General features: G+C 41.2%; 3 protein-coding genes and 1 long non-coding RNA gene across 6 annotated transcripts; all 4 read right to left on the bottom strand.

Annotated features, from left to right (window-relative positions):
- Positions 1–6604: 6604 nt before the first annotated feature.
- Positions 6605–6921, bottom strand: LOC134183912 (uncharacterized). The gene is made up of 3 exons (XR_009970615.1): positions 6851–6921; positions 6721–6781; positions 6605–6659 (listed from the first exon to the last, which is right to left on the bottom strand). It is a non-coding gene; the product is annotated as an uncharacterized LOC134183912 (long non-coding RNA).
- Positions 6922–14965: 8044 nt separating this feature from the next.
- LOC134184771 (uncharacterized) lies at positions 14966–20954 on the bottom strand. Its single transcript, XM_062652517.1, has 5 exons — positions 20897–20954; positions 20757–20839; positions 20591–20679; positions 15661–15889; positions 14966–15042 (listed from the first exon to the last, which is right to left on the bottom strand). The coding sequence occupies exons 1-5, from the start codon at positions 20905–20907 to the stop codon at positions 14966–14968; spliced, it is 489 nt and encodes a 162-aa protein (XP_062508501.1). The 5' UTR covers positions 20908–20954.
- A 19080-nt stretch (positions 20955–40034) lies between these two features.
- Positions 40035–61637, bottom strand: LOC134184083 (protein pigeon-like). Of its 3 annotated transcripts, XM_062651692.1 has the most exons (38): positions 61552–61637; positions 58766–58848; positions 58653–58706; positions 54975–55044; positions 54853–54909; positions 46802–46890; positions 46592–46664; positions 46466–46521; positions 46299–46406; positions 46168–46236; positions 46057–46106; positions 45885–45925; positions 45618–45656; positions 45502–45560; positions 45387–45441; positions 45259–45333; positions 44644–44736; positions 44517–44588; positions 44382–44466; positions 44248–44326; positions 44114–44183; positions 43950–44056; positions 43823–43894; positions 43700–43756; positions 43573–43640; positions 43386–43508; positions 41833–41858; positions 41700–41776; positions 41525–41635; positions 41373–41455; positions 41206–41300; positions 41032–41151; positions 40910–40971; positions 40791–40849; positions 40688–40734; positions 40566–40622; positions 40437–40508; positions 40035–40382 (listed from the first exon to the last, which is right to left on the bottom strand). In XM_062651692.1, the coding sequence occupies exons 1-38, from the start codon at positions 61619–61621 to the stop codon at positions 40270–40272; spliced, it is 2796 nt and encodes a 931-aa protein (XP_062507676.1). In that variant the 5' UTR covers positions 61622–61637; the 3' UTR covers positions 40035–40269. The 3 variants fall into 3 exon arrangements, with proteins under 3 accessions (XP_062507676.1, XP_062507674.1, XP_062507675.1); XM_062651690.1 differs by having other exon boundaries at positions 41206–41455; XM_062651691.1 differs by having other exon boundaries at positions 40566–40619; positions 41206–41455.
- Positions 61638–61808: 171 nt separating this feature from the next.
- Positions 61809–69383, bottom strand: LOC134184084 (uncharacterized). Its single transcript, XM_062651694.1, has 8 exons — positions 69201–69383; positions 65513–65769; positions 65128–65443; positions 62773–63041; positions 62564–62716; positions 62458–62498; positions 62306–62403; positions 61809–62251 (listed from the first exon to the last, which is right to left on the bottom strand). Exons 1-8 carry the CDS (start codon positions 69354–69356, stop codon positions 61961–61963), a joined length of 1581 nt encoding a protein of 526 aa, XP_062507678.1. The 5' UTR covers positions 69357–69383; the 3' UTR covers positions 61809–61960.
- Positions 69384–72089: the final 2706 nt, after the last annotated feature.

Below are 72089 nucleotides of genomic sequence, written 5' to 3'. Positions count from 1 at the left end.
GAAAGCTGGCGGCGATGACGACAAATTTGGGATTCATACGAATTAATAACTATATCAAGATTAAAAGAGCAGCCTCACGACTTTAGACTAGCAACATTTATAACGTATATTGGAGAAGACGCTCTAGAGATTTTGAATAGCTTATTTGGTGATGCCGAAGCAACTCATGGTGACATGGACTTTGTTCTTCGAACATTGGAGACTCATTTTATGGGGTCAGTTAATGTTACTTATAAACGGTATGTATTTAATCAGCGCAACAAGCAAGACAGCGAGACCTTTGAAACGTACCTAACAGTCTTACGACAATTAGTGAGAACGTGTAATTACCAAAAAATGACTAATGAGTTATTACGAGACAGATTAGTATGTGGAATTAAGGAAGATTCAATTCGGAAGGTGTTGCTGCAAAAGCGAAATTTGACATTGCCTGAGGTTATCGACATTTGCAAGTCCGCTGAAATTGCGTCAACTCGGTTGAAGTCAATGGCGGATTTAGAGAAGCAAGAGCCAAAAGTGTATGTTATTAGAAAAAACTGCAGAAAGTAAGCAACAAGGAAGCAGTCAAGGTATTAAACGAACAGACGAGAAAAAAGTCAGTGGAGCTATTGTGGACAAACGCATCACAAGGGACGAAATCAATGCTGTGCATATGGACAAAAGTGCCAGTTATACAATAAGTACAACCATTCTGCCAGTGTCTGCAAATCTCGAGCGGCCAAGGTTTATTCTGTAACCAAGGATCAAGATAGTGATAGAGACTCTTTAATGACTGTGTCCGTCTTATCAAATTTTGAAAGTCAGCGAACAAATTCCGTCTAAGCTGTATGCAACAATGTCTGTGGAGGCACAAGAGGTAAGACTCCAACTAGACACAGGCGCCTCATGTAATGTGATTAGCCAGTCAGATTTGCCTTCTCACGTCCCAATACAAGTCACGTGTCAATCACTAATGTTATTCGATGCTTCTAGAGTGCAACCGGTGGGCAAGTGTACTGTTCGTCTTCTCAATCCTAAGAATGGTCATAAATATAGAGAAGAATTCGTTGTGGTAGAGAGAGGTTTGACCTCTCTGTTCGGAGCAAAAAGTATACAGCAGATGAAACTCATAACCCTTCGACGTGAAAACATCCTTCAGGCATCTGTGGAGATTGGTCACCCACCAGGTGGACAACGTGCAGCTCAACCGCTGACGTTGGATCAGATCGTACAGCAATATAGTGACGTTTTTGATGATAAGTTGGGACAACTGGAAGGACGACTGCATCTGGATATTGATCCTACGGTGACTCCGGTGCAACTACCGGCCAGGCGTATCCCCGTGTCTGTTAAGGATGAGTTGATTACAGAACTTGACCGGCTGGAGCGAGACGGACTTATTGAAAGAATAGATAAACCGACAGATTGGGTCTCCGCTCTGGTAGTTGTGAGAAAGCCGAAAGGAGGACTTCGAATTTGCATTGATCCGAAACTGCTAAACCGGGTCCTAAAACGCTGCCATTACCCGATTGCCACAATTTATGACTTATTACCACGGTTGAAAAATACGAAAGTCTTTAGCGTGTGCGATGTTCGAAATGGATTTGGCACGTGGTCCTGGATGAAGAAACAAGCGATCTCACAACCTTCGGCACTCCAATAGGTCGCTATAAATGGAAACGAATGACTTTTGCGATATCTCCGGCACCGGAGGTATTCCAAAGAAGATTAACTCAAGCACTGGAAGAACTGAAAGATATCTACGTTATTGCTGACGACATACTAGTTACGGACGGAGGTTCCACTCTTGAAGAGGCGAGAACAAATCACGACCGGAATTTACTCGCTTTACAGAAGCGTTGTAGAGATAAAGGTATTAAGTTAAGTAAAGAGAAATTTGATTGAAAGAACCGCAAGTGACATATATGGCCCATATTCTTACAGAAAACAGGCAAACCTGATCCAGAAAAGTTAATGCAAGTCTGAAAATGCCCAAACCAGAAAATGTTGAAAGTGTTCGGCGGCTTCTTGGCATGGCTAACTATTTATCAAGATACTTGCTGAAGCTTGCTGATACTTGTGAGCCAGTGAGAAAATTGACATGTCCTAATAATGCGTGGGAGTGGTCAGACTAACAAGAACGGGCGCTAAGAGAAATCAAACAAGCTATAACTACAGCACCAGTTCTGAGATATTTCGACACGACAAAACCCACTTTAATGCAGTGTGACGCATTCAGTTTGGGGTTGGGGACGTGCTTCTCCAAGACGGACAACCAATCTCGTATGCTGGTAGAGCGTTGACCGAGTGTGAAAGAGGTTACGCTCAAATAGAAAAGGAATTACTGGCGATAGTCTATGGAATGGAACGATTCGACCAATATACGTATGGACGACCAATGGAAGTACAATCTGATCATAAGCCTTTAGAAATCATTGTGCGCAAGTCACTTCAAACAGCTCCAAGAAGATTACAGAGAATGCTACTACAGCTGCAAAGATACGATCTCAAATTAGTGTAGAAGAAAGAAAAAGAAATGGTTTTGGCCGACACTCTTTCAAGAACGTATTTAACGACAGAGAGCAGGAGCAGTACAGTGGAGAATGGCCTTGAAATTCTGAACACGCAGTCGACAATTGAAAAGAAATTAGCACAACTTGCATGTATACATTGTTACTTTATTACAACAAGCAAGTTACAAGAGATTCAGTGAGAAACAACAGTTGATGATACCTTGCAAGCGTTACAAAATGTTATTCATAACGGATGGCCAGGGGACAAGAAGAGCCTGAAACCTTGTGTCCACCCGTATTTTCCCTTTAGAGGCGAGCTTGTCGTTGAAGATGGTGTGGTGTGTACTGAGGAAATCGCTGTATAATACCTCACTCTCTTAGACGATTTACATTAGGACGAATACATCAAGCACACATCGGAATTAGAGGATGTGTCAGAAGAGCCGAAGGTTCGGTCTTTTGGCCGGGAATTAATGCAGCGATTGCGGATTATGTCGGCAAATGTAAAGTCTGCAGAACATACGGAAGACGGCAACCAAAAGAAACACTTCTCTATCATGAGATACCGAAACTGCCATGGGCTAAGGTAGGCATAGACGTAATGAGCTTTCATGAGAGAAACTATCTCATTGTATTAGATTACTTTAGCAGCTTCATAGAAGTGGACCCGCTAATTGACACTACGTCAAAGACGGTTATATCAAAATTAAAGGCTTAGTTCGCCAGTCATGGAATTCCTCAGACGGTGGTGACAGGTAAAGGTCCACAGTTCGTCGCTAGTAAATTTCAGCAATTCGCTAACAAGTGAATTCTATTTTGTAAAAACAAGTTCGTAACATTCCCAAAGCAACGGCAAAGTGGAAAGTGCAGTGAAAATATGTAAGTATCTGATGGTGAAAGCCGTAGAGGGACGGGAAGACCCGTGGATGGCTTTGTTGAATCAACGAAATACACCACCGCAAGGAACAACAAGTCCAGCTCAACGTCTTTTTTAGTAGAAGAACTAACGGGCTGTTGCTTATGACGCCCGATCTACGTATACCTCAAGTGGTCGATGGGATCTCCCAACAATTAGCCAAACAGAAAGAAATTCAAGCAAAATATTACAATCAAGGTGCTAAAGACCTCCCTCTTATCAGCAAACTAGAGAACGATCGTAAAGTTCGAACAGAGGATGGTGGAATATATAGGCGGAATCGACGACAATTAAAGATTACGAATGAGGCAATACTGAATAACCCGACCACGCTAGTGAATAATGACGACGTTGGCTTATAACAAGTAGCAGCGGAATCCAGTGTCAACCTGCCATCGCAAGACTGCCAACTTCAGGCAGAGTCTCAGGTCACTTTGAAGAGTCATACAACTAGCGACCAACAAGAAGAGGAGAAGCAGGATCTATCAGAACAAACAAGTTCTCAGCCTAGCAGAGAAACAAAGGGCAATACTGAGAGACTACGGAGATCAATTCTAGGTGCCCGCGTGGTGAAGAAACCAAATTATCTGCGAGACTATATTTGCGACAATGACTATGACGCGTAGATAGATGGGTGTAAGTGTTGCTGGGTACTAGTATTTGTTAACTACCTTTAAGAAGGGGGATGTTAGGAGTATGACGTAGTATATACGGGACTACTCAGCTCAGATTCTAACTGATTGCCGGTAGCGTGTAGTCCACTTAGTCTTGGGTTCTGTACATTGCGTTCTAAGATTGTGTTTATGATTTCATTGACTTGATACACACAGGAGCAAAATTGACAAATAATTACATACACATAGCAATTAATACGGGAACCCGACATTTGCAACGCATATCCCGTATGTAATAATCTTTGGCTTTCACTACTAAGCTAAGTTCTATTCGAACTGCCGTTGCATATTCAATTATACACGCACACAAGAAAGAACAATGCAAAGGCACTAATACGTAGGATCCATATTCGTGAAACGTGCGCTAGGATACCATGGTACCGCATACCTCACAGACCTCTAGACCACTTGAGTAAACTACCTCTGAATCATGTCTAACGAAAGCTGTTACATATAAACAGGTTTAATTAACGCTAAAGAAAACGCGCTAAATCTTAGACATGCTTTTAAAAGGCTTACAGGCCCTAATGAAGACATGTACACCCTAGGTATATGTTGCGCTTTTGCGCTCTTAAAAACTTACCAAACTAGAATTTTAAAAACTTTTTCCCTGACAAAAGAAATAGATATAAGGATTGTATAAAAATTAACGGAAACAAGATCGATAGATAATATGAACCAAAGCCAGAAGTCATTAGTGAATCCTTCTATCCCCCGTGCACATTTGACATTTGACATTTTAGGGGTTGGAAGGATTCACTAATAATGTTTGGCTTTGGTTTATATTATCTATAGATCTTGTTACTGTTACTTTTTATACAATTCCTACATCTTTTTCTTTTTTCCAGAGAAAAAGCTTTTAAAATTCTAGTGCAATTAGAAGTTTTGGATGTTTGTAGTATACGTATATATATATATATATATATATATATATATATATATATATATATATATGTGTGTGTGTGTGTGTGTGTGTGTGTGTGTGTGTGTGTGTGTGTGTGTGTGTGTGTGTATATATATGTATATATATATAATGAATATGTTTAACATTTGTCTATTACTTAAAGTAAATTAAGATATAATCTTGTTTTGTAAACAGTTCTTAAATGTATCCAATTCTTAGTGCATGTGAAATACATAAGCTGAAAGGAGAGTGCCCATAAACGCTAGAACACCACGCCACGCCAGCGCGCACGTATACACGCACGTGAATCTCATTGGTCGTTGATTCTACAAAGTATAAAATCTATTTCATTGATCGAGGTAAATATAATACCGATAGTAGATCTGTTACGGTCTAACGCAAAGTAATTTAGGAATGTTGTAATAAAATAATATCGGTAGACAAAGTACCGTAACTATCTAAAGGACAAACACCGTCTCTAGTATTGTACGTCCAGCTTATGAAACAGCTCGGCTTCAAATGTCATAAACATTTGCTATTTTCATATTTTCCTCCTGGAGACCATATAACATTTCGCACTATAAACGTTTGGCTTATTATTGTCAAAAGAATCTTATTTCTCTAATTTTTCCGGGCAAATTAATTAAGTTAATTAACACAAATTCTCGTAGATACACCCTGGTTATTACGCGAAAACACAATCCCGGATAACTTGTTATCCGTGTGTCACGATAATTTGTTATCCGTGTGTCACGTCTTAACTTGCAGCATTCAACAGTCCCGTTGGAAATCGTCACTTCGAAGACGTTGCATACATGCTGACGTTGCAGAGAACAGGTGTAGCCAAAGTGGCAACTATTCGACGAGCGTACATGAGCAAACGAAGATAATGTATAGCCGTATTTCTACCGGAATTACTCGAAAATATTCTTCTGTTAGCGACGTCGTCACTAATAATAAACGACACTTTCCGTGCGTACCGTCCAAGGTCAGCAATGGGCATTTTAAATTTGGTGGAGATCCCATGCAGGGTCCGTTCTAGAGAAATTCGCCCAAGTGGAGGCAGGTTAGATCGCGTCATTGCAAGATCTCGAGAACTCTGGAAGACATCGTCTCGGCGTGCGCGAACAAAATTCGGTGGCGCTGCGACTCGCCGTATGAGATACGCTGTCACCTATACAAACACCGCGCACGCACGCACGCACATACAGCTCTCCTTTCTAAAAATGTGCACACACAGGATGATAGGAAAATGTTAGGCCATTGTTTCTAATCTCTACATTTTAGTTGGCAGTGTACTTAGCCTCACTTTGCCAGAAATTGTTTCCTCTTTACTTTAGTGCGTGTCTGTGGAAGCTTTCGTGAATTAATTAAAAGCAAAAATGCACGAAAGATGTTGACTTAGAAAACAAAGAAACGGACCTTAATGTACAGGACGGAATGGTTTAGTGGAACCCACTCAACCTGGAATCCACTCGACCTGGCTTGCAACAGCCTACCGGTCTGCACACTGTCTACATGCATGTAACCACACTTTTTTGGACTCGCAGAAATACAATATTGGACGAATATATACTTCAGAGTCACACGACCTACCTTCTTTTTTGTGAACACTTTCACAGATCCTTTGAGAATGACGTAGTAAGCATCGCCAGGACTACCTTCATCAAATACTTAACAAAATAGACAACTTCACGAAGTAGGTGTAGCCATGCAGAGACACATTGTATTTACATATTGTATCCGGTTCCAGTACAAACTTGAGCTGCACGGCTTTTGAAAGTCTCTGCTTTACCTTAGATCATTGCAACATCACAGAATACATCAATAATAATAATTCAACAGTGAGAAAAGTAACAGTTACCATTTGACTGTGTTCTTTAAATCGTGGCAACAAAGAGATATCATTACTAATAATTTCATAATCTCTTTCTGAAGGACTATGTAAACAAGAAAATGAATATACCAATAATACGACACTATACGCAATACTTGTACATGTATGCTTACTCTTTCATTAGTGTCTGAATGAGCTGAGATCCAGGAACTAGACATTCCAAAAAAGAAATATCATCATCAATGTCATCTTGAACAGACGGTAATCTTGTCGTTGATTTTGCCAACTTAGAAGTCTTATTGAATTGGAAAAGAGTAGTCTTAGAGTCGCAAAATTTTTTCTCGTTTGTGCAAACTAGCACAAAGAGTTACTTCAGTGCTTTCCTAATTAGCAACTAATCATTTTCAATTTAGCTACAACAAGTAAACTTTCTTTCGATACTAAAAAAATCATTTCGTAATTTAAGTAAAACAACTAAATGTTCTTTTACTGATGTGGTCCTGTTGATAACATTTAATTAACACATCTAAAACCTATTATAATACTAACGTACATAAATAAACCAATATAGTAAAATTAATAGTTGGTTAATGTTCAATGTAAAAATAAGTGTCAAAAGCATTGTAGAACTTTAAATGCTGCTGTAACATTTCAAATATTATTACACTTGCTTGTTCATCCGTAGCCAGCTTTCGTGACTAGGGAGGCACAGATAATGTCTACGTTAGTTTTAAGCACTGTAGGTATATTTTGTTGCTGACAGTGACACGTAAACACATCATCGATCATAAACACGAGCACACACACACACACATACACGCACACACGCACACACGCACACACGCACACACACACACACACACACACACACACACACACACACACACAATAGAGAGAGAGAGAGAGAGAGAGACGCACGCACTCACTCACACAGACACAGAGTTTGATAGTGTATGAAAGCATGTGGGTTAACGCAAGATTTTAGACATTTAGCACACAAACGATTATTGTTGCGCATGCCACAATTTCTATGCTAATTTAAGTATTTGATATGTGATTTTAATAAACACTCACATGCAGTAGGGAAAAGTATCTAATCGCTCCTCCCTCATAATTTAAAAGCTCGATAATACAGATACAAAAAATATGCGTGTTCGAACGACTCCGTTGGCACTGCGAAAGTCAGTGCGGTAATGACGAGCAAAGACAGCTTAATAGTTAACTAATGTTAAGTTTGGAAAAGCTTCCTTCAGTAACGTCCAAATTTAGGTCTAATTGTTACAGGTTTTCAAAATCTGCTTGCTATAATAAGAGCTAGCTATCTTTGCTTTTTGACTCTACCGGACTCCTGGCGTTTGTAATGACCACTAACAATATATGGTTTGAAAAATAACAGCATATTCCAGATATTAAAATTTGATTTGAAAGCGCTCGTTGACAATAGCCGTAGAGACTGCCCGGGCTGCCCGGGCCATAACCCCACTGCTGGCAGTTTTTGAAATTTGAACTTTCGTCTTTCGACGATTTCTTGGAACTTCCGGTTAAGGCATAGGTGATTGAATAATATCAATCATCTGGTAAAGGTTTGTGTCTGTTTCACTACATCACGGCTAAGTTTACAGAACGGACAGATCCACTCTTACGTCATATACGGGAATGTAACCCTATGGAAGTGACCCGGATTAGGGGGGAAATGCAGTTAAACTATTAGCGCGCGTTATTGTGCTAACGCGCGTTAGCGTATTACACCCATTAGCGTGCGCTGGGTCTATTCACATTTTGTGAGTTTGCTATGGCCGTGCTAGGTGACGATTTGCGTTCGCAGACCGCGTTGCGCATCAATGATTGGATAATATGCAGTATATAAACACGATGTAACAATGTCAAGACGCGTCACCAGCTGGAATTTGAAGGAACTAGGAAAACGTCTCGGGCGATAAAATGTATAATTTGACTAAAAAGTATACCAGCATGTGTAATTTAGTGTATAGAAAAGCGAAATCACAGCATTTTGCAAAGAATCAACTGGTATGCGCGCAGGTTCGTCTTGACAATCAGCGTATATATATATATATATATATATATATATATATATATATATATATATACCATTTCAACTTTCTGTTTGGACGTCCTGCCTATTTTGACCTTACCATCCGTAACACAGTCAAATTGAAATTTGTTGCCAGCAGTGCAAATTCTGCCGGTTCAGCTGCAGCAGCAGGTGAATTTGAAAAAGATATCAAGTGCGAAGAAGCAGTCGCTGACAGTGGTGTCTTGTTCTTCCCACTAGCAGTGGAAACGTATGGTTGTTGGACTTCTGCTAGTCTGGATACTATTAAAACTATTGCGTCTAAAGTAGTGACTGCGACTAAAATTTTAGTATTCCTTTTGCACAAGTGTATTCTAATATAATGCAACAATTGTGTGTTCATTTGTGGAAATTTAATGCTCATATGATACAAAGTAGATTAAGTTAGATGCTGATGTAATTGCTTGGGATTTGCCGGCGTTGCCTGTTAGTACTTTGCTATAAAATATAATTATATATAATATATATCTAAATAATATTTTACAATACCCAATACCCCCAACATCCCTCCAACATCTCTCCCAAGTCAAGTAGGCAAATCCCAACTACGAACATCTAAAACTTCTAATTGCATACGTGCATGTAACATCTTGGCGTTGTAGCACCATAGTTTTACAGACAACTGTTCTAATATGTTCTTGAAAGCTTGAGGAAACGGCATCCCATGATGTCTTTGAACATATTCATTTAGAGTGAAAGATGATATAAAGCCCAGAGATTAAAAGACTAGTGGATAGAATAGACCACCTGCTGTGGTAACATTGGCTTTCTGCCTGGCATCTTTTTCAAATTCTGCTGCTTCTGCTATATATACTAGAATTTTAAAAACTTTTTCTCTGAAAAAAGAAAGATGTAGGGATTGTATAAAAAGTAATAGAAACAAGATTTAGATAATATGAACCAAAGCCAGACATCATTAGTGAATCCTTCCAATCCACTAAAAGTAAAATGTAGGGAATGTGGTTGGAAGGATTCACTAATGATGTCTGGCTTTTGTTCATATTATCTAAATCTTGTTTCTATTACTTTTTATACAATCCCTACATCTCTTTCTTTTTTCAGAGAAACAGTTTTTAAAATTCTAGTTTGGTAAGTTTTTAAGAGTGCGAAAGCACAACCTACTCCATTAATTAAACAAAGATTCTATAGCGTAACGAAAATACACATTTCCTAAATCATACTTGGTATACATGTATAGTCTCATATGTGTGTGTGTGTGTGTGTGTGTGTGTGTGTGTGTGTGTGTGTGTGTGTGTGTGTGTGTGTGTGTGTGTGTGTGTGTGTGTGTGTGTGTGTACTGCAAAATATTTCGATCTCGTGCAAAAGGTCGAGATTGAAGACGGAATTTACGCAGATGATTAGCTGTTAGATCTCCTTGTTGTCTACAACAATTACTAAATGCATGATTGCATAATTTTAAAATTTGTATCCAGTGGGGTATAATTATTAGCGTTTAAACAACTAAAGTTCTTCAACAAACAAGCTCGCATTTCCGTTGATAATCATGCATCACGTTACAGAATGTTGATGAGTTTGTTATCTCGACCACTTAATTGAAAACGCAAGTTTCGTTAGGTTAGATAGACATGGCACTACTATGAGAATCGAGATGCTAGTTTCAGCAGCGTCAGCCTTTTCTTCGTTGGCCAGGTGTCATTGAACGCTACACGCACACGCCGACATTTACGCACGTGCACGTGACCGAGCGTGTGTTCGCGTATGCCGAGCGTCTTGAACAAAAGCTCGACTTCTACACGCGACCGGCTTGTACACAGTCCGAGGTCTTCGATTTGCGGGAGTTCGATCTTAAATGAAATACGATAGCACTAGACAACTGCAAAATTTTTATGGTAGGCCACACCTATAAGCTCATAACAAGCGTCACATTCCGAGCGCTGCAAAGTCGACATTTGTGATGAAAGCGAGCCGAATTAATTTGCTTTTGCCATAATTCAAATGCTTGAGGGCGATGGTGTTCCAACTACGGCAAGAAGAGGTATATCGCGTCTTCTATTGCGATGACGTTCAACGTCACTTCTAATTAATTAAATACGCGCACTTTTTGCGTTTGCTCGTGCGATTCAAGAGCGTGATTGTTTGCTTAACTGTAGGCTTTCGGGTTTTTCAACCACGAAACGTGTCAAGAATTCTTGTCGCCTTGTTCGTACACGTGTACACCCTAGACTGCTTCTTGTAGCGTAGCAAGAGCTTGTGATTGGCTGCCTGGTTATTGTTTATTAACAATTGCTTACAACAATCGCGGTTGAACGTAAGTAGGGTAGTAGGTTCAAATCCATCCTAGAAATCTTTTTTCTTAGATGTTTCTTTTTTCTATCATCAAAGAATTACAGGTCGGCTTATTCTACGTCGTTTCCCAAAGTTTTAGCTCTAAATATGCCGTAGTCAAAGAGATAATTATGCGTGACGAAAAAGAAGAAGAAGAAGAAGAAGAAAGAAGACAAAAACCAGCGAAAACTCCGAAATTGACGAGCGTTTTTCTCCTTCTGAAGACAAACTGAGATCAATTCAGGAGTAGTCAAGCGTAGTTGAACTTGTAAGGTTTTCTATCTGTCGTTTTCAAGATGTTTAGCAGCGTTTCAACGTGATCTCTAAAAATCTAAAATCTGACCACGCCCACACAACCTGGTCAATCCCTACATACAGGGTAGTACCGTACCCTGTAATATATATATATATATATATATATATATATATATATATATTTTTTTTTATATATATATATTTTTTTTTTTAAATTTTTTATTTTTTTTTTATTTTTACTTTTACATTTAAACAGAACTAACTACCAAATTCTACACTACGCTACGGTGGGTATATCCCAACTATCAATGTCCTGTACTTCAAGTTGAATTCTTCTGAACAACATCCTTGCATTGTATTTCCACAACTGTACCGAAAGTTGTTGCGTCAAATTCTGGAAAGCTTGATGGAATCGAATTCCGCTGACAGCTGAAGTTTTAGATGCAATAGCTTTTAACGTTTTAATGCTGAACGGAGACCAGAAACCCAATGTTTCCAATACCAAGGGGTAAAAAAGACCACCTGTTGCATATATATATATATATATATATATATATATATATATATATATATATATATATATATATATATATATATATATATATATATATATATATATATATATATAACAGTAAATAACTGTCACAGGCAGAATCCGACGAACTCAGCGATTAATTTTGCTTAGTACCAAAGTTGACATCAATAAAAATTTACTAATAAAAGTTTTGAACTTAATATTATTATAATAAAATTTTATTACAACTTCAGTAGCTGGTAAAGTGTCGCTCCACCTATAATTGTGGTTTGAACCTTTGTGTAATCTAAGTACTCGAGAGCCACGAGCTCGACTGCCGCAAACCAAGAATCTTGATGTTCGGCACGTCAGGCCCTCAGACAGGGGCGTCAAAACAGGAACTGTAGGTCCATGTATGTCGGCCGCCGGACCAATTAATATGTCAAAAAATAGTCTTTCCACTACGCATTGCCGTAGACTTCCGGTTCAGGGTATAGTTTTAATTTATTAGTGAGGGTGTACTGACGTAATACGGATGAACACGGATTAACGATTAGATAATGCGTATTACTAAGTCGTTGTGTCTATAGAGGTCTTCTAGAAACTAGGTATTATATTAATAAGTCAGTGACCACGCCCTTTATGAGACGGTTCTCCAGCGTGCATTACGCCGGAACAATGTTTGTCTGCTACTGATCGACGGCCCTGCCCTGTTGCAGATCCGCGCCTGTCTCAGAATTTTCCCCTACTGCTACACACAGGCAATATGTAACATTACTTGAAAGCATTTAGACTACATGTACTCGTAAGAAGAATCAATCGTGTCTTTGAAGAGAAACAAATTCAGTTCTAAAAAATTTGGGTAGATGATAAAGGATTAAGGAGAGTTTGAATAAAGATCTATTCCCTGTTTGTTACTATGCTGCCCAATTGTGATCTATTAAGAAAAGCTACGTCGTGTCCAGGGTAAATTAATATGCTAGACTTTGGTCGAAAAGCTAGCAGAAATAGTTTGGAATGAGTACAGTTCTTCTGACTCAGTTCGCAAAAGGTTTGCAATATGTATGGTTTGTGGGAAAATCAGCAATTCAAATTCGCAAAAGGTTTGTGGCTCTATCAGCCAGACGGTTTGTGTGCAACTCACACCAGGTGCATAAACAATTAATTACCCAAGGCCCGGATATCCGGGCTAAGGGTATAGCAATCGTTCATCAACCGACCCAACGACCGTATATATAGTTGGTTAGCACAGATGCAAATGAAGCTATTCCGACCAATAGACGAGAGGTGGTGTCATTACCGACCAATAGACGAACGTGATGTCATCTTGAGGCTCCGCCTCTCTTTCTTTGGTAATTGCTAACGAGAATTCGGCCGTCGGGCGTCCGTCCTGTACATGGTGCTTAGTTTTTTGCTTTAAGAGTTTAGCACATAGAAACAACGCCTATAGTTTACATTTGCACGTGTATGTCTCTCCAACAACAACCAGGAGCGAGGGTGTGTAGCCGTATCTGACTTTTAACATTGTACTTGTTCCACAGTGTTTCTGCATAGTGGTTCTGCAGTCTGCCAGCTTGAATTTTCGGTTTACGTGGCTGAGCGGCCGTGGTGTTGTTGCAAAGATCACTAGTGTCGTCTTCAACAGAAATTTGGCGCTTGACGGGAATTTGCGAAGGGGAACGTGCATTGTCCATGACAGCGCCTGTTTGTCGGACGAAGCGGCTCGGCTGACCTGTAAGTACGCTAGTGCGTCTCTATTCATTTTTGTTACGGTCTCCAAAGTCAGAGCGAACAGACGCCTAATTAATCTACATGTGCACGGGCATGTTTTCTCATATTGATGTTTTGTTTTGGCTCTGGGGTCACCTCATTACAACAACCAAAATTGTGGTTAGACGGATAGCTGTGTAAATACTGTACGTACAGTAGGCGACGTCTAGCTAGTAGAGAAGTGGCACAAACAACAAGACGCCTAGAGAAGCTGCACAAAGAACGAGACTTTTACTTTCTTATGAGCTGGAAAATCGGTGGAGAACTGCTTGTTTTGCTCTCCATTTGTAACATGTTTCCCACCAACAAACAGAACAATGATCACGCCCGTTACTTCATCGCGTAAGGCAAAGATATTCAGCTGGCCTAGCGTCGAGGCTCTCCGACTTGTAACATTTGGCTTGTTCCAGCACTTCGAAACAACTACATTTGTACAGTGTAACATGCATGTTTTCCCCCATTACGACAACAACCAGACGTCTAGAGAAGCTGCACAAACAACCAGACGTCTACATTCATGTGAGCTAGAAAATCGGTGGTGATCTGCTTGTTTTGCTTTACATTTGTAACTAGCCCACTAACAAACAGAACAATGATCGCGCGTTACTTTATCACGTAAGGCGCGTCGAGGCTACCCGACTTGTAACATTTGACTTGTTCCAGCACTTCGAAACAACGCGATCTACATTTGGAACGTGCATGTTTCCTCCCATTACGACAACAACCAGATGTCTAGAGAAGCTGCACAAACAACCAGACGTCTAGATTGTTGTGAGCTGGAAAATCGGTGACGAGCTGTTTCTTTTGTTGTACGTGAGGGTACAAACAACGCATAATCTAGCTACATTTGTAACGTTCATGTTTTCCCGCATCCAATTTTGTTTTGGCTTTGGTGTTACCTATGGCACGCCTAAAACCGCCCATAGTGGCTCATTACGACTTCAAAAGCTGCACAAACAATCAGACGCCTAGAGAAGTTGCACCAAGAACTGGACGTCTAGAGTGCAAAGGTTGTAACATTATGCTTGTTCCATCAATAGTGTCATCTTTTGAAAGCTCAAAACATTGTAGGTGCCTGAAATCGTGTTTTGTTCACTGAAAATCAGCGCTGCTTCTTTTGTTCCTATCTAACCGAAAGCTGGTTTTCGTGTGCTCTATACTTCTCTGTGCGTGGCGGTTAATTGGTATTGTTTAAACCATTCTGTCATAGCGCGACTAATTATCTTCAAGGTGCATACTGGCCGAAGGTTTGCACTTCTAGTGATTCTTCATTAAGTTTTGGAGTGACTTGTGCTCCAAAGCCTTTTCAAAGCCAATTAATTATAATCCATGCACTAATGTGTAGAATTAGATATAATATACACTAGAGCCAGTCTCTTCCCGTCTTCGTCATTCCCCGGATTGTCGTAATCCTCGACGAAGAGAGACTATTACTGGACTGGACACTGACGTTACTAAGTGCATGTTTTCCATTATTACCACTTACTAACAAATCACAAAATTATGATACAAGTGACACCACTAAACGGCATGTATACTCTGTCTGCTAGAAATATGATCTCTTCAAAGTTAAAATTTTTAATTACACCAAAAGAAGGCTGTCCAGTACCGGTCTCTCTCCGCCGAGGATTGACAATCCGGGGAATGACGAAGGTGGGAGAGACTAGACTGCCACTGGCTTGAGTATATTGGATATATTGATTACAGGTACTATGAAACCAGCAGTCCATTAATAAAACACGAAATCTTCACAATCATGTGCAAAAACATGTTGCTAAAAGATAAATCTGTTTAGCTAAATGATGTAATAACTTTAAGTTATGTATATAGTGAGTGCAAAGAAAAGGCAATCGTAAGACATTTGGCTGATTGACAAACAATAATGCTTCACGATTAGATAAATCGCACAGAACGTCTTACCATTGTCTAACAATTCCTCATCTACCAAAACCTGCCAAATGTTTGATGCTTGTGATCTAGTGAGAACAGCACGTACGGTAGATTGTAACCAATCGACGAGTCGAGATCCTGGAATGGTTTTGTGAAGAACACTATGTTTCTGCTCACACCAATTACTCATCAGAAATCCTTGGCGACTCAGTGTCAACTTGCACTTTCTTCCTACTTCAATTAGCTTATCAGCAGTTGTCTAATAACAAACCAGACACTATTTCTTATGCATTAATTCTACAATTTTTTAATTAAGCCATGCATATATATTTACATGGTGCGTGAAACGCATAGGGCAATATCTAGTAACTACTATAATAGCTCACCATCCCGTTCTCCGCACGGGTAGATTAGATTATTAGTTGTTAGTAAAATAACTTATCGTTGTATGCATTCATGAAGTATATTTCATTTATATAATTAACAGCTAAGGACAGAATTCTCATAAAGTTAATTAATTTAGTGTTGTATGCTAATTTATCTTGTTGCATGAGTATCGAGCTCTGACAATTTATCATTCATTAATTAAGTATAGGGTAGGTGTACCTAATTGTGGACACTCCCCGGTAATTTGAGTTACAATCGCTGTTTTCTCTGGTAGCCTGCACGAAGAGACAGTGAAACATGTTCGATATACGCGCCAATGTCTAGGCTTCGTAACGGTACCTGTACGACTAGAATCGCACAACGTCAGCTAGCGCACTAGCACAATATACGGGATAACGTCTGTAAACAGCCTGGACGCGGGGTGTATTCTAATTGTGGACACTTTTTTCTCCGTTACAGAAAGCGACTGAGTTTGAGTAAAGCTGGAATAGATACCTGAATGGTTGCCTCACAAGCTGGTATTTTGGGCCGCAATCAAACCATGTTCTGTGGTGTATCACCTCTGTGTAAAATGGCGTCGTGCCTTTCAAACTTTGCAGAAACCAAGTGTTCTGTCTACGATACAATGCAGGAGACGATTAATCATGTTTAGATGAACGTCTGAACTGTAAACTGTGGTTCTAGCATCTTTTTGTGTTGCTGGTGGAGCTGACAATTGATATCAGACAAGGTAGTTTTGACCTTCCACCTATCCTAAGTGAGTTTGTAGGTTTTCAATTCGTGTCTTATTGTTGCCAGATCTAGTAGCAGTGAAAACAGTCAAATTCTGACTGGATTACTAATGTCGCTGATATTGACATTCCACCTACTTTGTTCGTTCTCATTTCATACCCTATTGTGGCCAGATGTAGTAGCAGTGAAAACAGCTAGATTTTTAGTAGATTAATGATGCGGAGAAAAACATGTCCACAATCAGGATACACCCCCGTTTGAGCTGTTCACAGATGTTATCCCGTATATCGTGCTAGAGCGCTAGTAGACGTTATGCGATTCTAGTCCTACAGGTATTGTTCCAAAGCTTAGACATTGGTGCTTACACCGGACATGTTTCCCTCTCTCTCCGTTGCAGGTTACCAGAGAAACAGCGTATGACGCATTGCAGCTTCAACTGGGAACCTGAGTACGCGTTCAAAGGCGTGTAACTTAATGCACTGCAAGTGCCATTTCTGATTTGCCATTTCATCGCTACGCTCTTACCAACGCTCGACAGCGGCCTAAAATTGCAATGTCGAAAAGTACAGAGACTAGAACAACGCCAAAGCCCAATCGAAAGCTCAGTTCTTAGCTAATAACATTTTAGTATGACACGCGCTGAAGAATTTGGTTACATATTACTCCCGCCCAGAAAGGCTTTACAGAACCAGACTCAGTGGTGATGGCGGTGCATCCGAGTCTGCAATCCACACTGCGAAGCTAACTCTAGCTCTAGTGGGTCCCACCTTCTAACCACGTCCAGGATTAGCCTCGCATGTCCATCCTCCACTCTAGTTACTCCATCCTACTACAGCTCCCTAAGAACCATGGGGATAAAGACCTCTAGAGATAGCAGGAGGTCTATCAGCAGGTGTCACGCAATCGCATTCCGCTCATTTTGCGTGTGTTGATTAAGCCTGGTTTACAATATGACGCCGACGCTCAGCTGAGCGTCAAACTTCAATGAAACCGCCTCGACGTCGGCTGCATCCTTTAATGTTGACGTCGACGTCGACGCTGGATTAGGATTCATTTCTATTATTGACATCGACGTCGACGTCGGCGTCAATATTGTGAACCAGGCTTAACAGTCATGTCTGTGAACATATACATTATAATTAGATATTCTTTCGTCGACATAGTGAACCTTGAGCTACTGTCTTGTTGCAAGAGGGACGTACGTGGCCAAATTGTCAGCGATGCCGTGAGTCTTCATCGATCGACGTCTGACTTGGCGCTAATTTCCATCTATTGTTGTGATCTTGTGAGTCTGACGTAAGCATGGGCTTGCTTTTGTTTAGTAATGTACGCTCTTTCGCCGTCCGTTGGTCTCATTCAGTTGCAGCTTGTTGTAACGTGTTGTTTGAATGTAGACTGCCGCTACATATAGCGCCTAGGTGTTCTTACATGTATTTGTCGAGAGACTGTAAACTTTTCTCAATCATGAAACTTGATCATCATGGCTGTGGGAATTCGACCACAGAGCGGCAAAATTTACGCTTTTTCTGTCTCGTTTCTGCGCTACTGTATTCAACGCGCTATTCAACGTCTACGAGATCGACGAGCGAATGTCTGCTTTGATTAGTAGGACGTCCGTAATTATCTTTGGTATTTAATTACAATTGTAATTGACCAGTAATTAACGCACGCGAGACGAGCAGAATGCGATTGAGTGACACCAAATTAGACCTCCTGCTATCTTTAAAGAGGTCTTTATCCCCACGATTCTTGGGGAGCGCAGAACAAGAATTGATTAGGTATTTTCTCAGACCGTGCATTTCTCGCCGGAAGTATGACGGCGGAGACGGTCTGGCTACTCGAGACTAGGTCATTAAAGGGTTAATATATCCCATTGAAGACAAAGTCAAATTTAATTAAAGCCTCGGATATATACAAAATATCTTGCGTCTTCGACGTCCCAGCAATAAACAACACGCTCCTAAGATGGAGTCTAGCGCAAGGTGACGCACTTTTGCTCTAGACGGCGAAAGAAACTCACTCGTGCATAGTTCTATGCAAGTGTACATTTTCTTCTAAGACATTGAGAAAACGTTACCCCATTTTCGCAGGAGTGCCGTGACGTCGACGGAATGTGACCTACGACGACGTAATTGTATATGCGAGACCTACACATGAACAAAGACCTACTTCGACAGCTAGCTCCTTCGTGTCGTCACTTCGAAGACTTTGCTGGCGTTGCGGGGAACAGGTATGGAACGTGGAATCTCTTCGACGGGCGTAGACCGGCAAACGACTGTAGGCGTTTTTCAAGATCCCGATATACAAAAATATAGCTTCCTTTTTCGACGTCGCCTGCAATAAAAGACACGCTCCGCGTATATCGTCCGACGTTGGTAACGAAAAGTTTACATTTTAGTGAAGATCCGATTGGCTAGTTGTTTCAGAGACATTCGCGCGCGAGCAGAGACGGGTTCGAGGCGGGTTCCATCGGCAGGAAATCGTGTCGACCCGAGATAAGTCCGGAAGACGACGCCAATCTGACTTTCGAGATCTATGGATTTGGCGTGGCGCAATCCAAATTCGGTAGAGATCAGACTCGTCGTTTGGAGATCGTGATTTACGCGCGCGCGCGCGCCCACACACACACACACACACACACACACACACACACAACACAATGGACAAATCACGTCATTCGACGTCGACCATAAGGTAAGGTCAGTTCCAGAGATACCTCCCCTTGTCTCTAGAGACAGGGCCTCCATCATGAGTCCATGCGCTACGTGGAGGCTTAGGGCAAGCGCTATACAATCCACCTGGAGCTTGGCCGGAAACTTTCAGGTGCACTGACAATGGCACAGCTTTGGGACTGGACACCAAAACCTACATGTACCCGTGTGCCGCACTATGTTACATGTACTCCCAAGCCAGCGGTCATGTCCACCCCGGTCAATGACCAGGTACACATTTATACTCCTGAGTCGAGAGAAGCAATTGTGGGTACTTTTCTTGCTTAAGGAAATTATGCCATAACTCGCCATCTTTGTGATTTAAACCTACAACCCTGCAAGGTTCCGGATGTTTTAATCTCTAAATGCACCCTCTGACCTATTGAGCTACAGCACCACACAAAACACACACACACACACACACACACACACACACACACACACACACACACACACACACAACACAACACACACACACATCTCCTATATATATATATATATATATATATATATATATATATATATATATATATATAAAGATAGCGGCTATAGACCAACGACTGACCACGATCAACCACGCGCGATACGGTTAGATTGTTATCGTTGATACAAGATGTTGTAAATTGTTCCAATGACGCACCTTACTATGTCAACAACACAACACTGCAACTACATACACATCAGAGCGATATTAAACTAATGAATACAGCTACAACGTGCTCTAGTCCGCAGTTCCTGCATTCTGACATTGTCCGTTTCTCCAGCTACTAGAGTCCTACGTAACGTAACTTTCTTGCCGACGGTACCTATACCAAATCTCTCTCTCTCGGTTACAAGAATAATCACATAAACCGCAAATATAAGCAAGGAACTAACAGCATAGAACTAAATCTCTCTCTCTGGTGAAGGTGTGGACAAGAAATTGGGATGTCCAGCTAGGACCTGAGATAGATGTTTATCGTGTGTGAGTATGCGTGTGTGTGAATATCTAGAAAGTGTAGTGTAAAGGCTATACACACACACACACACACACACACACACACACACACACACACACACACACACACACACACACACACACACACACACACACACACACACACACACACACATATATTTAATATTCTAACCATCTCAGAATTCATCTGTCGGAGCTGTATTTGAGCCTCGGGAAGACTCCTAAACTGTCGTTTCCAATATGCGTCTAAATCTGATGACACTGTAAAACATCGCATTCTAAATTCAAATGATATAATACAAAGAGAGTGCACGATACGAACACTGTCGTTTACTTACATTCGACGTTTACGTCAGTGCTCCTGGTTCGACCACGATCGCCTTGACCTTTTGTCACGATAATATCAGAAGTGTGCGAGATTCTAACAACATCGAAATTTTTCTGAAAGTTGCTGAGCAATGCCCTAAAAATAACTCACTTTGAATTCATAGCTGGCAAATACTGATGCGAACAAGGTTTAGGTCAAACGTAGTAAGCAACAAATTAATATGAAAATTGTTGCGTCACAAAGAACAACAAGCAATGCTTTGGCCTAGTCCCTAATTAGCTAGCTGTTTATCTAGTTACTGGGATTCTTTTGTTCGAATGAGACTGGGAAGAATATTTTGCCAAATGAGATTTTAATGTTTTTCCTCTTCGGCTGAGACGTTGAACTTTCTGAATGGAATAGATACACATTTCGGTCACTTTTACACAGTCTGCAAAGTCTAGTCATTTTAGATAGAAACGTCTTCGAGAAAAACCAAAGACGAATTCGCCTTGGTAAAGCTTTGCAATCAGACGTCATCTAATAAACTAAAAATTTCCTGCGCTGTTATGAAAACAACCTAAAAGGCTTTTGGGACTCAGAAAAGCCAATCAAAGTTAGTCAGCCCGGTCAACCAGACCGTACCGAGTCGCGCCTCTTGACGACTGCATTCGACGTTTCATGTGCCTATCTTACGTCCACCAACGCTGAAAATGCAATGGCACTAGTTTTCACAATTGGAACATGTTATTCGGTGCTTTAATTAAAAATTTCTGGATCAATCGAAAATGTCGAAATCCCATTTGGACAAATTGATTTCGACATTTAAGACTGATCTAAAGCTGTTTCGAGTAACATGTTACACAATTGTGAAATTAGTGCCGTAATATTGCATTTTCATCATCGGCGACGTAAGAATGCCTTCAAGAGACGCGAGTACAATCTGGTCGACAAGGATATACAAAACTCGCTTTGATTTTTACGCCCACAAGTTTCAATGGGCATCGTGAGAGCAATGTCGTGATTTGATACGTTTAAGGTGTAACGTTTTGTCGTGTTTGCGTACAGAAGATTACGCTAGGTACCAAAATCCCGTTCGAACGAATTCGTCCAGATATGAATGGGATTTCGACATATACGACCGATCCAGAGCTGTACCGAATGACTTGCCTCTATTGTGAGAACTAGTGCCATTTCATTTTTATCAACATATTTAAGCTATGCACATGAATTCGAAACGTCGAATACAGTTGTCAAAATTATTTAATTAAGGCAAATTGTTAGTGGAAATTGCATATTGACAAGATGGTCTAAATGGTTTCATGCAATTGGATATGCCCGTTACACTTTCTACAAGGCAGCTCTCTACAACCACTACCTGGATGGGAAGCTTGTGAAAGATCTCAGTTGCCGAGGTTGGAGCAACTTGAAAGGAAGCTGTCAGAACTATCTGTATGGTTCATGCAAGAGAGCATACAATGCATCTCTTCAGTTAACTCAAGTTTGTCAGATATCTTAATTCCTTAGCTATGAAATATGCCACTTCTGAGCCTAGAATTATTCACCTTGAGGAGATCTCTCGCTTGATCACTATCAGATATGTTAACGTTGTATGTTAAAATACCAAAAACCGAGGCATACAAGCGTTCTCTAGAGCAGAGAGGAGATGTCAAATGGAACTCTCTGTCTTGTGTTCAGAGACTGCGCTAGTCTTTCTTGTTGTGCGTTTATGTTAATGTATCTTACCAGATGTAAACAGTGTCCCTGGTAGACCAGCAGACTATGCTGAAGGTGTTTCCCTGTCTAAATATCTAGGTCCTGTGCATCTTTTATTTTGGATCCTTCGTGCAAACGGGATACGAAAAATTTCTTGCAAACGGGATCGGAGCCGCGTGCTGATACCGACCGCTTCAACCTCTTCATCGATAACAATGCAACGTCTCTACGCTTACTCTAGCAGTTGTACGGCCGCGCTCTTTACGGCGACGTTGGTGTCCTCATTTGCAGAATGCTTTTCACTGTGCCAAATGCACCGAAACATGTCACAGATCGCTTTGCAACTATTTTTTGCAGACTTGAAAAAATAAAAGAAGGCAACAGAACAAGTTTTGAGTCGCTGCGTTGTTTCCTCGATTTACTACAAAAAGGATCCCGTTTGCACGAAACTTCGTGCAAATGTTATCCCACATGTTCTTCTCTGCAGATCGCTTTCCAACTATGTTTTGCACACTCTAAAAAATAAAAGAAGACAACAGAACAAGTTTGGAGTCGCTGCGTTGTTTTCTCGATTTACTACAAAAAGGATCCCGTTTGCACGAAACTCAAACGCCATTGCTACAAAATCGAAATAGAGATTAGTGACAGATTGAGTATCTACGTGAAGAGAAGCCACTTGAGATCGGTTCTACATCAAGATAAAGCAAAGAATTACTTGGTGTGTACTGAACGAAAGTCTTGTTATATTATAGAAACTATTTATATGCAAAAATTAAATTTGAAGGCTCAGGTCATTTCAGTAACAACTATCTATAGCAGTTATGGAAAACATCACAAAACTCTAAACGTGCCACAAATAATGACATTGATGTAAAAACGTTACATGGCTGTAGCATAAGACTCAAAGTTTGGTAAGAATAAATGTAATTGAACACAAGGAACACAACAAAGAAAACATGTATTCGTTAGCCGGCTATCCAAATGACTGAGCTGCCCCGCCTATGAAACCCCGAATGCCACAGTGGTTAATTGTTTTATTTATAAAATTGTAGATTGAGACAATAGTAGTCAAAAACAAATTTGTATTATATTAATTAAAAAATTTATCTAATTAAAACATTATTCTACACGATTACATAAATTTATGAAAGGTTAGTTGCCTATAATAGGATTATATTTAAGTATTTAAATATTTGTATTGTCTGTTATATTATATATGTATTACAAGTTTTTGTAAAAATATTAGAAATATAGAAATCTGTTAACTTATTTCAAAATATTCTCGAATGATAGAACAAAGTACATCGTTATCTGATTATATATATTTATTCACTAAACACAAATCCATAGACTTACTGAATTTTCTATATGTAATAGATAGATTTAGACGTATGTATTATCGAATTTTTTGTAATATTTTAATGATATGGATCTAATACATTATATTGGTGTCTGGATGGGAAGTCTCGCAAAACACTTTTGCCTCCATAATCCAAAAGTAAACCTTTACAAGAGAATTCAAATAGTGTCAGTCTTAGAGTCATTTTAGAAATGATTTCTGTGAGACTATTGATTGTCTCAAGTTACAAGTGACTATCTAATGAAAAGAAGTATTCAATAACAGGAAATGTTGATATGTCGCAGATGAGTTGTATGCTTGCTGTCGGTTTCTTCGAAAAAGTTTCGTAGTTTATACAATTCATTGTGCTAGTTGTGGTAAAAACGAGTAACGTATGCTGTAGAATCTAGCTATAGGCTCCTACCTATCCTCAGCGCTTTGGTGAGTGGCTTTCCTACACCTACTATATGAAGTGATCCTCCTCTCTAGTAAATGCTTTTCGTGGGTATGAGGAAGACACTTGTGATTTGTAGTCACACAAAGAAATTATTTCTAGTTCAACAACGAAGCACCCTTGAACGTACGTAGAACATGCCATCTATCTAATGTATGCAGTAGCTCCTAGTTGGCTTCTCGAGGTCAAATAGTGAAACTACCCTCTCTAGGTTGTCTAACATAGTAAGTTTTGTAGTGTGCGTAAACAGCTGTAGTCTAGTTTCCGTCTTGTTCTATTTGTTCTGTTTCTCGTAATGTGTGTATATACAGACAAATTGTGTAGCAGAGTACAATGGAAGATCAGACATATTAGTCTGAGTTGTTAGACACATTTACATATAGATCGTCGTCGTCGTCGTCGTCGTCGTCGTCGTCGTCGTCGTCGTCATCATCCTCATCAACTGATCTTTGGTCAATGGTGGTCTAAATCGGCACACGCCAGCAAACACAAACAAACTGAATCGCTTTAAGCTACATAGTCTTAGTCTCTAGCATAGTCTGGCATGGCATCATTGACAACTTGGGTTTGCTTTATAGCTGTAAAATACTGTACAAGAATTTTTAGAGCTACATAATTATTTCTTTTTACAGAGTTTTGATGCTTCTATGTAATTTGCACTGACAGCTGAATGTCATTGTGACATGTCTACTAGACGTGTTGCACTTTGAACCTGGATCCAAGTAGCTGCTAGTGTAACACTATCGTAGCAATATGCAACGCAAACAAAGGTCAAAGACATAAAGAGGACATCCCGTGACGCTTTCTTGGTAGCATTGTATTACGAACACAGGTACAAGCACCATCGCAGCAGAAAGTGACATACGGCAATATCTTTCTAGAGAAAACTAAAATTCTTAGTAGCTTTCAAAGTAATAGATCATTTCTGTGGGTATTACGTTGTCACCGTAGATAACTTAATTTTAGATGTAGCTCTCTAGATCGTGCGTGTACACGTACACTAATTGCTTGAATCGCGGGATAGTGCAGTAGGTACATTAACTTATTTTCTAGCGCAATAGCACGGACATCCAGTACATTCCTGTGGACTCTGTACCCTTGCATTGACCAAGGTGGCGCCGTGGTGCACCCCTCTGTCATGCAGACACATCATTATTATATCGTGTTTCAGCGGTATTTCTTCTATTAGTGCATGAACAAACAACAGGCTATGCTCTCATTTGAAAACTATTAACTAAAACAACGCAGGGACTCCAAACTTGCTCTGTTGTCTTCTTTATTTTTTAGAGTCTGCAAAAAATAGTTGCAAAGCGATCTGTAGAGAAGAACATGTGGGATCCTATTTGCACGAAGTTTCGTGCAAACGGGATCCTTTTCGTAGTAAATCGAGGAAACAACGCGGCGACTCCAAACTTGTTCTGTTGTCTTCTTTTATTTTTTTCAAGTCTGCAAAAAATAGTTGCAAAGCGATGTACATGTTTTGGTGCATTTGGCACAGTGAAAGGCACTAGGCAAATGACGACCTCAGCGTCGCCTTCTAGAGCGCTGCCGTAGAACTGCTAGAGTAAGCGCAGAGACGTTGCATTGTAATCGATGAAGAGGTTGAAGCGGTCGGTATCAGCACGCGGCTCCGATCCCGTTTGCAAGACATTTTTCGTATCCCGTTTGCACGAAGGATTCAGATTAAAAGATGCACAGGTTCATCATTATTATCATCATCATCATAGTCGTCGTCGTCGTCATCATCATCATCATCATCATCATCATCATCATCATCATCATCATCATCATCATCATCATCATCATCATCATCATCATCATCATCATCATCATCATCATCATCATCATCATCATCAATGGCCATCGTGAAAACAATGTCGTAATTTGATACGTTTAGCCTGTACCATTTTGTCGTGTTTTGCGCTCAGAAGATTACGCTAGGTAACAAAATTCCTTTGGAACGAATTAGTCTAAATAAAATTTCGACCGATCCAGAGATGTTTCAAAGTATTTTCTTTTATTTTAAAAAAGGAGTGACTTTTTAACATCGGCAGACGAAAGACACGAACATGTCATGAAAGCGTCGAATCTAGCCGTCGAGATGCGCGAGTACGGTCTGGTTAACAGGGCTGACAAACTTTGATTTGCTTTTCTGACTTCCAAAAGCTTTTTAGGTTGTTTTCATAACAACACGGACAATTTTAAATTTATTAGATAACGCTTAACGTACCAAAACGAATTCGTCTTGGGATTTCGCAATACAATACGTGTTATAATTACAGCGCGAGGAATTACTAGACTTCGAAGACTGTGTGAAAGTGACCGAATTGTGTATCTATTCCATTTAGAAAATTCAACGTTTCCAAAATCCCATTGGGATGAAAGATTCTTCTCAGTCCGTGGATCCCATTCGAACGAATACCACTAGGAAGATGAACCAGCTGCAGGACAGGTTTACAATGCACGCCTCGCAGCTCAACGGTAGCGGTGCCGCGCCACTGTAATGCTTGTTGACTGGTAGTATATATTGTTGAACGACAGCTGACACAAGATTACTAGCTCAACTTACGTGGAAACCAGAGGAGGTATAGAAAGCTAGTTGACTTTTTGAACGGTCTTACTATTCAGCCATAAGCACATTCTAAGCCCCGTATTTGAACCACGTGCCTACTTCAGTCTTGCAACAACCGCATTGTGATGATCAAAGACGCTCTGCTAGCAGATTACACACAAAAGATATAATACACTTGAAAAACCTTTAACTGTCCCGAATACTACATCCCTCCCCTAGAGTTAAAACTTGAGCAACCCCAAAACAAAAACATACCTCAACACAACAGCCATACAACTTAGAAACACTATAGGTCTAATCTGTCAGGTGGTTTCCTCACCCGCTGAGAGAGTCGAACCGGTGGACTGGTAACGGGCTGGTATAAACTTCATTAAAAATGGCCGTTGGAGGTTTCGCCTGGATCTCTTGCCTTGTAGAATCTGGCTCTGCTGGTCAAGTTCACAGAGAATTCTCATACTGCTGGTTTGTCGCTTGAGGCTGGCACATTGCTTCCTCCCTGTCTCGGAGTTGATGTGGAGACTTGACGCTCCGTTGTACGGGTCTCTGGTTCTGGACCTGGGTAACGATGTCAGAGTTGATCCACGTGCTTTCTGACAATACCATTGGTGTTGTCCAATTTACATTCGTAGGAGACACGTCCTGTTACCTGCACAACTTTACCCAGAACTCACACTCTCCCTGCCGTATAGCTTCGGGCATAAATGGTGTCTTCTTGATTGAATCTCCGTTTTTTAGTGTGCGGTCATGGTGTCGCTTCTGTTGCTGTTGCTGCTGCTGCACGTAGTCCGCCAACTCCGGGGTGAATCAAGTCCAAACTAGTTTTAAGTTTTCTACCAATAAAAAGTTCTGAGGGTAGCAACCCTGTAGTTGTATGAGGCTTGACGCTATAATGTAACAAAAACTGGGCAATTTTGGCGTCTAGTGTTCCACTCGTTTGTTTTCTCAGGTTGCTTTTGAAAGTCTTGACCGCTCGCTTAGCCAGTCCGTTTGAAGCAGGGTGGTAAGGCGCCACCCTGATATGGCGTATGCCATTACGTGTCAAAAACTTGGTGAATGCACGTTCCGTGAAGCTGGGCCCATTGTCAGAAACCATACAGTCGGAAAGACCATGGACAGCAGACAACTCTCCTGTTTCTTCGTACGCAGTACCTTCATCCATTTTGAGCGTGCATACACCACAATGAGGAACATCTCCCCAAGGGACCCGCATAGTCAATGTGTAGGCGACCAGGGCTTCTGGGGCCAACCCAGGATGCAGAGGGACCGCCGCCGGCTTGGTTCAACTGGCACGATCCACAATGCTTAACGGTGGCCGCTATTTCTGTGTCTATAGAGGGCTACCACATCAATGCCCAGGCCAATCAATTCATGCTCTCTATACCAGGATCAGCTTGATGTAACTCCTCTAACATGTCCCTTTTGCCTGAGGTCGGAATGACCACCTGGAGTCCCCATATGAGGCAACCCTCCTCCACGAACAGTTCGTATCGTCTCAACCAGTAAGGTTTCAAGTCTTTCGCCACTGTGGCAGGCAATCTCACCCAGGTAAATTCCATCACCAGGAAGGTGCAGGATCCTGTGTAGTCCACTCTCTAATTTGGGCACTGGTCACTGGCAAGGCTTCCAGCTGATCCATCAGGTGTACCACTTTCCCTTGACAAAAGTCAACAGAAGGGCCTTTATGTAAAATCAAGGTGACTGAGAGGCCGTACACGTAGCGGTGGTACTTCTTCACTACCCAAACCACGGCCAAAGCCTTTTTATCTAGCTGGGAATAGTTCTGCTTGGCTTCTGACAATAAGCGAGATGCATAGGCAATGGGAAGAATCACTGGCAGCGTTGGATTAAAGTGGTTTAACACTCGTGATGAAGTAAAGAGTGCCTTGGATGCGACGAAAGCGTCTTCCTGTGTCTTGGTCCATACCTATGGTGACCCTTTCTTAAGCAGAGAATAGAGTAGTGCCAGAACGAAGAACCGATCAGGTAAAAACTTGTCATAATACGTAAGCATTCCAAATAGGCTTTCAACTCAGAGGTTCCAGTTGGTGTTGGGGCTACCTGAATAGCCTCATATTGTCCTTTGTGGGTTGCAACCCCTGGGCGAAAATTCTGTGCCCCAGATACATAACGTCCTTCCCCATAAATCTGCACTTGTCACGTTTCTCTCGGAGCCCTGCATCTTGAAGCTGTTTGAGGATCTCTTCAAGGCGCTGAAGGTGCTCCTTCCTGCTCCTTCTCGTTCTTAAAATGTCTTTCAGGTACACCACCACCCCATCTAGGCCCTGCAGCAACACTTCCATTATCAGTTGGAAAATTGAAGGGATGAATGAACACCAAATTGTAACCGGTAAAAAAACAGAATAGCCCCTTGTGGGTGCTAATTGCAACATACTCCTGCTACATTATTTTGAGCACTACTTGCTGGTATGCCTAGCTATGGTCTAATTTGCTGTAAGTTTGCTCTCCTGCCAACTAGGAAAAGTCATCGATGTCTGGCAGTGGGTACTTATCCAGTTCACTGGCTTCGTTCACTGTCAGTTTGTAATCTCCACAAACTCTCACCGACCCATCGGCTTTGACTACTGCCACCACAGGCGCCGTTCAGTTAGACAATGGTACAGGGGTAATGATGTCTTGATCTTGCATCCTAAACAAAGACTCTTTCAGTTTCTTCTCAAGTGCATATGGCATCTTGCGAGCTTTGAAGAACCGAGGTGGAGTGTTGAGATCGACATGGATTGTGGCTTAAATCCTACGCAACTTTCCTAATTTATCTTCAAAAACATCCTGGTATTCACCCAAAATTCGGTCCAGCTCTCGGTCCTGACTTACCTGAAAGATCTCTCCGCGGATCTATGATAGACAGTCTTGGCCCAGGAGAGTAGGTCCTTTCTTCCGCACAACATGCAACTGCAAGGCCTGGAGCTTGTCCTCTGCTTTTGCTTTGCCTTAAACTAGTAACACGCCTAGTACTGGAATGGCCTTTCCTTCATATGCTTTCAATACCGTGAGAGTGTCCCGCAGAAAAGGTGGATTAGGACCCCATATCTTTCTGTAGGTCTCCTCAGAGATGACAGAGCAAGACGCACCTGTACCCAACTCCATCTCTAACTGTGTCTCATTTACTGATAACTGAGTTGTAATGGCAGCTGGCTTCCCTTCGTTGATTCTGTGGATGTATTCCAAACTGTGTTAATCTCCTCCGTCTTGCTGATAGTCCATCTTAAGGGTGTGGTTAGCTCGTGCTAGCTTTGATAAGACTGCCTATTCAGGTGTGCCCTTTGATCTGCACGCTTTCGCCGCGTGCCCCAGTTTTCTGCAAGAAAACCACTTTGCGTTTTTGAACCGACAACTAGCCGAGTTGTGGCCAGATTCACGGCAACGGTAGCAAAGGTAGAATGTTCTTTTGGCGTTTCTGAACGTACTGGACCTCTGCCGTAGTCGGTAGTGAGACACCGTTAGTGCAGCCTTTTTGGATTTTCTCCGTGTTTTTGTTGGCATCTTCCATGGCTCGCTCTATGTCTCATGCTCTACCAAAAGACAGATTCCGTTCCGCCAGAAACCTTCGTTGGATACGCTCATTCGGAACGCCGCACACAAGACGATCCCAGAGCACGTATTCCAATGATTCTCCGAATTCACAATATTCTGAAAGCTCCCGAGGCGAAGAAACGAATACAGAAATAGACTCACCTGATTGGCGAACACGGCTGTTGAACAGCAGGCGTTGCAGCGTTACTAAAGGACGTGGATTATGATGCTTACTGAGAACGTCACAAAGGGCTTGAAAAGACGTGTCCCCAGATTTGCTAGAAGCTACGAGGCTGCGCAGCAATTTGTACGTTTAGCGCCAACTGCTGAAAGAAAGACTGCTAGCTTCTGAACATCGTCCTTAATACTATTGGCTGCGAAGTAGAATGTCATGCGTTCCGCGCAATGATTCCAGTCGTCTGTGTACTTGTCAAACGCTTCAAAGAGTCCAGAAACCGGTCCACCAATAAAAGGGGCCTCACCTCTGTAGACACCTGGGCGTCGCTTGTCCCGGTCGTAGGAACACTACCCGCAGCGGCATTAGATTCTGTCATCCTCGTCGCCAAAATGTGATTATCAGAGACACTATGCTAGCAGATTACACACAAAAGATATAGTACACGTGAACAACCTATAACCGTCCGGGATACTACAGATGTACCCTTTGAGTGTTCGTGACTCTTTTTATTATAAAATTCCTTGCATTTTCGTGGTAGAAGCAACGCTTACGCGCGTTTGCCTGGTGCAATTAGCCGGTGAGGAGGTAGAGGCCGGAATCGACGGATTCGTTCGACCATACTTACTTGATAGATTAGCGTTGCCACATTTCGTAACTCCTACGATTTCGCTCTATCGGGTCAAGCGGAATACGTGAAAGTCGTACTATCTTGTACGTGTACGTACCGTAGGTGACTGCTTTGCAGGTAGAAAGTTGAATATTAGTCGCTGTCAGAATCCTAATAGAGTTAGAGTAAGGTTTATTACCAGTTGGAAACGTCTGTCTGTAGTTACCGTTACGTTTTGCCTGCCTTGCTAGCTAAAAGCCAAATTCGCATGTGGGCGTTCCTTTAACGCACGCTATCTTCCAGAGTTGTGGTCGTTACCGAAAACAGTAGGATAACTTAGGATAACTTACAACAGAGCATTCTATAACGATTCATCTTGTCTCACACAGGCAATAAAGAACAAGGTTCTAGAACCACGAAAAGACGGAACATTGTAAACCACCGACAGCGTAACCATGTGTAGTCCACATGTAAACAAAAATTCACAAAAGCGTCTCTTATTAGTCATTATTTAGAGTACACCCAGACATACAGTAGCACAGAAACAAAGCAAACAACGCCTAGAAAAGACCAAATTCGCTAATGGGCGTGCCTTTAACGCACGCTAGCTTTTTACCTCTTCTGCGTAAAAACTAAAAACCAGACACCACTCTAACGCACTCTACGTCACTACAGACACGTGTCTAAGCTAAACAAGTTCGTGTCTATCACATCTTTTCTTTCACATTGTGTAATCTCGGCAGTTTCTTCATCTCGCGTCCACTAGCTGTTATGTAGAGCGCTTAAATTGCAGCTTCCGGAGTCTGTTCGGTGGCCTGAGGCTGATCTGTTGAGATGTCTGCGCCTGACGAAGAGTAGTTGTCTTTGATGGTATCTGTAGCTCTGGCACCTGCCATGTTTTCTTTGGTTGGACGAAGATGACGTCGATTTTTTTCTAAGTGCGCTGCCTCCCTGATGGAGAAAGTATGTACGCGGTGCTTCATTTCTAGCTGCAATCACCGCCGGCTCCCACTAGGTACCTGTGGTAGTACGGAACTCGGGCTTAATCCAGGAAACCCGAGTAAGAAAGTGTGAGCGGGAACAACTGTTCTATCCAATATATAGAAGATATCACATTGGCGACGAGGATCAACTACGGAAGAAGAGCACGATTACGCAGCGGAACCAGGTCAGGCTAATGAGGTTGGGGAGGGGGTCCCACAGGCGGTCATGCCATGTCAGTTTCCGATTTTGCTTCCAATCAACCGATTTGAGGAATATGAAGCTAAGACGGAAGAATGAGGTGCATGTCAGGAACGCCTAAAACAGTTCGCTGTAGCAAATGGCATATCACATGGAGACGAAAACAGGAAACGAGCAATTCTGCTGACCTGATGTGGTAAGAAGACTTATCATCTGTTACGTAGTCTGGTAGGACCCAGCAAGCCTAAAGACACGCCGTATAAAAGTTATGCGAAACGCTACAGAATTGCTACAACCCTCGTCCAACAGTGACAGTCCAGAGATACAAATTCAACACACGCATCCAACAGTTAGAGGAAGATGCCTCTAGGTTTTTTCAACCTGCGGGAACTAGCAGAGTTTTGTAAGTTTGGAGATCGTCTAGACGACCACCTTCGTGACAGATTGGTGTGTGGAGAGAGGGATGATTGGACCAAGCGACGTCTGTTTACTGAGAGCAATTTGACATTCAAGAAGGCTTGGGAGATTGCTAGATCAGCGGAGACAGCTGGAAAAACGTGGCAGCAGTGCAGGAGTTGGTAAAGGAAGACGAAACTCAATAGGAATCGGTCCATCAACTCAAGGAGTCAGGCCAAGGATCGGGTTGTAGCACCCTAGCAAGGCGTAATTTGCACTGCCAAAGGCGCGGAGGAACAAACCACACACCCAATAATTGTAGATTCAAAAATACGGAGTGTTTTGTTTGCAAGACACGGAGCACATCGCCGAAGTTTGCCGAGCAAGGACAAGCACTAGGAAAAAGAGTGCTATGAAAACACCGCGTACCTCAACAGACAAAGATGGTACACGAAGAAGAGTTACTAAAGACAGAGGACGAAATTGAGAAAAACACATATTACGTCAAGAAAACAGTGCCAGGAAGAGTTGAACCGATTTGCGTTTCAGTAGTAGCCAGCGGCAAGGCACTAAATATGGAACTCGACACAGGGGTGTCGGTGTCTTTGATATCGAAAGAGTCATATCGGCGAACATGGAGAGGACGGATGACTCCTACGTTGAAAACAACCAACAAGCAATTGAAGACGTACAGAGAAGACACTATTCAAGTGGTAGAAGATATTCAGGTACTAGTGGGCGTCAACACTACGGGACAGAGGGTCAAGCTTCCACTGCTGATTGTCAGGGGCAAGTGATCCAGTTTACTGGGCAGGAATTGGCTGCAGCAATTGAAATTAGACGGTCACCAAATTTTTAGAATCAGGAATACGCCACGGGTAGCAGAGGTAGTGACAAGACATAGATGACCAGGCATTCACCCCGATCCAGACAGAGTGAAAGCAATCAAGGAAGCCCCGTCTCCGCGTAACCTTCAGGAATTACGGAGGTTTTTGGGACTAATAAACTACTACAACAGGTTTCTACCTCAACTTTCCACTACACTAGCGCCGTAACATGCACTGCTTCAGAAAGAATACGTTGGCATTAGAAACGTAAACAGCAGATAGCGTTCGAGGAGGCCAAAAGGAAGTTGTCCTATCAAGTGTTGGCATGTTATGATCTCCACGTGACATTGTAGTATCCTGCGACGCTTCTCCGTACGGAGTAGGCGCATTCATGTCTCACAGGGGGCCAAATGGAACGCAACGCCCGGTCGCGTTCACGTCGCTTTCATTGAACAATACAAAAAAGAAATACTCTCAGCTCGACTAGAAGGTGTTGGCCCTGATGTTTGGCGTGGATAAATTCCATAAGTACGTGTTTGGCCGGTTGTTCACTCTCACGACGGACCACAAGCCGCTGATTGAACTCATTCAAGAAGGGAAATCTATTTCCGAAATGACCTCTAGTAGAGTTCAACGTTGGGAGTTTAAATTGGCGGCTTACACCTACCATTTACGATACAAGGCAGGGTCCCAGAATGGAAATGCAGATGCATTGAGCCGTTTACCACTACAAGTTAAGGAACTCGAGGAGGAAGCGCCGGGTGAAGTTGTTTTAGTTATGGAGCAGTTAGACAAATCGCCAGTAACGGCTCAACAAATAAAGGCTCAAACGGGTAAAGACCCTTGTTTGTGAGTTGTCCGTTCGTGGGTGATGACTGGATGGCCAAAATCGTTGTCAAATACCGGTTATGCAGACAGGGAGGACTTCAAAGCATATACTGGCACAGACAAAATGAACTGTCAGTACATGTCGGATGCGTAACGTGGGGTCACCGTGTAGTATTTCCCCACGAACGAAGGACAAAAGTGCTAGACATATTGCACGAGGGCCATTCCGGCATTTGTAAGCGAAGGCCCTAGCAAGAGAGTATGTGCGGTGGCCGAAAATAGATGTTGATTTGGAGCGAGTAGTGAAATCATGTGATCAATGTCAGGAACACGGGAAGATGCCTTCGGTGGCTCCATTACATCCGTGGGAGTGGCCAAGCCGGCCGTGGTCGCGATTACACGTAGACTACGCGGGTCCGTTTATGGGAAGAATGTTGTTGGTCATAGTTGACGCGTTTTCAAAATGGTTTGAGGTACACACCGTGTCATAAGCTACGTCGCGGGCAACTATTGAGAGTGTCCGAGCATCCATCGCAACTCACGGTATACCGGACATCATACATGTAGATCCGATAATGGCTCTTGTTTGACAAGTGAAGAATTTGAGTTGTTTTGCAGATTCAACGGTATCGCACACATCAAGTCAGAGCCGGGATTGCCGAACGGATGGTACAAACCTTGAAACAAGGTTTAAAAAGATGGAAGTAGAAACGTTTCAGAAAAAATTACGAGTGCTAATGGCCTACCAAAACACACCTCACACGACAACGGGAATAACACCAGCCGAGCTACTCCTCGGGCGAAAACCGAAGACCTTGTTAGATTTGGGCGAAACCAAACATTGCAGAGAGAGTACGTAGAAAACAGTGAGCAGAAACAACATCATGACAACAAGGCTCGGAACCAGTCATTTGGAACACAACAATATGTATATATCCGCAATTTTGGGACTGGTCCTCAATTGATTCGAGCACAGATTCGAAAACAGCGCTGCCCTTTATCGTTTACTTGCTGGCTGCAGGACGGACGTATCGTAAAGCGGCATCAGGATCACATTAAAGCCAGATACAAAAGTGAGGAAAATGTGGCGAACATCAATGGCACACCAGAGGACAAACAACCAGTTATATACAAAGGAGATGTTAGCCCGCGGCACACGCGCAAGAGAAACAAAAAGAGACCTAACAACAAACAGAAGAGCATAGGAGAGATTCTCAAGGAAAGGAGGACGAACAAGTTTCGGCACGGTCTCCGGTACAAACAGACACCAGACAGAGAAGGGGAGATCCCTCAAAAGGGAGACAACGAATCTCGGCTCACACCAGCAGATACTATTAGAACGGAAGAGAGAGAACTCCAGATGACTGAACCCCTTTAGGTCGCAACGAGTGAGAAGGCACCGAAGAAACTGAACTTATAAGTAGTTAACAATATAACTGTAATTGTTTGTCTTGTTGTGTTATTTTTGTTGTTGTTGAGGAGAGGGTAAGGAATGCGGTAGTACGGGACTCTGGCTTAATCCGGGAAACCCGGTTGAGACAGCGTGAGCGGGAACAGTAGTTCGATCCAGTATATAGAAGATATCACAATGCCTCTTTGTACAGACTCTTGCAAAACTATAAATCCGCCGTACTCACGTGACGAACAAAAAGTGTGAATGGTGTAAAATTATACCAAAAGTTCCTTTCATGATTACTTTGAACTACCAACATATAACAATACTTGTTCTCTTAGAGTCAGAGCAGCAACTAAATGATTTTGTTCGTCTTTCACTAAACAAATCGAAGTGCGTTTGTCTGGCAGTAAACCACAAATGTCCAATCTAAACAGTTTCCTTAATATGCTTTCTACTTCTGAGAGAACTTAATATTAAATGCATCGTCAAGTTGCTAGAAATGGCCGTTTTGTCTTTGTTTGGCAGCAAATGAGCAAATTGTTTATGACGTAACAAACTCGTTCTTATGATCTGTAATTGTTCAAAATACCAAACAAAAGCACTAAATCAATGCACTAATGATTACAAGACGCAAAACTGTTGACTTCAATGTTATTTCTTATTGCATAACGTAGAAATTCTTAAATTCGTTACTTCCGGTTATTCTTTAATGGTTCAAAATATTGCAAGTTGAGACAATGGCGCCAAATTGTCCTGTATTTAGACGCTGTTTGAGCTGACAGAGCGGCGAACGTCGGCAACCCTACAGTTTAGTCATCCTTTCGTTCCAATTTCAGTCCTTGCTCCGATTATTTGCGTTGTTAATTCATGTGTAACCATGCCTCAAGGAAAGCAGTGCAGCCCCAAGATTTTACAAAAAACGAAGTCCATCTTGAGAACGGGTTGTCAGAACGTGAAGTGGCAGGAGCTGTAGGAGTCTCTCGTGGAGTAATTCAGAATGTTATCAGACGGCTTCAAAACGACAGCAGCGACTACAAAAGAAGACCAGGCCGAGGCACAAAAACAAAAACTCGAATTGACCGACATATCGATTTGCTGTTCTTCGAGATCGCCAAGTCACTCTGCGAGAGCTTCAAGCAGACTTGACTGTCGTGACTGGCCAGCCTGTGTCACATTTCCTCATCAGTAGACGCCTGTCAGAGTAAGGTCTCAATGCTCGACGACCTCGCAAAAATCCCACACTGCGTTTTCGACGAAAGAGTGGCTTCGTGCCAATGACGTCACTGTTCTTGAGTGGCCGTCTCGCTCTCCAGACGCCAATCCAATAGAACATCTGTGGCTCTAGCTGAAAGTGAGTCTGCACCCTCGAACAGCAGCCGATCTCTGGGCGTCAGTGCAGACAGCGTGGGCGTCAATTCCTGTTGATCTATCTGGTACGGAATTATTTGACAGTCTTCCGCGAAGCGATACGCAGAGCCAACGACGGTTGGACGAAATGCTAGATGGTAGTGTGTAAATATTAACGAGTTTTTGCGTAAAAACCAATTACACTAAACGCCACAAATTTGTTTACTATGATACATTACAGCACATGCGCAGACAAGACTTAGAAAGATAATGATGTTTTTCCCAACTTGGCAACTTTACATTCTCTAGTCAAGGTGTGAAGGGGTTTGAATTTAGACTCGGAGAAACAGCAAATAATTTTGTAATGAAAATATAACTTAGAAGTTTCTCTGTGACTGACTAGGCTGTCAAAAACACGATTAAATGTACAACAGGTAGGGTGGATTTGTAATTATGCATGAGACAGTACTCTCACGCTTTGACCTTGCAATAATTCTCGCTGAACTCCAGCGTGACGGTCGTAATAAAATTTCTGTGTCTTCTGCCTCTCTTCTAATCTTTCTGTGACTCCAGTCGCTAAGCGCGGTTGCGTCTGGGCTGTTGGGGTAGGTAACTTGGTCTTCAATGCACGGAACATTAGTAGTTCACCCGGCGAAGCCTTCAGCTCGGGTATTACTGTGTTCCTGTATTGAGAAGGGCAATGTGTGGATTGGCTCCTTCATGCTGGGCTTTGCGTAGTAGCTGTTTGACAGTCTGAATATTTCTCTCCGCCAGTCCATTTGATTGAGGGTATTGGGGGCTCGAAGTCTTTGCAATGAATCTCCATTCCTTAGCGAATGACCGTATGCGCTAGCTGGAAAATGGCATGTTGTCGCTCAATAGGATGTGCCCGGTATTCCATGCCTTGCAACAACTGATTTTAGGGCTGTAATAACGAATCTAGCTGTCTTATCTTTCAAGATGGGCACCTCAACGTATTTCGAATAATAGTCGACCACTAACAGATAGTCTTTGTTGCTGAGAGTCATGATATCGGTTGCCAGTATCTCCGATGGTCTCCGAGGTATTTCGTGTGGTTGTAGAGGCTCCTTGACATTGGCATTGGATCTTTGAAACTGTTGGTAGGTCTCGCACTTGGTCACCTAGTCTTTGATCTCTTTGGTCACGCCCGGCCAATACATAACGGTCATGGCTCGCTCCTTTGTTATCTCCACCCCTTGGTGCCGTTCATGGATGATTTGCAGCATTTCCAGTCTCAAGGCTGCGGAAATGACGATCTTTGTACCTTTGAATAGCATGTTGTCTGCTTATAATTCATCTCTGAATGTCCAGAAAGTCTTACGTTGGTTGGTACTTCCGCAATGGTGCTTGTCCATCCTGACCGAATGATGGTCAATAGCTTCTGTAGCTTTCCGTCTCGAGCTGTTGCCTGTTGTAATTCTGCTCGCCTGCTGGAGCTCATCGGCAATAAACTGGTGAGAAGGTGGACCATCAGCTCGACGTCAGTTGTCATCTGATTGTCCGCATCCTCGGTACTGGACTATTGGGCCCGAGATAGAGCATCTGCTATTGAAACATCTTTGCATGGAATGTAGCGCACCTCCAACTCATAACGGTGTAGCTGAAGCATCATCCGTTGAAGCCTAGGAGGGACTGCACACAGTGGTTTTGTCATTATGGACTCCAGCGGCTTGTGATCGGATTCCACCTGCGTCACTTTCTCGTAGATGTACGGGTGGAATTTCTTGCCTGCAAACGTGATTGCCAGCATTTCCTTCTCAATCTGCGCATACGCACGTTCAGCAGATGTCAACGATCTCGATGCGTACGCGACACTTTCCTCCTTGAATGACACACGCTCCCAGTCCAGAGAGCGATGCGTCAGCCTGAATTTTGATGGGTCGGCTTGCGTCATAGTGAGTACGGAGTCGTTGGCAGGCACCTGTTTGACTTGTTCCCATGCTCGGTCATGCTGCTCCGTCCATGGCCACGCTGATCAAATCTCGGAGTGGAGCGGCGAGGCAGATTCTCTTGGAATGTAGGCTGCTAAATTCTTGATCATTCCTAGTAACCGTCTAATAAACGTTGTACACTCTTGCGATCTGTTGGCTTTGGCATAGCTGTAATGGTTCTCTGGATCTCGTCGCTGTCCAACTGCCCCTATGAGATGTCCCATGTCCTTAACTTGGCTAATCTTGTGTTGCAGCTTGTCTGCGCTAAATTTCACATTCTTGGCTCTGGCTCTGTTCAAAACCTGTCTTAGTGCTTGATCATACTCTTGTTCATGTTTCCCCGCTATGATGAGATCATCTGCAGTGACATGGACATTGCTGATGTTTCCAAAGGTGTCATCATTGCGTTGTTGCAGAATTTCACTGGCTGACGACCATCTGAATGGCATCCCGAGAAACCGCTTCCTCCCCGCGGGGTATAGAATGTGTAGAAGTGACTCAACTGATTCAACTGCTTCTTTTTGATTCAACTGACTCAACTTAAGTTGATTCAACTGCTTCTTTAGCAATTTATTTCGTAAATTGGCATTATGTGAGACCTACATGCGTTGAGGTCGGTGGGGTGTTGTACAGAGAGTCTGTCTTCTTCAGACTGCATGCCTTCACCAATAGTCTAATTAGTAAACTAAGTGAGTAGTTTGCTCAATAGCTTAATTAACGCACATCCAAATTGAAAATGCTAACCAAACTATGGAGGAGCAGTGCAATCGACATGAATCTACACGATAATTAGCACGACACAGCAAATTTAAAAATACTCATGCCAGATTTGAGATGACTGAATGAATTTGAATTGATAGTTGAACAATTTAAAATGAATGTGAATGAATTTGAAATGACAAATGACCAATTGAAATGACTGTGAAAGAATTTGAGTTGACATAATGCCAATTTGAAACGACAACGTGTGAACTTGAACTGACAAAGTATGAATTTGAACTGACAAAATGCGAATTTGAAGAGACTATAAACAATTTTATCTGGAAATGGTGTAGTAACTAAATTGCAGTAACATTAAAATTAAAATAGTGTTACTGCGCCAAAACTATGTCCGAAAAAGATATGAAAAGTAACTAATCGCTTGTGTATTTGATAATAATCAATAATGACATAGCAATGCGAGTGGAAGCATATTATCTGAATTCCTAAATCGTCTCAGTTAACTACTATCCACAACAGCCTTGAATGACTTGCAACAATACTTTTGAATGAGATCCAAACTGGCAGACTCAGCCTCACCTGAGTTACTTCCAGCATCTGCCATTTGGCGTTCTAAAGACAACATGTTTAATCTACAACTAACAACCCTAAGTGAAATATTCTAACGGCGAGCTTGTAACGTCTTCATAAGATAATCTAAAGGCTTGTAATCTTTAATTTCTGGAGACATATCATCACCTACCATACATTCATTAAACAAGGCTAAAACACAAACAATAGTGCTAGTTTGCTCACATTGTTCAGTATCACTCCGACCTTGCTGTTGTCTGGGACTTGAAAAGTTTCCATCTACTGACATGTACCAGTACAGTCGCACAAAGTATAAGTCAATGCCATATACAATCAATGCAACTTACTATCTCCTTCTGCTAACAGTTTTGACACACGCTGCTGAGAAAGCAACCTGCAAATATTCTTTCAAATGTATGCCATGCGCTAACAAATTCAGTAAGCACTCACGATGACGCTTCTTTGTGTCCTGCTCGAACACATTTTGTCAAAAGAGACGCCGACTGTAACTGCACACAACAATGTCATTTATAGACAAAAGTTAATTGATAGTTTCAAAATCGTCAAACTGGATTTAGACGCCACAGAATTTGAAACTTGACTTCAGTACTTGCAGGATCATCACCAAGCTCTGACATAACAATTGCTCATTGTTTACCTACTGAATACAAAATGCAACAAAGAATCTAACCACTTATCAATCTGATTAGAAAGTCATTGCTGAGATGAAAAACATGGCAGTTGACATATTGAAGAAATAGTTGAGGATGAAGGCAACGAAAACCTATGCAAGTAAAAAAGAAGTGGAAACCTAACCAAACACATAGGATTAAATACAATCATATATGTCTACGTAAATAGACACCTCCAGGAAAAGGAAAGCCACAGCGCTCAACAGATGCGTAGAAACGCTCAGCCAAGTAAAACAAAGCAGAATCTCGAGCATTGCCTCTGATTTCTCTGTGACAAATAAAAGAAACAAAATGTAACCAATTAACTACAGTTAGTAGCAGCTGATGTCTAAAATTATACAAAGAAGTTTGAGCTGGGTGGTTTTCATCATCATAGCCCAGCAAATTCCATATACTCTGCAACAAACCTTCTGATTGCTTCATCTACAGTGCAGTTTGAAACAATTCCATTCAGCATTGCAGCATACAACACTTACCGCATCTTTCATCTACCTGAGTACTAGCATATCGCTGTGCTACTTTAGAGTACTTTTCGTCCTTATCAAGAGATCCTGTGTCTAGCCCTTTGTTTTGCTTAAAATGATTTTGAAGACTTCGAATCAGCTGTCAAACATTGGCAGTATTAACAGAATCCAATCACTAGCCGCAGATCGTAAAACAAAGTGACCAGCTTTTGATGACGACTTTCACGTGGATCCTGTTCACTTGCTGGCTCAAGAAAAGACAAAGGTTTGTGCTGAGAAGCTGTACGAACATGAAAAGTGAACAATAGCCAACAACAACCTTCAGTTGTAACACACCTCTTAGCTGAGATGACGTTCGAAACCTAAAACAAAACAACATGAAGACAATCACCATGCACTTACCTAAGAAAAAGAATGGTACCAGCTGTGATAAACTGTCCACCTGTTTAACTACACTCATGCTCAAAACTTGTGAACAATGTACAAAATCAAGTTTTGGAGCACAAAAAGAAATAGTTAGGATTCCATTTATCTCAAAATATTTAGAAAGCCCTCATCATTTAGACAAATAATATAAAACCTTCAATTTGTCGTTCTAATGAGAAAAATCAAGTTTCAGCAATCAACCTCATTTGCACAAGTGTATGTGAACCTTTTATTAGTATTTGGTACTAATCCTGAAAAGTAGTATTCTTCTCGAGCTATATGCAATTAATGAGTGTTGCTATGGCCATATACTACGATTCTTGCTTCATCTGTCCAAGGAAATTACTGCCAAAATGACGTTGGTTTATCAACGAGCTTTCAGGCATACTCAACGCACATTTGAAGATGCTTTTAGGATAGTAACTGCATTCGCCTCGCTCCCCGCTCGTCATACTGTTTGTACTCAACATTAACTGTAATGTATGTCAACACCAGTGATGTTCAGAGACTACTGAATGTCTTTTGATGACACTCCAGAAGTGTTTGCGACTTTGCATAAACTTTGCAAACGTTTCATAAAGAAAACACTAACAGCTGACTAAATCTAGAGAGCATCACCATTCCCAGAGCCCGTCATGTACTTTCAACCAATTTGTTGAACGGTCTTGTACTGTAACCGTCTCCATTTAAGTGGCACTCAACGATTTGTTTCCAAAGGAGATAAGTTCCTTCTTTTGAGGCATTCAAGATCAGAAAACTGGGACAACACACCCAGTGATTTGAATGCGTGTTCTACTCTCTGTACAGAAGGCCTTTATCTTTTGATATTGTGGGTAACACCCTTTGCTCACGAGCACAAAAAATAAGGGTGCACACAAGGTTGATTGCTGAAACTTCTTTTCCTTAACTAGAATGACAAACTGAAGCTTTTTAGATTATTTTTCCGGAGGCTATAGAGTTTGCAAATCATTTGAGCTACATAGAATCCTAACTATTTCTTTCTGAGCTCCAGTTAAAACTCCGCATTTTGTACATTTTTCTAAAAGGTTCGAAACCGTTGAGCATGACTGTAAGGAGTCAGCCAAGCATACTTCTCTAATGTTAAATATTCTCACTATTTTCATTAAACTACCACTGCAATGAAGAAATTAAACTAACCAATGCAGGATACCATATTCATACAAAATTGCAGCATATTATTTGTATTATGTCAATTAACGACACTGGTCTTGTTTAAAAGACATTAGATAGCACAAACGAGGGCTTCTTCACCAGGTAAAAACGTTATACTGAAATATGCTAAATAAACAAATAAATAATCTTGCATAACCAGCCCTCCCCTTTTGACTTCACTCCTGACGGTGATAGAGTTACAAGAGGGATTGACTGATATAAAAAGCAGTAAACGTCAATCTTCTTCAAAATAACTTGTATATGTCACTATCATTAAATATAGTTAAAACCTGAAAGAGTCCGACATTCTCCTAAACATGGATCGTCTGGGGACCTCTTCCTCTTCCTCTTGATTTCCAACAACAGCATTACTCTTTTCCGACAAACGATCAGCAAAAGTCTTTAGAGAGAACCTAAACAGTGCATTCTCCATCAATAATATAACTAAATGAAATAATCTGTGGCTGTTACAATTACCTGGGCGTACGTTGCTTGTTTAGGTAAAGGTTTTCAAGAAGACTTGCAAATGGATTGGTGTGTTGTGGCTGCAGTACAAAGCTTGAATTATTACAGATACTTTGCATTTCATACAAAAGCAGCCAACGTATGTCTTCAATTGAACAACTCCTTTGTCTTGTGAAACATCACTTGAATCACCACCCTACGGTAATTGTCAATCATGTCAATCATATGTACAACACATAAGAACAAACTAAAACTGAGAAACCTTGGCTAGTCCTTCTTCCACATCTGGCAACAATACATATGTGATACGAGCTACCTCTCGACCTTGTCGATCCTGTGAAAACTGTTTTTACCTCTTTAGAACTATTAGTCTGAATACAAAATTTAACCATCTCCAAATGACCACGAAACCGGTCAGTTTCAGTCAAAGGCAACAGTTGCAGCAAAGAATTCTCATTAACAAGAACATTAAACTTCATGTAAGTATAACTTGCACCTGAACATTGAGCAATTCAACTACAGACCAAGTCTGTTGACAAATATACTATCTGACCTATGAGATAATCAGACAGTAACTGAGAACAGTCGGGGTGAGTAGAATCCAGACATAACTCACGTAGCAACTATGGTCACATCATATAGCAAGTTTCACTTAGTCACACAAGCTAGATTCTGAGACCAACTTACCATCTTCACCAACAACTCGTCGTTCAAATGAACCAAAGCCATATGCATAATGGCTAGTTTTGTTGCTGTCAAGTGGGTTCTATATTCAACACATTCCACCAAGATTGTTCACTAAAGAGTTTGTATCCACTCACGCCTTGAACACATGTGCAAGTGCACTTTGATCAAAACTGATATGATATTCTTTCAGTGTAACAGTGTCCAGAACATTGGCAGTACCTTCACAAGTACTATTAGTATCAAGTGAGACATATGAAACTATTGCATACCATCAATGCTAGTTTCCCATTGACAGAAACAACTGCTCGTAGATGCAGAAGGAAATTGAGGTACACCTACATCTACAGAAGTTCATTTTTTATTGCAAAGCAATCTGAATGAATGTTTCACATATACCATGAAGCAAGATGTGATGCACTGGAGCATGTTCTGCACTGCAATTGAGAAGATGAAGAGCAACACCAGGTAGAAGTACCACAACATAGTCATCTTGTACAAACCCGTGATATAAATTGGAACAATATATAACCATATTACGAGCAGCAAACTATTAAGGTTGAACAAGCAACATTCACACCACTGATAGTTTTATAGGCAGGTAGACCCCATTGCCTAAACATTTCTTTTTAAAACTATCATCAATGCTTGCAGAAAAAGATAACTGTCAGGGTGGAACAACTATGAATTAGCTGAGAGGCAGACTCCAGTTTACCCTACTTTGCTCATGCAGCATGTGTTAACAAGGATGCCGCAGCAAGTGTGCCAAGCTTACAAGAGACTTGAACATTCAGCTGTTGGCGGCTGACGGCCAGATGTCTGAGTAGATCTTAGAGAGTTAGTTGCAGATAAAAATTGCACTTGTGTCTAGTGTTATTGGGAATAGTTGTTGCCATGTGTCATTACTGTTGTATAACATAGATGGCTGTAATTGAAGTATAGAACAATTTCCAATCATCACTATTATTACTGTTATTATTGTTGTTATCATTACCATTACTATACTACACTCACTGAGACTACAAAAGAGTAGTCGACTGCTCTTTCTTTCTTGGATAACATCACGAATCTGTCCCTTTAAAACGTGTTCTAAAATCAACACAATGCTTGCAGCAATCCTCCACAGCATAAGTTGTGCTGACCATGGTGCAACATGCAGATGGAGTAAACTATCATATCCTTCCCTTTATGCTCAACCTGGTGCAATGAAACATATCATAAACATGATCTAATCAAAAATGAGCAAAACTTAAATACCTCTGAATCATTACTAGATGGATGCTGATAGCACAAAAACAGCGAACCACAACTCGAAACTAACAGAAAACAGTAATACAATGGACAACATTGGTTTAGCAAATGGCTAACTGTACCTCCGGGTAAGCTGACTACCTCCAGGTTGATGTGCTTTTCTAAAATTCATTAATCACTAGCATAAACAAACTTACCCAAATAACTATATCTACGTAAGCAAATCAATAATAAACTTGTCACATGCAAGACTGTAAAACACCATTGCATGTCAAAGGTCTCACTGTATCAACACTGCAGTTTCTATTGTTATTTAATAATTATCCTGTTTGCCTTTCAGAAAAGCAGTTTTACACAATAATTATAAGTTATCTACTGTCTGCACTTACCTGGAAGAGTTCTAAAGCCAGGGACACTAAGATAAGATGGTCTAAACAAGACAAATTTGTGATGACAAACATGCAAACACTAAATGGATGACAGATGAGTTACACTGAATACATTTTTATGGTAGTAATATATTCAGTATCTTTTATGTTAACTTATTAGTAGAATCTCCACCTGTTTACAGCTTGATCTTCTTTGAAGAGGAATGGCAATGGCAAGTCCATCTAAGATCATGTACACAGAAATGAAGTCTGTCATGTACATACAATTTGCAAAATTGCCAACCACTATCAATGGCTTATCATTTAGAAATTCAAAACACCACATTGCTGGTTCAAGAATGCCCTCTGGCGGCTACCACAACAAACAGTCCATAGACTACAATTAACATGCATAAGAAATTCAAATGCAGTTACCTTTTTGGGTCTAAAACAAACTACGTATAGCCTTTGATATACAGCATCCCACTGATACCAATGAAAAGCTTTACACACTTCCTTGATTCGAGGATTACCCAGTAGCACCTGCACAAGAACCACAGTAACTCGATGAATGAAATACTCTAAACGTCTAGCCAACAAACTATGCCAGTGTCAGATCCAGGTAAACGACACAAGCTAAACGTGTACAGCCCTATGTCTGTAAACAAACAAAAGCAAAACAGCTATCAAGAACAAAGTAACAAGTGCAAGCAAAACCACTGTCCTACTTTCTCCATGAAGCATACACAACAAATATGATTCATTCATTCCCTGTTTGCCTGGCAATGTTACATAAAGAAACTACAACAAAAACAGATAAATTTTGGTACGTTACTAAGACAGCTGCTTTGTTGCAACTCAAATATAGACAAGTAATAAATAACTACAACAACATATTGCACTCTTTACACTCTTCAACAGAACTTTAGTTGCAGTACCTGCACTCTTTGGTAGTGTGTTCGATTAACATCTAAAGTAAAGCACCGACCTTGAGGATGGATCTCAGCAACATATGAGCTATATATATCTAAAAGTAAGAACAAGTCACTTGTTTGTATATATATTTTTAGATATATTTAATATATATGCCTTGCTTATTTATAACAAGGCAGAAACAGACATAACAGATGTAGTATATACATCCGGGAAATTGCATTGTGTGAGTCCAGTCATTTGATCAGCATTTAGGACTAGCCAGTCATTTCTCTCAATAGATCGCCTTGAGTAAACAGTAAGACCAGTTGGGTGCGTGCTTAGGACGCAGTTACTTGTGACATCTGGCAACGAGGATGGCGGCAATATTCGGACAAATAGCGGAGTTCGATGAATCAAAGGAGGAATGGCCACTTTATGCAGAAAGGTTAGAACAATATTTCGCAGCGAATGGCGTGGACTACTACAGACGTTGACAGAACATTTTGACCCAAAGCCATCAGTAATATTACAACGATTTAGATTTAACAGTTGATCGCGTCAGGAAGGTGAGTTGGTCGCTAAATTCACGGCAGAACTGCAGCGACTCAGTGAACATTGCAAATTCGGGGTGGTGCTTAGTGATATGCTACGAAACAGACTAGTCGTAGGTATAATGAATGACCGTATACAGCAACGGCTGTTGGCAGAAAAAGAGCTGACATTCAAGAGGAAATATGACTTAGCGATTCCACACGAAACAGCTGAAAAGACTACCACAAAGTTACAACAGAAGGAAGCAAGTAGTGCACCTGGCAACCCAGAAGGAGAGTCCATACACCAGTCACAGAACAGCCTGTACACCAGTTACAGAGGCAACGAGTACCCAAAGCAGGTAACAGGCCGACTGACAAGATATCTGGGTGTTGTTATCGCTGTGGTAAACAGGGACACAAACAGTTCGAGTGCTGGTTCAAGGATGTCAAATGTTTTGGTTGTGGCAAAATTGGGCATGCAAAGGTTGTTTGTCGCACAGTGAGCAAAACGGCTCAGAAAGGGGACAGTGGTAGAAGTACATACAAAATCGGCTATGAGGAGGCGCAGTCAGATACAAATGAGAATGAGGAGGTTGAGTGGCTTAATGGCAATATTCACGCGTTACACAAGGGAAAGGAGAAGCCTATGAAGACAACGTTGACTGTACAAGGACAGCCAATCGAGATGGAAATAGACACGGGAGCGAGTGTCAGTATTGTGAGCAAAACAACATGGAAGTCAGTCTGGAAGAAAGGTGAAGCACCATTGAAGGTTACAAAGAAGACACTGAAGACATATACTGGTGAGCCGGTACCTGTATGTGGAAAGTTGGAAGTGTGGGTAGACACTTCGGATGGACACCGATTGTCTCTTCCGCTTGTGGTAGTGGCAGGGTCTGGCCCGAGTTTATTGGGAAGAGACCGGATTCGACAAGTACAAATTGATTGGGGAAGAGTTCATCTTTTGGAGGCAAACCCTCACCAAGGAAAGTGGAAGGGTTATTGTTATTACACAGTGAAGTGTTCAGTGATGGGCTAGGCAGATTGCAAGGTGTAAAAGTGAAATTGCCAGTGACAGGTACCGTATGCTTTGAGAGAGAAGATAGAGGAAGAATTGTTCGATCTCACAAAAGCCGAAATTATTGAGCCAATTCACTATTCGAAGTGGGCAGCTCCCATAGTTCCAGTTTTGAAAAGCAATGGAAAGGTCAGAATCTGTGGAGACTATCGGTTGACAGTGAATCAAGTGTCAAAATGCGATACTTATCCCATTCCACGCATTGAAGACTTGTTGGCTCGAATATCAGGAGGACAGAAGTTTACAGCTCTGGATCTGGATAGAGCATATCAACAGCTTGTACTTGATGAGGAATCACGCAAGTATGTAGTCATCAATACCCACCAAGGATTATTTCAGTATAATAGACTACCGTTTGGTGTTTCATCTGCTCCTGGTATCTTTCAAAGGACGATGGAAACTCTGTTGCAAGCAATTCCAGGAGTAGTGTTCTACTTAGATGACATACTAATAACAGGAAGAAATGAACAAGAGCATTTGTCTAACTTAGATAAAGTATTGACAAAATTGGAAGAGGCTGGACTAGGGCTGAATAAAGACAAATGCCGGTTCATGCAAGCTGAAGTAGTGTATTTGGGACATGTCATTGACAGGACAGGTTTACATCCGGACAAGGGATGAATCCAGGCAATTACGGAAGCACCCAGACCACAAAACATTACAGAATTGAAAGCATACCTAAGATTGCTATCTTATTACAGAATTTATCAACAGTTCTAGCTCCACTACATAGATTGTTACGAAAAGGAGTAAAGTGGAATTGGTCATGTGAACAAGAACAAGCTTATCACAAATCAAAACAACTGTTAGTGTCAGCCAAAGTGTTAGCACATTTCGATCCACAACAAGAGTCCGTCGTAACTTGTGATGCTTCGTTGTACGGTTTAGATGCTGTATTGGCTCAGAGAGGGAAGGACGGCAAAGAACACCCAGTAGCATTTGCATCGAGAACATTGACGAAAGCGGAGAGGAATTATGCACAGGTGGAAAGAGAAGCATTGGCAGTAATTTTTGGTCTACAAAGGCTTCACCAATATCTATTTGGTAGAGAGTTTGTGCTAGTGTCAGACCATAAACCACTGGTAGGATTGTTTGGGGAAAATACGCCTCTCCCGCCAATGGCATCAGCGAGAATTCATCGATGGGCCATGATCCTATCAGGTTACAGTTATAAGTTGCAATACAAACCATGCCGGGACATCGGTAATGCAGATGTCTGCAGCCGATTACCCTTACAGCTACCGTCGACAACTGAGGAAGAACAACCAGAGACAATTCAATTTTTACAGCAACTAGAATCGTCACCTGTATTGGCAAGAGACGTTAGAAGACGGACAGAACAAGACCCTATACTGTCTAGGGTACAATATTATGTTCACCATGGTTGGCCTAATAAACCACTAATCGAAGAGTTAACTCCTTACTGGCGAAGAGTAAGTGAATTATCTATAGAAGAGGGATGCGTATTATGGGGGTACAGGGTGATTGTACCACCACAAGAGCAACAACAAGTTTTGGAAGAGTTACATGCAGGTCATCCTGGTGTGGCACGGATGAAAGGCTTATCCAGAACGATAGTCTGGTGGCCAGGACTGGATGGGGACATCGAACGCAAGGTCCAAGGTTGTTCTAGTTGTCAAGAAAGAAGGAATGCACCACTAAAAGCTCCATAGCATCCCTGGTCTTGGCCTCATCAGCCATGGATGAGGGTGCACGTGGACTACGCTGGACCCTTGCTAGGGAAAATGTTTCTTGTACTCATTGATGCACACTCGAAGTGGATGGAAGTAGAACTTGTAGAATCAGCGACGACGAAAACTACGGTAGAAAAGTTAAGAAAAATTTTCTCAACTCATGGAATTCCTGAAAAACTGGTATCAGACAATGGATCAGTATTCACCAGTCAAGAGTTTACCAATTTTGTAAAATTGAATGGAATAGACCACATTAAAACAGCACCGTATCATCCGTCAAGTAATGGGCTGGCGGAAAGAGCAGTACAGGTATTGAAGAAAGGACTGTCCCTAGCAAAACAAGAAACCTTGTCATATCGCTTGACACAAGTGTTGTTCAGCTACCGGATTACACCGCATTCCACAACAGGAATATCACCTGCGGAATTATTAATGGGTCGCAAATGACGGTCACGGTTAGATTTGTTACACCCCAACTTGGAGCAAACAGTACACAAAAAGCAATGGCAACAGAAACAATTCTACAAGGGTAACCGGAATAGTATGATAGACCTTTACAATGGGTGAGAGTCTACGTGCGCAATTACAACAAAGGTCGTCCTTGGGTAGCTGGTGTGGTTCAGTCCAAAACAGGCCCCCTATCATACACTATCAAACTGGGTGATGGGAGGGTAGTCAAACGACATTTAGATCAGATTCGGAAAACCTTACAATCGGAAAGACATGAAGGAGGTGAAGCAGAAGACCTACTGGCGGAACCAACACATCCAAAGGATAAACCATGTTCAAGAGCAATGGTACCGGTATCGCCGGGAAGACCCGAAGAGGGAGTTGTTGCACCAGACTTACCAGAACAACAAGATCGAGTTGACAAACAAATGGAACAGGACGCAATGGTATCATCGCCGGAGGTCAGCAGAGGACCAGAAAACTTAGAGACACACGTGGAACCAACGACAACATCAAAGCTAGGTGCCAGCAAAGGAGTGACTCCAATCCGCCATTCCAGCAGAATGAGAAAGGCACCTGACAGACTGAATTTTTAGTAGATTAGACTATTGAGTTGTACAATATATCTCTTAATTGTTAATATCAATGACATAGTCGAGGGAGAAGAATGTAGTATATACATCCGAGAAATTGCATTGTGTGAGTCCAGTCATTTGATTGGCATTTAGGACTAGCCAGTCATTTCTCTTAATTGATCGCCTTGAGTAAACAGTAAGACCAGTTGGGCGCGTGCTTAGGACGCAGTTACTTGTGGCACAGGCAAAAACAGTCATCTGAATCTTAAAGTAGTCTACTTTCTATCAGTCTAGCATTAAACTTCCACAAGCTAACTGACAGCAGCTGCATAAGGCTATTGTAAGCCTGTGAAAATGGAATGTTGGTTGAAGTAATTGTTTTGGTAGCAATGGTTCTCAGAGTTTCCAGGCTGGCAAGAGTCCAAGCTCCAAATGATTCTACTACAAGAGGGTAGAAGAGTGCACCAAAAGAAGACAAAGTCATCATATTGGGAGTCTTTCTCAATCTCCCCAGCCAAACCGGAGGCACCAGAGACAGTCGCTAAACTTGACACAAATTTAGGATGGAATGAATTACCGGTACACATGGTTATATCAAGGAATGACCAGTCAAAAAATTGGGGTGGAAAGCGTCTACAGGGCAATCACAGATGTCTGACGAGAATCTCTGCTGTATATAGCACCACCAAAATTTGCTTGTGCACACCAAATCGATCAAGCTCGACAGAGAATGTGTCAACGTCTTCCAGAGTTCTCTTGGAACGTCACTATTTTTTGACTATCAAACCCACCTCTACTCCCATGCAAATTTCTCCAAAGCAATGCATGGGATCTCCACCAAATTTAAACTGCCCAAGCCTGACCTTGGACAGTACACACGGAGCGTGTTGTTTATTGCTGGGAATGTCAATAACACCAAGATATTTTTGACTATATCCGGGTCTTTAACAAATACACTTACCTCCGTTTGCCTGTGCTACACCTGTTTCTACAACAGCAGCAACATCTTCAAACTGACTACGTTCAACGGGACTGTGGAACACACATACATACGGGGAACTGATTATCCGGATGAGTAAATACCTGCACATGACTTCCACATTTCTGTTGCCCACATATCTAACTCTGACGAAAACTGGCTGCTAATTTCTTGGGAATGGGACACTTGGTTACATTTTCATTTCTCTTCAACGGGATATTAGCTAATTAGTACCTTCCAGTTCATTCGAACGCACGCCCACATCAATCCCATGTAGACTGTACGAATCGTCATCCTTCGCAAAGCTTCCAGCAATCAAATATTTGGATTGAAGCCAACTCTTCTAGTGTTTGCATTTCTCTCCAAATTCTGATTGCATTTGCACTGAATCCAATTTACACGTTCCAGAACCAAAACGGTACAACTCAGTTACATTTTCATTTGACTTCAACAGGATCCTAGCTAACAATCAATAATCTAATCATAATTAAACAGGTAGAACTCTAAACGAAATACTTTACAAAAATTCTGTGCGGCTGCTATTTCTTCAGAACAAGAGTAAAAACGCATCTGAACGAGATATAGTACTTCAATATAAATCTCAGAATGGAATACTCATGCAACAACATAACTTTGCATACAGCATTTAAAGGGTACCTGCAATGCAAACAACAGAAACTTTTATGTTGGAAATTGATAATTCTAGTTGCATACGTGACAGGAAAACAGTCTTAGGTTTTTAGTTAAGTCTCCTTGCTGAGAATAGCAGGTCAAAGTTGCTTCCAGTTCTTTAAGTTCTGGTAATGGGCGTGGTGTACTGTACACGTCACAGAGGGGAGACTCCACGCTAGCTTGAACTGTAAACAAAGGAGTATGTGGTGAAAGAACAGTTCGGTGTTGCGTGGCTGCAGGATGCACCAATTCGTGCAAGTCATACGCAAGCGTGTTTCGATTTCCGAAGATCCCCAAGCTAAGAAAAGAGTGGGAATCACAAATAAGAAGGACAATTGCAGAGATGTTTGTGTCATCCAGACGACTACTGCTGAGTATGATGCATCCTACTGAGTGGACAGGAGTCTGCAGTAGCCACTTTTAGCCTGATTACTTCAAGATAAGTACAGCCAAATCTATCAAAAGCTTGGTCGGGGCTAAAGAAGAGCAAAATTGAAGCCACCATTGTCCATCTACCTGCCTCCACACTTCAAGATCTCAGCACTGGAACCTTTGCAAAAGAAAAGAGCTGCATTTGAGAAGCGGAAAAATGACGGTAACAAAGACTCTCGTGCAGGACTAAAACTACTGCAAACGGCTAAAAGAGATCAGACACTTGATGACTCAGACTATAGACTTGCATCTAGGTGCTTGATTGTCATGTGTATAGTGAATGCAGTTGTATACATTAAAGTATACTGTACAGTGAACTCAAACTTTGTGTCAACGTGAATTCAAAGCACGAGCGTCAACTCATTTGCACTCCTTCTCACAGCACCAGATAGAATTCTGCATGAACTCACCAGTACACAATGCCACTATTGTCGCTAGTATTCAACACTATTATCGCGTCATTATTTGAGACAACCTCAAATACGTGTTGACAGCACACACACACACACACACACACACACACACACACACACACACACACACACACACACACTACACCCCGCCCATTATCGGAACTTGAACAACTTTAAAGGATAACTGCAACAAAAAAATCAAAAATTATTTTATGTTGGAAATTGATAGTTCTTACACGCTGTTGCATACATGACAGTAAAATTAATTTTAGATTTTTAACTTAGTCTTTGCTGAGAAATAGCAGGTTAAAGGTGCCCGCTCATGATTCACCACGCATGCGCAAACACACCCATGCAAGCTTGAAATCGTGCCTTTGTGCACACATCTATTCATTTACCCGTTTGAGATAGCTTGCCTTTGAACAACAAAGCAATTTCTTGATCTTTTCCTTGTTGCACATGACCCAAAATGGGTGGAGCACAAACCGCTCACTAGTGCGATGGCATCCAGACAGACATCAACTACGTATGAAGTTGTAGACTAGCTTATCAGTGTACCAATGCATACATCTGACTTACAGTTGTTGAATTTCTGTAGAAGAAACACTGCTACCGGTGCATCGTCTGTCGCTACAAGTATAGACTAGTCCTTAATTCTAGCCAGCTCTTGTAGCTACCATGTAAAGATAGATGCACAATCTGCATTGCCGGCAGCATCCGGCACCTCTCCATGGCTTATTTCACGCTGCAAGTTTAAGATGCTATTACGCAATGCTCTCACGTGATGCTCTGTGCTCCACCCATTTCCGGGTTACGTGCAACTAGAAAACGATCGAGAAAGTGCTTTGTTGTTCAACAGCAAGCTATCTCAAGATGGTAAATGGCAAATGTGTGGATAAAGAACCTAACACACTTGTCGCTAGCTTTCCCGAAATGTCAAGTACAAGGAGGGAAACTGCTGTGGCAGACAAGAACGCAATTCACCTTTCTCTTTGTACTAGGAATAAAGACTGTGTGTCATAGAACGTGGTGCACCCTAAGATGTTCGCTTGTCCTGTTTCGTTATGACACAACTTGAAATCGTGGCACGTTTTCAAGTTTGCGTGGGTGTGCCTGTGCATGTGCGGTGCATCGTGAGCGGGCACCTTTAATAAATTGATTAACTATCAACTATTATCTGCCCGTGCCAAGAACAGACTATTCAGCTAGTTAAATATAATGTAGCAAACTTGGCTAGCCATATTTTACCTTCAAAATCAGCTAATTGACAGTATTCTCGAGCTACTTTAGAGACAGTTGTAAATGCTAAGGTAACAAACAAATCTGTCAGCAGTAACAACAATTGTGTGCACGACTTAGAATTATGTCACCAATGAGGGTCCTAGCAGCATTGATTGATGCACCAACAATCCTTATGTCTTCATAATGTTCATATATTACCTGACATAACATAGCAATCTCACACATCGCAATACACTTATTATTCCTAAGATATATGAACATCTTTTATGCATATCATTATAACAGAATTTTAAATAGTAGATATCCTCCTATTTCCAGTCATTCCCATTAAGTTTAGTTGAAACACATCATCCATGGCTAGCAGCACTTTGCTAATTACAATATTGTAAACAGAAACACACTCATTTCCATGTGTTCTACTGGTGCATTTGCCTCAAATCAAATACTTTACTCTAATCAACCAGTGGCATGAGTAACTGAGTGTTCTTCAAATGCCTATCAGCTTGGAATGCAATTGTTGGCAGCTCCAGGTAAGTTTACAGCATTCAAAGCAATTTGAAAGCTACCAAGTCTAAAGAAACTGCAAAGAATGTAAAAATGGTAGTTGTGCAAATAAAATCAACAGCATAAGACAACTGAGACGATGATTGTCATCAACTAAAGTATATTTTCTTAAAACTATTAAATTACTCCTGGTTGCGCATGTGCAGCAAAGGCATACAATAGTCTGCTAGTGTGTGTGTGTGGTGTTTGTGTGTGGTGTGGTGTGTGTGTGCATGTGTGTGTGTGTGTGTGTGTGTGTGTGTGTGTGTGTGTGTGTGTGTGTGTGTGTGTGTGTGTGTGTGTCTGTCTGTCTGTCTGTCTGTCTGTCTGTCTGTCTGTCTGTGTCTGTATGGTGCTATAGCTCAGTTGGTTAGAGGGCCAGAGTTGCAAGTTCAAGTCACAGTGATGACAAGATATGGCATAATTTCCTTGTGCAATAAACTCACACACAACTGCCTCTCCTGACCTAGGAGTATAAATGAGTACTTAATTAAATGGGGATGGACAAGACCTTGGTGTCCAGTCCAAGAGCTGTGCCATAGCCAGTGCCCCTGGATGCTCTGGCCAAGCTCCAAGTGGATTGCCAGCGCTCCAAGTAGCATATGAAGTCCCTGTCTCTAGAGGCAAGGCAGGGGACCATCTTTAGAACTGTCCTGTTACGGATGAAACTGACGTGAATAGCTTAACAGTTGTCCATTTTCTGTGCATTACTACTGTGTCTACTTGTACCGGAAGTTTTAATGACAGAAAGGGATTCTACATGTAAGAAGCGATACTGTTGGGAATTTCATATTGTGGATTTACAAGACTAAGCTTATCGGTGATTTTTGGGTGTGCACACAGTAGAACATCCCTGATTAGTAGCGTTTGATACCATAAAAGATTCAGACAATCAAACGTTATCAACCAAATGTTGTCATGAAAGGACTTGATAATGTTGACGATTTTGGCAAAAAAGACCTGGCCTACTAACCGTGTAATGTACTTGTTGCTGTTGCCAGGTGTCTCTTAACGACATTTGTTGATCCAAAGGCGATCAAAGCTCTGGTTACATGCCGCCTGATACCACTTGACAAAAACCCTGGTGTATGTCCAATCAGAGTGTGTGAAGTGGTACAAAGAATTTTGAGCAAGGTCATCCAAAAAGTTGTTCAAGATGATGTACTGGCAGTCACCAGGCCTTTCAACTCTGCACAGGGCAGACTGCTGGCTGTGAAGCAGCGGTTCATGCAATGCAATCTATCTACTAGGACCCTGACACGGAGACATTAGTTGTGGATGCAACAAATGCTTTCAATTGTCTTAATTGGCAGGTTGCTTTGAGAAATATTTCCATCCTTTGGCAATGGTTACAATACCTCTAATTTCCAAAATAAAAATCCCAGGTAACTGACAAGTTTGGTATGCTGATAATGCAGCTGCAGGACAAAAACTAGAAACAGTGAGAGAATGGTGGCACCTGCTCTGTGACAAAGGACTTAGACATGGATATTTCCCAAACAGAACGAAATCTTGGTTACTTGTCAAACCTGCAGCAGTAGCAAAAGCACAGCAGCAATTTCACAATACTTCTGTGAACATCACCTCAAAAGAACATACACATGAGCTCCACAATCGGTCAAGAATTCTTCTGCAAAACTTTCTTGCAGCAAAAGATTGCAGAACGGATAAGTGAAATCAACATTTCAGCCGCTATTGCTCACTCCCAGCCCCATGCCGCATATTTTGCATTTACTCACGGCATTGTGGGTCGCTGGACCTATGCTTTGAAGACCAATCAGGACAATGGCACATTCTTGCGTTCATTGGAGTCATTCATTTACGAAAAACTCATTCCTTATCTCCTCAATTAAGAACCGCGTAATGCAACAGAGTCGCAACTTATTGCTTTGCCTACTCGATTTTGTGGCTTGGGTATTATCAATTCAGAACATCTAACATCTGAGTACACTTCCAGAACATCACCAAGCCTCTAGTCTGAAAAATTCTCCAACAAGACCTGGATCTTGAAGATACGCCTTATCTCCAGGAAAAACTAAAAGTAAGCACACAAAAATACAAACAAGAACAACTGAAGTCATGGGCTAACTCTAGCGAAAGTCAACTTTCTGAGCCATTGAAACTAGCTGTATTACTGGCAAAAGAAAAAGGAGCATCTTCTTGGCCGATAGTCATCCCAATTGAAGAACATGGCTACTACTTGCACAAGTCAGCATTTCAAGATTCACTTTGTTTGCATTATGGTTGGAAACCCAACTATCTTCCCGATATGTGCCCCTGCAGTAGCAGCTTTGATATCAATCATGCACTGTCATGTCCCACTGGCGGGTTCCCATCCATGAGACACAATGAAGAGATATTCTCGAAGGCCTTCTTGGAAAAGTGTGCAACAATGTTCAACTTGGACCAGTTTTGCAACCGCTGAGTGGTAATACTTTCCTGGACGCTGTACTACTAGGGATGATGAGGCTCAGCTAGACATACGAGCAAATGATTTTAAGGCAACACCTTCCAAAAAAACTTTTTGATATCCATGTTTTCAACACAAACGCTTAGTCTTACAGAGACATTGCCATTTCCTCTGGCTACAAACGTCAAGAACTAGAAAAGAAGAGAACATATGAGCAAAGGATTCGACAAGTGGAACTTCTTCTTTTACGCATATCGTCTACTCTTACACAGGAGGCGTCTCTTACAAAACACTTTTATTACAAGACTTTCATTGCTGCTTGCAGAGAAAACAGACAACCCATGTATAGAGTGACATTCAACTGGTTACGCTGCAGGATCGGATTTGCATTACTGAGGTCATCCATAATGTGCCTACGAGGATCAAGGTGCAGGCCATCCTGCTATACACAATTTAGAAACAAACATCAGTTTGGCCACTGCTGAAAGCTGTTAGGCCCAATAACCGCCTTACTTATATCTAGTAGTAATAGTAGTACGTAGTAATTCTTGTCGGCAATGTCAGTCATGCTTATGTTTCTACGAAAGCCACATTGACTTTCAGGGATCACAGCTCCTGTCACATATGGGGACAGCCTGTTGACTAAAATACCAATACCCTTCACTCACACATGTAGTCTCATACCAGCCCTGCCCTCGCTGAAGGGGTACAAGATTACAACTTAATGCATCCATACCTTAATGCATCCATACCTTACAAGTGCAAAGCTAACAGCATGCATAGTCCTCAGAACCACACTGGATCAACTTCTGTGCAAATCATATTGCTTTATACAAAACCACCATACCAATACCTGACTTAGTGTATTCGTAGCTTCCTTCATGCCTATATAAGACACCATTTTGTCCTTGAAAAGAGATGATTAGTAATGTTACATATTAAATAAAAATGTAAATATGACAGTACTTCTGAAAATGAAGATGTCCCTGACCATGAAAACAAAACTGTTCTGTCCTTTTCTTGGCCAACAATTGACACTTTGACATCTCCTAGAGTGTGAAATCCATTTCATTAGTAGTTATTAGCAAACTAGAACAAATAAATGTCTGCTCCATACAGCAAAAACAAACACACAGTCAACGTCTGTAAAGTTACACACCAAAAATACAAAAGTACATAAAGATAAATGCAATTACTCATTTTCATTGATAGCTTAGCAAGTCAGCATAAAGTTCATTTTAAGTTTGATATAAATAACCTGTCTTGAGTTGCTAATTTCACAATATGTTCTAGAGATGTAATGTATAAACACTATACATAGCATAGCCTCGTAACCAATCACTGTACTGCTACATTTCCCGCACAATCCGGTTAGGGCAACCAATTATCCGACTCAGTCAATCAATTATCCGCTTGGGGCAACCAATTATCCTACTCAGCCAATCAATTATCCGCTTGGGGCAATCAATTATCCGAGTTTGTTCTGCCAACTGTATTTCGCAAATCAGACATTGCATACTGTCATATTGTCAACTGTCATACGCAGGCAGATTGTTAACGTTAGCACCGTGGGAAACGCTGTGACGATCGATCGATCCCACTGTATCCGCAGCTGAACAGCTGTGCTCTGCTGTCTTTCCTACAAGATCTTTTCGCAACAACCTCATTGACTTGAGAGGAGGAACCACTGCACCGCCAACAATGACACTTGTCACTCAGCTGGAACAATCGCCTAATGGAGAATGCTCTGAAGTCTGTCGCACGAATGAAGATCTCCTAGCATTTATTGCACGATATTGAAGCCAAAATGCCACTATTCATGAGGACATAAGCTCTACATATGTAACTACGACCTGAAGACCACACACAAGTGACTCATGTACGTGCAACGCCTGGTGTTAGCCTAGACATTTTTTGTCTTATGTTTTTGCTGTTAGGTTATGCATGGAGGCTGCAACCATAGGTGCAAAATCTTACAAGAGAACTTAATTGTCACTGCATGTCTACCACAGGCGAGCATTTGTAGAGGCAGACATCTACTGTAGTATAATTATATACACTACTGTTCGGCTCACCTGTCAGTGAGATCATGACTATTATTAATGGTTCTACTTAAATACTGTAGACATAAAATGTACTTTAGTGATTAACATGTGTTTATGTTTCACTAGCTAGGTATACAGGTCCCTCAAAAACGAGAGACTACATACAGTATACAGACAAGAACATGCAAATACACAACAAACAGACAACACTATACGTAGTATATAATAAGGGTGTTCTACATATCTTCTAATCTTGCTGCTTGCGCAGCTTTGACAGGAAGTACGTGATAAAAAGCGTTCAGAGTTGAAGTCCTGTTACTTCTTTGAGTGCATCAGGACTAAAATGCAGCAAAAGTTGCCGTCTTGCTGTGACAAGAGTCTGACCCTCCATGTTTGATGGTAGCGGGAGCATTGGCGACAACATCAATACCAAGCATTCTAGGACGCAAGAAGCACTACTGTTATGCCTCGTTGACTCATTAGGTAATCTGTTAGGTACTAAACAGTTCATCTCTAACTGCACTGCTCCTAATTGAAATCACTAGTCGGATAATTGGTTGCCCCATCTGAATAATTGATTGGCTAAAGTGGATAATTGGTTGTCCCAATCGGATAATTGATTGACTGATTCGAATAATTGGTTGCTTCAACCAGATAATTAAATGGGAAATAATGTAGTATATACCATCTGGACAAGCTATACATAATGATTTCAATTATAACTTGTTGCCATAGCAACACATTCCATACACAGTAAATATATGCAGATACAATCATCAGAAATAATAGATGATAATAACAAGCTGCTTTCAGCCATACATGAACACTTATGGCATTTATAAAATCACCACTGCTAAATGTACACATTTTCTGACCAATAATAGCATTTGTCAGATTCCACATTAAGGGGTCCGAATTTAGTCACCATCTACCTAGATAGCACTTTAGCAACAGGCCCTCTGACTTAATAGTGGCTTCTCTAGATTTTCAGAGAAATGGCATGGCAACTGTTTGTTGGTAGATGTCCCTTACAAAACCATAGTGATGGCATAAAAGTTTCAAACTCCGATCTTTTGAACCCACTGCTTCTCAAAAGTATCGGTGAACACCAGCACGCAAGCAACGCAAATTTTACAGTCTGTAGCTGAATAGCTACTGAATTAAATTTTGTTAAGAGATAAGTTGATATGCGATCTCCAAATTACAATTTTGCTGTTTGTGCTGCGGGACAAACCGGAACTATAGGAATGAGCACGTACCTTACTTCAACTGTCACAATAACTCAATGGCTAATTCAAAATTATTGCCATAACAATAATCACAGAATTACGTCATAAAACGTAAAGTGTCGATGTCTTACACCCATTGAGAATAACACAATTATTCAACATGATCAATTTGTAGCAGCTGTCCCCTGGGTGTAGAGGTGGTGTAACGGAGTCACCTACTAGTATGTAAGCATAGTTTCTGTACCAACATCTCCAGCGATGACGTCACATAACGTAGGCTACGTTCGCAAAGAAAGATTCGAATTTATCAATTCCTAAACAATTCCCCCAGGGTGTAGGGGTGGTGACCAACGGACGAACAGCAGGCATTCAGTGTACCCTTATGACACATTAGAGAAAACTCGCTGTCTAGACAGCTCTACATTACCGTATCGATGCGTAAGCAGCCTAAAACGTCAGCAGCATATAATAGAATAACCTTTAACAGGGCCTTTGGCATAGCGAAACTCTTCCTGAAAGCTGACCACTTCGTGAAACTTCAAGACCATACTGATACGATGTATGTGCGTGTCACGTGCTAAATCCCGTACATGTACTTACGTGTACAGTACAGTACGAGTACATGTATTGGGCTAACAGATATCATGTTGCAGTTCTACCGCGTGCGTATTTGTAGCAGTTTTGTTCGTGCAATAAGAAGACCAAACAACTGAACAGCAACAACGACGACGACAATGAAGCTCTAATATATTCTATTCAAATTGTGCAACTGCGACGAAGGCAGAAGTCTACAGACAGTGGATTACAATATTAAATTTACTTTGTGTAATCAGTCAGAAGTAAAGTAAAAGCAATTAACAGCTCATTTGCGTGGGAAAAACAATAGATTAAATACTAGTTTTGAATTTCCAGTTATCTAGCCCAGGAAAAGGAACACCACCACCAGAACAAGGTCGTTTGCTAACAACAGCTCCAAATCCAATTTCTATTGAATAATATGTTGACTGTTCCAATTGAATTCCAACGGGTAGAACAAACGTCAAGACCCTGCCTGTTGTATTGACTAGTTCAGACACTGAAGTGTCAAATGCAACTAGAACTTCGAGACTGTCAAGTAGAACATCAGACAGATGTGTCTTAGACATTGTTATGTTTCGAGACACAGACGGAAGAAACACCTACAGAAAAACTGAACAGTTTGTCATGATTCTCAAGTATTTAAGGTTTATTACATCATTATCAAATTCAATTGTAAATGAAGCAGTGCTCAATGGAACTGCATCTGAACCATTAAATGATGCTGATTGTGGAACAGTTTCAAATGCAGCAGCTATAAGAAAAAGATGGTGTGTCTATTTTGTTTGAATTGACAATTTATTCATACCTCCTGCTACTAGAGTAATGCAACGTTGCTCAGTATACATTCTGAAACACATATCACAAAATTGAAATTGTCATCCATAAAGCTGTATGTGCCAAGTATGCATTACGCATAATCATCTGATGCCTGAAAGCAAAGGAGATTGTATCCATATTGATAAGGCTCTGGCTTCCACATAATTGTCATTTCTTTGTGAGGAGATTGTCCAATGATATCTGACCTGTTTACACCAACTGGAGCACTCAGAACAATATCAATAACCCTATGAGAGCAATAGCTGACACTAAAACACAGAATTTAGACATAATTATTTCTTACGAGCTGCAGGGCTCTTCTTTGACATATATGGTAGTCTCAAATGTTGCATTTGGTTCAATACCAATGCAAGTTCCATCTGCTACCGTTGACTTCTCAAATGCCACATATGCTGTGCAGTGACTGCCAACTCCATGAACAACATCAACAACAAATGCAAGAGACACATATGACAATAACTGATCGTCACTTCCAAAGTCTCCTATCATGAGACTGACAGGATGTAGTCCTTGAATAGCTTCCAATGGCTGGAAGTTTATAACACAAGGAGACTAGCAAAAAACATGCAGTGATGCAAACAGCTATGTTCACACCAACACATTTCTATTGTATTGTTCTTACCAATTTGACACACACACACACACACACACACACACACACACACACACACACACACACACACACACACACACACACACACACACACACACAACATATTGACATAACAAAACCTACTGATCAACTTCTAAAATGCGCAGTATATTCTACATATTATTAGAAACCAGGATTAGTTTCAATAAATTGGACTATAGTAGACTACGCTAGACTAATAAACTAGAGGAATTAGATTATGGATTTGCTAATGCCTGCATAAAGTCAGGGATGACATTGTGTTGTGCTGTTGTTGTGTAATAAGTCCTCAATTGCACAACCACAGACTCCCGTCTTGCAAAAATTGCATAAAATGTAACTACACTTTGTAGAATATAAGCCAAAAATTGACAAATGTATTTATTCTAAAATCTCTGTTACTGATCATATTGTGGCATGTCACTCGCAAAGCAGGTTATGTTACAACTTAATCAATCCACATGCAAACACAATTAGCAATGTACTAATGTTGTCGTAATTTACTTAGTAACCAATAAAGTCATTGTTCATTCATTGATTGAACTAGGACACCAACTAAAACTTTTAGTTCTATGGTATTTATACAGTAAGCTTAAATGTGTGATCTTGTTGTTGGGAGGCATTGGTTGCTTTAATTTACAACCTGCTGTCAGAACTTTTATATGCCAATAGTCCAAAGTTGAAACAGTTGGAATGTCACATGATGTCAGGATTCTGTGAGACACATGTCCATGCTAGAACTCTGGGTAGAATTGATCACTGGTCAGTCTAAGACATCATAATACTTACAATCCTAGCATCTCACCAATGATGGGGTTGCAAAACTTTAAATACAAGATCTTTGCAAAAGCACTTAGCACCCATATCACATCTGGTCACATATTTTCAAATGTTAAATCTCTTGTACTGAAATCTAAACTTTACCTTAAGTGTTTAAACTTCCATGTGCCAATTCTGGACTTGATATTAATTGAATGCATGAAATTGAGGAAAAAGATATCATTTATTTATGTCTCTCCAAAGCTCATGATCAGCTTCAATGATAGTAAAGCACCAGTAGTTACCTATACACAGTCATTGGCTATTATGGTTCATTGTGCACTTAAGAGTTGCATCTGAGGTCCTGGTGCAGGGCAATTAATAATGAGATATAACCCATATCAAGACTAATGTCTCCTCTAACTACAAACTACAATAAAGCTAATTCACATGCACTTGACTAGCTGCCTCATAGACAATTGAAAATGTACTGATAATTGCTTTGTCTTTTGCCATCAAAGTACTGTTATTTGTATGTTGCTACAGCGGCCTGTTTCTATCAATGGCCTAAAATATAAACGTACCAGTCATGCCTTAATTAAACAAATCAATGTTATAACAAGTCCTTAGTTCATGTTATTTCTCTTATCAATTACTTCTGACAATATCAAGTAAACAAATTACAAGGAAGCAAATTGCCAAGCAAAATATTTTCCTCTTGTAGGCAACATAATTTTAATCAATAAATAACTGTTTGAACAAAACCATAATGAAATTCCAATCTTGCATTGTTTCAATTAGATGGTGCCCTCTAATAAGCGCCACATTTTATTTACCAAAGTAAGAATTTGTCTATATATCCAGCCTCAGGTAGTTCAAAGTTTGGATCATTTTGCTATCATAACTATTGTGCATTTTGTCTCAATTTGTTGACCTAAATCTACTTGAGGAGTTGTCTACTAGACAACCTGAATACAGGTAATTGTCTCACTGCATGATGCCTCAATGTGTGGAATGCCTTTCAGTAATGGACATCCTCTATGCAAAGATGTCAATCCTACAACACATTTGCACTTGCAAGGCAATGCAAAGTAATCAATACATATTTATCACCTTAATTAAATGCCTACCTACGAGAACTATCAACAATAACTGCCCCAATGTTCAATCAAAAAAATTTAGTATCTGGCATTGAAATAGATGCAACAAGCATTAATTGTGAAAGTTAGAACTGACCATGCATCATACCTGTTGTAGCAATGTAAAGTTCAACCCATATTTTCCCACACAACCATCTTCACACTCTGACTCTTCTGCCAGTCGGCATCGTGTGAGATCTCCATCTGGATCTTCAATGTGTATTCGAATTGAGTACTCACAGCCGGTTCTCAGCCTCATCAGTGGAATAACTGCAGAAACTGGAGATGCATTAACTGTTCCAGTGTCTGGCCTAAAAGCACTCATTGAGGCAAATGTAGCCAAAAGAGCGTAGTAACGATCATATAGTAGACCATAATCTTCATCGTAAGTAAGCAACCCAGAAATCCAACAGCAATCGTAATGACTGCAAAAGTACAATTACAAAACATTTATCAGCACTCAATACAGTGACTTATAAAACCTCATCACTTACTATATTACAGGATTAGAAGATGAGAAATTAACATAAAAGACATTTTCACCTGCTGACCAGTCCTCCTCCTTGCTATAACTGCTGCAAATGTACTGAGCAGTTCCCAGCGCTAGTTCGGAGTCATATTCACAATCCTCACAGTAAAAGGCATTCTCTGGGTGACTGTCACCCAACAAAACTTGACTGCTTATTATAGACTGATTGCAAAAGTTGTATTCATCACTTCTGTTCCAGGCAGCCCTAAAGCGAAACTTCCACTAAAACGAAAACATAATGGATAATAATCGTGCTTCCACATCTGTAACACTATAGGTACTACAGTCGTCAAACCTCTAAGATAAATGCTACGTATTAACACAATTGAGCTTTTCTTTATTTACAAACATCAGCTCCCAATTTAATCATCGACTGATTGACATGTATACTAAAATTTGACTGTTCCAATTTCCCTGTATTAAACTACCTTTAGTTCAATATAATTTTATTGTAAACACTACAACAGCAAATAGAACATCAAACAAGTATGTTTATTGGCTATTCTCCAGTCAGAAATGCAACAACGCTGGCTTACTCTCAGAATTGCCGAGCATAGCGAGGCTTCCAATCCAGGTCACACAACAGAAAGGGGCACGGTCCTATATGGCAATCTATCGAGCTCTCGATATATATATATATATATATATATATATATATATATATATTATAATTTAATATTTTATTGTTTCAAATCCCTACATTTCACCATTTCTAATTAGTAAGGTATAAAATACATGTTAGAGTGTCTATAGTTAGAAAATGGCACAATGTAGGGATGATGTATTACTCAGTCTGTCTGTATACAAAAGATGTCACAGCACACCCTTACATGGTCTTGTTACTATTCTTTTTTGTACGGTAACCCTACATCTTTCTCATTTTTCAAAATGTTCTAGTACTTGTTTGCATTCTTTTTCTGCATGAGTGTAGATATGCGCAGTGGCAACGGTGTTCGCGAGCAGATACAGTATGAATTGCAATTGGCGAGAAATCGACACTCTCCCCATGTAGCGCTCGATACAGGAAACATGAAGGGTGGACTCGGTGCAAAACCAATCAGAATTTAGAGAGAAAAGCTAGCGATAGAAGAGTGGTTTCAATCAGCCTAAAGTCTTCAATCGCTGAAAGCATTGTGGAGGGCGACGACACATACAGTCTACACAGGGCTGGTGTGGGCGTGTGTTCGAATGAACTGGAAGATGCAGCTTTCGTGTCATCAAAAAATTTTATGCAAGGGTTGGTTCCTCGAGAGGAAACCATGCACTACAATGACAAATTTGAGTTGTCATGGACATGCTCCGTTGCAAGCGCAGAGGTTTGGTATAGAAAACAGCTCTGTAGCATAAATGGCTAATACCGATACCCGCTTACAGAAGAACTGAACACAAACTCAACCCTACATACCAACGCTACCACATTGATGATGATGATGATGATGATGATGATGACGATGATGATGATGCTGATATAACGAAAAAGCCTCATAAATTTACGTCGCCCCATCCTTTTGTATTGTAGCTAGGGATTGTGTAAGTGACAACCAAGAAAAACTTTTAGAAGCTGAATGCCACCTGCAATCAACTATTCACCCTCTCCTACTTTACTAGGAAGTTGCATGTTACCGTAATTTCCATGACAGGGTTTCAACAAATGCGTGTACTGTCTAGCTACTGCGAAGGGTTTCAGTAGGCTACCAGACGGTCAGAAAACTCCTTTAAAACGTGTTACTCACCAACTCGAGGCGCCTACAGATAGTTCTGAGTTTTACATTTGTTGCACTTTTCTTATTTAAGTGTATTGTATTTAATTAATTTTGATAATTATATATTATTTATAATTTAACACTTACTCACTTACTATAATACAAAATTGATATTAATGATATTCATAATTGTAAGCATGTCAAAAAATGTAAGGTTAGGGTTAGGGTTGGCAGATCTGGCAGCTGGGGGATTCAGCTAGGTTGGCAGATCTGCCCCTCCCCCACCCCCACCCCCACCCCCACCCCCACCCCCCGCTCCTGAACATCTTCCTACACCACCGTACGGCCCTGCATGCAGGCAAATTTGTGCCCCTAATAGCTATAGAGTGTTTTCACGTGACATCACAATCCCGAAAGTCGCCATTTTGGTGTCCAACTGCGCATGCTGAGATCAAACTGGTGCCATTTCTGCCTGTTCTTGTAGTGTATAGTTGTTGGATGTTCCACCAGATCGGGGTGCGATAAAGACATGTCTTTCTTCCGTATACCGGTAGTTGTAGGAGAACATCAATAACTTCAAGAGCAACAGTTGAGCAGCACTAGAAGAGACGGTCAAATAGCAGTGATTTCGTGAAAAGACCTAAAAGAAACCAAGCTGGTAAATGAACGAATCTTTGTAGGCCCTTGAGTTCTGGAAGACCAGCTGATCTGTTTGATGAACTGATCCAGACTGCTACCAACACAGAATCAAAGAGACGCGCAATTACGTACAGACGCGCAGGAGAGGTTTGTTGTAACCATTGCATTGTCGATTTTCTTCTTTTGGCTTTAGACAGATGACATATCCAATCCTTCCAATGGTCTGTGAGGTTTGTCCTTCTGAATAAATTGGAATGGCACCTCTACTGTGCACAAATTAAGTACATGCTTCAAAGAAAAACTAAATACAGCAACATGTGTGTGCAAGCTTCTCCAAAAGTCCAGCCATGCAGTTGTAATGCGCACAACATCTGCTGTCTTAATTTTCACATATCAACCATGAAGTGAGGTGATTTATTGCATCTTTGAAAATGAGGAACCTCAGTCTGTGGGGTGTCTTACAATATTCTACAGTTACAGGACTTACTCTACTATAGCACAATGCTCTGCTATTCATGCTATAATAGCATGTCCACTTCCTTTACATTTCCCAAGTATATAGCACAGACACTGTCACACAAACAAATATTGCCCATTAATTAAGAAAACTTGGATCTCATGCCAATTGATTGTCTACCAAAGATTATTGAACTCTCACATGAAATTGCAACATACATGGCTGTATTCTCTTTCATAATCCTCTCACCTAGAGCTGACAAAGATTGTCCGACATATACTGTAGGTGAAATATATACTCTAACAAAAAATCTTTACTATAAATTACCACATAATTACTACTGAGGTTTTCACAACACTTCTAGCTCTCACAACATGCGCTCTGTCATCTCTCACTCAGCCAATTCTAGACTGGTTGTAAACTTCCATCTAAACTGCTTGGCTGTTACGAAGCTCGTCTGAAGGACTAAATAGGAGACAATGTCCGAACTGTAGACAGGAGGAAACGGTGTTCTGTAGCAATGGTCTCTCCGACTGCAGTGGACTAAGCCTTCCAATCAGTTCCAGCTTGACTAAATAGCGAGGTTTCGCAACAGATAGCAGATTTTCAGAGTACTTTGATAGTTTCCTGCTGGCAGGAAGTGTAGTAGAGACGAGGTAGGTCAAAATTTGGATATATCGACACCCACGCAAGGTACATGGACACAAAAATGGCCGACACTAACGTGCGTTAAAAATGTGACGTCATTGAAAACGCTCCGTTTTAGTGACTGTCTAATTAATTGTTACAACACATCTCTCCGGGAACGGTACGTATAGACTTCATACACATTTCAAGATGAACTTTTCACTCACCAGTATGTCAGAAAGAATAAATTCATCTCCAGGCTCAAAATCCACTGGTTCAAATGACATAGTGCCGCCAAGGAAGAAGTGAGATGTGACACTTGGCAGTAATATTACTGCAAGAACTAGGTCGACCAATGAGAACAATTTCATGCCAGTCAACATGCCGCAAAAGCGTGTCAGCCGTTGGCATTTGACAAACTGCGCAGCTCCGGACTAATTAAGACGTCACGACTATGGATACCTGCATGTTTTTGAGACGACAAAACGACACAACCTAGCATTTACAAGGCAGTTACTAGTAGTTGTACGTCGTGGGTTGAATAGCTAGCTATAGGCCTAGAATGAAAGTAGCGTCGAGGAGTACACTACCGTATCGATCTCTGCGTATCTACATAGACGAATTTAATTACTAACAGCAGACTAAGCTGCGGCAAAGAAGGCACGTCACGTATCATGCATATGATCAGACACGACAGGACGCAACCGGTGTCTGAAGAGATGCATGTGCGCTGGCTAGGCGGGACAACGGAAGCGGTACTAGCTAGAGATGAAAGATTCCCGAAAAGTTAGAAACGTTGAAGTCTAGAAAAATCTAGAAATCTCAAAGTGCAAACTTTGCCTAGCTGGAGTTACCAACTGCAACTGTCCGTAAATCGACTCTCTGCCATGGGACACTGTCAGTCTACCAACACAAACACATTTTTGGTCGTTTCCGTGTCCGTCTACAGATCAGTCTAGGAACGATTCGTGCAAGTTACCAAACGGCGACGAAAAAGCAACCATCCTTTTGTACAGCTAGGGATTCTGTGTACTTGACAACCGAGAAACACCTTCAGAAGCTGAATGCCACCTACAGTGTGTGTGTCCCGTACTTTTCTAGGAACTTTGCATGTTTACGCTAATTTCCACGACAGGGTTTCAACAAATACGTGTACTGCCCGTTGAGATCGAAATGGTAGCCCACTCACCAACGCGAGGCGCCTACGGCTACCCTAGAACTACTAGCTAATTCTTGCAGGTAGCAGTCTAGACTAATTAATATTCTTGATTTTGGCAGCTACGAGACATCTGCAGTGCTCTTCATGATCAAATTCTCATTTTTGTCCAGAAGTATGACGCGGCGAAAGGGGTCTGGCTACGCGAGACTTCTTGCTGTTGACTGATGAAAAGCCTCATTTCACATACAATATGCTATGACAATCAACTGGCTACGTTCGCTGCAAAATCTGCTATGCCCGATCTTCCTAGATCTGTTGTCATGTGTTTGAGAGGATGCAAAACAAAGAAAAGAGTTTACAAATATGCATGAACTAGTGAAGGTGGCATCGAGCAAGCTGTGGCAACTAGATGCCTATATATACATTAGTAACTTTCTTTGCTAACATACCTTTCTCTAAGGCTCTTTAGTTAGTTATTCTCGTTAACACTATAGATGTATTTATAGACCCATGCTCTATCTAGATCTATGGATTCGTTCTTCATGTTTTCGCTTTTTCCTGTTCATTTTTCATGTTGCTGGCTTTAATGCTACTGTATCTGGCAGATGCAGAATAGCGTTGAAAACATGAACGTCGAAAAAGGTTTTTTTGAAATCTGTCACCCTATGAGCCCTTGTCCAATATGAGTCGAGCTCCACTATCTCGACAGTTAGTCTGAAGTGGCAGGATCTCACTAGGTAGAGGTTGTAAGTTGGTTCAATTTGAACATCGTTAAATAGTTTGTTTAGGAGGTCACCCAGCATGTCTCAATTAGTTATGACGAATGGAAGGAAAGCCTCCTGTAAGGCACGACAACTCATGATTGACATCAAAACTTTCTCCACAAGGACACTTGTCTGAAAGATATTGAGATCTCCAGCTACACCGTAGGCAAATAGCATATCTAAATTCACTTTTATTAACTAGGTGAATATCCATGTTCTTGTAAAGGGAAAACAGTCAAGACATTGCCATCTTTTACCATATCTCTACCTTAGCTGTAAGTCTCTGTTGTGTCTTTGTGGCCTGTTGATTTGATTTGATTTTGTTGAGCAATAACATATTTCCAAGAGTTTTCTCTTGGAAAAGTGGTGGTTTGGTTATCACTTTTGAGTGTAAATATTCTGGTGGGATAAGTCTGGTTGGGAGTGGCATCAACATTCTCTTGTTGGAATTGAGAGGTGCATGTCCAGTGATGGAAGAAATAAGTTCATTCTGGAGCAATTGCTCAAGTGGTTGTAGTAGCTCAGGATCAATATTGTTCTCAAAGTAAATGTCCATTTTGAGCATATAATGTGTGTATAAGAGGATAATTCTGGTTGTATACGTAGTTCTGTTTTGGCTAATTTGCAAGTTTGCTGCAATTATTTTCACTGCATTTTTGCAATAATCCTCTGTGCCTATGGATGCTCCAAGATAAGCATGACCCTCAAAGTGATGTTAATGTCAGTTCCTGCAAAGATCTTCTTTGCTTATTGAAACTCTGAGGCTTGACAATAAGACATGACTTGATTGCATTACGATAGTATCCAAATTGAGGATCGGGCCTGAGAGAGAATGTCCCACCTTCTCGGATCGAAACAAGATCTCCACCTTCAGCAGAATCATCTGCATACCAAATTTGTTTGCCATTGCATGCTTTCACGCAATTTTGAAATTAAGGGCATTGTCGCCAAGGCATACATACACATTGCTAGTGGGTCTTCCTGCGCGGTTCCTTCTTTGGACCACAAGGAATCTCCACCGACAAAGAGACTAGAAGGTTTACGATAGGTGTTGAGCAGAATTAGAAATATTCCTGGGTAATTTATTTACCTGTATGTTTCTAAGAGTTTAGAGCATGTACACCTGCCAACCTGAATTCTGACCTGCACATAATTGCATGGCATCGGTGACAGAGAGAATGTCAGACTTGACC

Source organism: Corticium candelabrum, chromosome 9 (genome assembly GCF_963422355.1).
Source record: "Corticium candelabrum chromosome 9, ooCorCand1.1, whole genome shotgun sequence".
NCBI lineage: Eukaryota > Metazoa > Porifera > Homoscleromorpha > Homosclerophorida > Plakinidae > Corticium > Corticium candelabrum.
Note: the sequence above shows the minus strand (reverse complement) of the source record. Positions and strands in the feature narration are given on the sequence as shown.

What these genes read in the sequence shown, in the direction of transcription:
- LOC134184771 (XM_062652517.1), bottom strand. An exon ending in CACTGACGTAAACGTCGAAT is followed by an intron (nt 20,680 to 20,756) that starts GTAAGTAAACGA and finishes GATGTTTTACAG; the next exon opens with TGTCATCAGATTTAGACGCA. An exon ending in TGAGGAATTGTTAGACAATG is followed by an intron (nt 15,043 to 15,660) that starts GTAAGACGTTCT and finishes GGCTTTGAAAAG; the next exon opens with GCTTTGGAGCACAAGTCACT.
- LOC134184083 (XM_062651690.1), bottom strand. Translation starts at nt 61,621, where the DNA reads ATGGTCTTGAAGTTTCACGAAGTGGTCAGCTTTCAGGAAGAGTTTCGC. An exon ending in CACACTACCAAAGAGTGCAG is followed by an intron (nt 46,665 to 46,801) that starts GTACTGCAACTA and finishes TTTTTGTTGTAG; the next exon opens with TTTCTTTATGTAACATTGCC. An exon ending in ATGATAAGCCATTGATAGTG is followed by an intron (nt 46,107 to 46,167) that starts GTTGGCAATTTT and finishes ACATGATCTTAG; the next exon opens with ATGGACTTGCCATTGCCATT.
- LOC134184084 (XM_062651694.1), bottom strand. Translation starts at nt 69,356, where the DNA reads ATGTTGACTGGCATGAAATTGTTCTCATTGGTCGACCTAGTTCTTGCA. An exon ending in ACTTTACATTGCTACAACAG is followed by an intron (nt 63,042 to 65,127) that starts GTATGATGCATG and finishes GTTTTTTGCTAG; the next exon opens with TCTCCTTGTGTTATAAACTT. An exon ending in CATTACTCTAGTAGCAGGAG is followed by an intron (nt 62,404 to 62,457) that starts GTATGAATAAAT and finishes TTTTTCTTATAG; the next exon opens with CTGCTGCATTTGAAACTGTT.